This window comes from Silene latifolia, chromosome 9 (assembly GCF_048544455.1).
Source record: "Silene latifolia isolate original U9 population chromosome 9, ASM4854445v1, whole genome shotgun sequence".
NCBI lineage: Eukaryota > Viridiplantae > Streptophyta > Magnoliopsida > Caryophyllales > Caryophyllaceae > Silene > Silene latifolia.
The window spans coordinates 201317722-201389810 of record NC_133534.1 but is presented as its reverse complement, the minus strand read 5'-3'; the positions used below and the strand labels follow the sequence as shown (position 1 = coordinate 201389810).

Sequence of the window (72089 nt, the reverse complement as noted above, 5' to 3'; positions counted from 1 at the left end):
TAGATAAACACTGGAAAACCCGTATGGTCACCCAAATTCACTTCCGATTGATGAACCGTGACCACTCTATGACCCTTGCTAGATTGTGCTGAATTTTCGGTCTCACCAATCCCCCAAACTTTAAGCCACCCGAGACCGCTCACTTTTCTAGGGTGTGGCAAGCCATTTCGGGGTTGGATGATTAAAATGGCGTCAAAATACCGGAAATTGCGTGCCACAATGCCCCCATGTGCATATGGCATCGATTTGTGGGGGGTTCCATTTTTGCAACTCACGAGCCTTGGGTACTTAAAGTTGTGGAATTGGAGATTTTGGGATCCTATTTGCTCACCACCCCGACCCCCTATGAGATTAATGTGGGTCACCATTTGGCCCTCCATTTGAACAAGCTTGCTAATTCGCCGGGGTAAAAAGTCCCTCTCCATGTGGGTGGAATAATCACCCGAATTGCTAAGTGCCTTGACCGTCCGGTGGACTTGACCAACTTGAGGTGGATCCGGGGAGACACCTACATAACCAAGGATTGGATAACGAAAAAGCTTGAGTGGATTAAAACCAATCCTTTTGATGGGATTGATTATTGGCAAGTGCAAAAGAAAAATTCGGTCCCAATTCCCAATGCCTCAAAATTTAAAATCAAGCCCGGAGAAGCCTCCTACCTTCTTGTTATTGAGGAGGATACCGATGAGACTCGACCTCCTCCATCTCACCCTATCACCTGTGGTTGTGACAACCGAAGGGAGACCCCCTCTACCCTCAACTACTCCATGCCACCCCCCTCTTTCCAACCACCAACCTTCCAACCTCAACCTTGGGGGGGTAACTTCGGTGAAGGCTCTTCTAGCAGCGTTCCTCCTCCCCCGCCTCCTCTACATGCCGATTTGATCACATTTATGAACGATATGCGGTTGGGTTTGCAAATCGCCGCTAGTGAGAGGCGAGGCATTGAACAAAGGTTGGACCGGATCTACTATGACAACTCCGTGGGTCAATTTCCGGTCTACGACGATTACATGAGGAGGAACTACGAGCATCCTTCCCACCTCCACCCTTATTACTACCTTGAGCTAGATGGTGGATACCACAAGGATAGGAGGTTTGTCTACGCCGACATCAATCTTTGGCCGGATTACTTTGCCGCCCCGGTTTTCCCCCCTCCCGCTTCTCAAGGGGAGGGGCATGATGCTCAATGGTTTGGAGGCACCCCCTCCATCTTCTCCAACCCCGAGGTTGGGAGTGCCTCGGGGGCGGCCGCGGGTAGCTTCATTGCATCCGACGTGGCTTTCGGCGATTCCTCCGGTCCCATGAACACCGACGACTTCCTTAGGGAGTCCGAATTTGGAACCGAGGACGATGATGATGATGATGATGATGATGAGGACAATGAGTCCTAAACGGCCTCAGACTTGGCCTATTTTTGCTCCTTTTCCAATCCAAATGTCAAGTATGATATCTCCCTTAATCCAAACGTTCTCATTCATATTTAATTTTCCGCATGCATTTAGCTTAGAAATTCATATTGTTGCATCCATCTAAGCTTGCATTAGATTTAAAATTTGTAATATATCGTCGCATTTAGAAATTGCATTCACGTAGTATACCTTGCATTGTAATTCAATTATTGCATATAGAAAAGAGCATGCATTGCATTCTTACTTAAAAACCACTAAAAATTTCAAAAATTTCAAAAAACCCAAAACATGTATTCATTTCCGAATTTCCTCCACACATTTATTTCCACTGGAAATATGTAAAAAAATAAGTGTGGGGAGGAAATTCCGCCATCTAAAAAAAAAAAAAAACCAAAAACATGTTATTTAATTTCAAATATTCAAAAATCCAAAAAAATGTTCTCTTAGTTTTCCTCTTGCCCTCCAATGTCTATAAATAAGTGTGGGGAGGGCCTAAAAAAAACTCCCAAAAATATGTTATTTTTTATTTTCAAAAACAAAATACCAAAAATATGTTATTTTCTTTTCAAAAATTGAAAAATACAAAAATATGTTCCTTTCTTTTCCCTATTCTCTCCCTATACTTTGTTCCATTGAGGACAATGTAAATTTCAAGTGTGAGGAGGGAAATATCCACTTTGTGAATATTTGTTTATATTTGCATATACCTTTAAATTTGATAAAATTTCAAAAAATCCATAAAAATTGAAAAATTTCAAAAAATTTACAAAAACATTTGCATTGTATATATATATATGTCTTATCTAACCTTTGGCATAGCGCATTGAACATTTGAGACAAAAAGGAGCTAGAAGACCGCTTGGTATAATCCTTCCTATCTCTTACTCCTTTTTACTATTCTTTCCTTTTGGTATCCTAGATATTTTGAAGGAGAATGGTAATTTTGTTGCCTTGGGTGTCAACTTGGGAGACCATGTGGATTGTTTGGTGTTGATGCGTGCTGCTAGGATTAGATATTGGTTGCATATTTACTTTCATGTTCTTTTGATTCCCGCTTGCATTTTGTCACATGTACATATGTGTAGTAGTTAGACTTAGTTGCACTTAGTTTGTAAATGATTTGCATAAGCATGGTCGAGGAAGGGAACCAAGTACCCCCGTGATGAGCTATGTGTCCAATTGTGTCTTTCCCCTTCCCGTGACTTGCACCCGTGGCCTCTTAGTTAGCCGAGGGAGGTGGGCTTGGCCAATGAGTTTAGACCGATCTTGTGAGACCTAGGGCCGTAGACTAGACCTAAGGCTCGACTTAGCTACTCAAAGGTAAGGGTAGAGCCTCCTAGGGTGGGTACATTCATACCCCGCCCTCATCTAGGTTTGAGAGTAGGCCTCCTTGCGAGGCATGTCACATCAAGACGCATAAGTGTGTCATTTCGTCCTTAGACCGTGAATTTGCTTACATCCTTGTGCACATGATATGACGCAAAATCATTTTGTATGAACCTCACATAGCCAAATAGCCTTGTTTTGTCCCTTCCATTATCTCCTTTTTGATTCGCCCCATTGAGCTTAAGCCTTTCCATTTGGAAAAACCACCAAAATAGCTACATCCCATAACCACCCTTCCTTAATCAAGAATTGGTCGGTTTTGTAGTTGTGTTTTAGGAGGTGATTTGGGTCGTGATGATGGATAGTATACATGTCCACTCGGGTCAAAAGTTTGGTGTTTTTTGCATTGTATATAAATAAGAGGTTTCGAAAAAAGAAATGAAAAACAAAATAGAAAAGTGAAAAAGTCCTGAAAAATCCAAAAATGAGCTACTTGTGTTGTATATATTTGTTTGTTGTCAAGAAAAAGAAAAAGGCAAGCAACACCCCTACTCATCATTCAAAGGGGTAGAAAAAGCCGTTGCTAAATAAAAGGGCAATTTGATGTTTTTCCAAAATGAGTCGGGTTTACACAATTTTTGCATGGCTCGGGAAACCGAGTTTTTGTTAGGGTGTAGACGTTACCATTTGTTGAAATAAGAGGAGTATTTTTAAATTTTTCCAATTTGAGTTGGGTTTATGCAATTTTTGCATAGTTTTGGTCATCCATGCTATGTTAGGGCATAGACGTGCCTCATGTGTTGCAATAAGAAATAGGTTACGATGTGTCGGCAATTCTTGATTTGAACTCCACATATCCAAACGGTGCTTGCACCAATCCCGTTTTGTCCTACTCCCTAGCCCCGTTACAGCCCTCGTTTCATATTGTGTGCATTTTACCATTGTTTGCATTTCATTGGACATAGGACGGTCTTACACATTAGATTGCGGGCACGTTGTCGCTAGTCGAGTTAGGAGAGTGATTTTGGTTACTTTTTGTCACAAAAATTACCTTGTTCTTTCATTGAGTGACGAGTGAAAACCGTTAGGATGTCGTTGCCTAGGTCCCCTTAGTCATGGGTCTTTTGGTTAAATCTTGTGTCGGTTTTGTAATTCTCGGCGGACTTGCCTACTTCCCCTTACCCCGCTCTTGAATGTGTTTCTTGAGCATTGGTCACACTAGGGTTGCTTGAGCCATGCTTATGGGGTTGGCACCTCCGTTGGAACTTCTGAGACGGTACTCCCGACCTAGACCGTGTTTTGTTGTTTAAAATTCCGGCCACTTAGATGAGGAATGTGGACCATTTTGTTAGATGCGTTCTATTGTTTGAATACGTGCTTTCATGATAGATGCATCGCAGTTTTGTAGCAAGACCAAACTTGCCTTGCAATAGGGCACTCTTCCCTCATGGGTGTCAAATTGTGAGTTGAAGGGGCGTTGAGTGCGCTAATACTCATTCGGATATTATTAGTAGATTGGTTGAGTGATGCTTATATTGTGCATACACTCTTGAGGACCACCATAGTAGTGTCTTTTGCATTGATTTTGGACTTACTCGAGGACGAGTAATGTTCAAGTGTGGGGAGGTTTGATATATGATTTATTTGCACCGAATTTCCCTTTTTCTTTTACGCATTCCGACTCATACCGAGTCGGTTTTATATGCCTTTCCTTGTATTTTGTGCTCAATTCCCGTACCTGTGATTTGGTGTATCCTCTTGCAGGAATCGAGTCGAGTATATAGGAATTGAGGCAAGGAAGGCATTCCAATGCCTTTACATGAAGAAAAGGGAGATAAGGAGCTGAGGGTAGTCCTCTGCCGGCAAGCCGACAACTGGCCCACTGGTAGGGGCACTGCTGTGAGGAGAAAAAGAGGAAAAGAAGCCAAGAGATGTTCTCTGCCGGCAGGCCGGCAGCCGGCCCACCGGCAGCCGGCCCACCGGCAGCCGGCCCACCGGCAGGGAACACAAGCCCATACTTAGGATTTTTGAAGAAGTCTTTTTGAGCTAAAAATTGAGAGACTCGCTGCCGGCCAGCCGGCATGGAGTAGCAAGGATGTAGAAGTGAAGGAAGAAAGTCGAAGTAAAGGTACCTCTGCCGGCAGGCCGACAGCCGGTCCACCGGCAGAGAATAACAACAAGTCTGATTTACATTGAAAATTCAAGATGGCGCTGCCGGTTGGGTAGCCGGAAGCCGGCCCGCTGGCACAGGATGACGTTACTCGCATAATGGGCTTTTTTCATTTCCTCTCTTAATCCAATGAAACACTATATATACCCCTTCCCTAATCAATTGTAAAGACAACCCTAGATCTGAAAACTTTCCCTAATTATTGTAATCTTTCCTTAATCAAGCTTTAATCTTTCCATAATTATTATTAATCACTTAGTAAAATTAGTTAGTATTAGTAATTATCAATTGTTTACACTTGATTTTTGGGATTGTATTGAGAGATTTTGGAGGATTTCCTTCATTTATTCAATCAAAGCAATCATCTTTACTCTTGTTGGTACATCTCTTCTCTTATTTACTTGCTTAATCAATTGTTTACATTTTAAGTAGTCTTTTATAATTGTTGGAATATTTACCATGTCATCTCTTTTTGTTATTTGTTCTATTCCATTTATTTGCTTGAACAATTTGAACATGAGTGAGTAGAAACCCTTCTAGGGTTTAGGGGGAGTCTAAATGGGATTTTTGGGCATGATAGTTTGATTATTTTGAGTCTTTGGTGAAGTTTTTGTCTTTCTTAGTAATGCACACAAGGTGTTTGATGATTTGTGTGAGTGAGAACTTATGCTTTTTGTCATAGTTGCTTAATTCCTCCATTGAATGAGAGTTTGTGGTGGTCTTGTTGCATGCTTTATAATAGTGTGTTGCTTAATGAGAGTTGGTAATCACCTTTAAGATAATCAAGAGATTGATTTTCATCCTAGGATAAACCCTCATCATAGACTCCTTGAATCTACTTGTTTGCCCTTAAACCATTTAGATAAACCCGAAAACCCTAGCCTTTAATCAATCGAATACATCTTTCCTCAATCGTTGTTTAGTTGCATCTAGTAGTTTAAATCAACTCCTTTTCTTTCATTTGTGACTAGACTAGACTCCTATTTAGACTAAGTAGAAAGCCCTCCATCCATGTGGTTCGACCCCGATTTACGCACTAAATTGGGTTATATATTGTTGATGGTAAGAGACTTGACCCTATCATTAATTCTTACTTATCAGCTAGTTCCACCATCTTGGTATGAGATACCAAGTACGGGTCATTTCTTTGTAAAGAAGTTTACATGAATTGATAAAACATAAGACGTCTAGCATAGGACATTTTTTTATCGAAATAAAGCTAGAGTAACAATGATTTCGATAGGGACAAATGTACCTAAATTTGGTTTTAAAAGAATGTAATCATCTATGTTTATACATAGAAGGAATCACTCATGTGATTTAAAACTAAAGGTTGTACCTACTCCTATGATAACTTGGTGGTTGGTTTAGACCACTCAAGTTAGAGGTATTTTACATTCTTCACGAAAACTAAATATTATACTATCTTGTAGATTTTAAAGTCTCTAATCCAGTGAACCCAATTGATCAAACCTTTAGTAAATTTATTTAACGTGTAAACGATAAGCACATCGAACAACCATTTGATTGAGAATCTTATGGTGCGTGCGCATAAATTATGTTTTCTTTTGCAGAAAAGAAACACAAATAGTGAGGTAATTGACCATATACACACGGATGTGTAAGGCCAATAGTAGGTTATATATACTTCATTACTTTTACCGTAATGTTAAGTAAATATGAAAACTTCGTATTTATTTAATAAGACATAAAAGTGATTTTTGAAACGCGGAATATTTTCAAAATGAAGTAGTAAGCCAAAAGCACGACAAGATTATGACGTTGATCAGAAATTTCAAAGTAATGACTTTGAAGGTCAAATGGGTAATATCAAGTAATGACCTTGATTATCACTAAGAAGATAGTGAACCAGTTCACATATAACTTCTCCTAGGGACACCATAAAGTATGGTGTAGTCAAGAAGATAAACCAAACTTTATGAGATATAGTTTGAGGTTTTTCACAATTTTGTAAGCTATCTTCTCACTAAAAGTTTAAAACTTGATTACAATAGCCTAAATGACTCCATATGAGATATGGATAGAGAGGGTCCCTAACTTGTCATTTTTATACATTTGAGACCATAATTGTTTATTTTCAGAACCAATTTGTGTATTTGTGAGGGTTATCCAAAATTGAACCACTTGATTTTTACTCCTCCAAAACGAGAATAAAGAGTTTGTGGCTCGTAATGCTGTCTTTCTAGAAAGATTTTCATTTTCTAGAAGACAGAGTGGGAGAAATTTTGAATTACGGAAGTCCAAGACCCACAAACTGAGTATAATGCAAGAAGCCGTTCTTTATTAAGGCTCAGTGGTTATAAGGAGATAATTTTGCGATAATATTGCGTTACGTTTCGAAAGTGACGATTCTTCAACCCTCATCAAAGGCTTTTCTATAGTATGAACTCTATGTGATGGCGTGACACCATGCAATTCGAATTGATCTTCTTCCACAAGATGTGATAAGGAAGGATACATGAGATGTTTTCAAGACTTGATTTGGGACGAAAACTTTGCATCAAATTAGGTTACCTTGATCTTGAGTTGGTTACAGAGAGTTTGTGACAACCCAAATGCCTTTATCAATTCGAATGTTCTTAGCAATATAGCCTCTCATAAGGATGATATTTGGCAAAAGGATAATAAAACTTTTTCCTTGAATCAATCTCAGAAAAGGAGATGTTTTGTTGATCTTGTCAATACTAAGAAGCCTAGCATGCTTGAAAGATCCCTTTTGTGATCTTATGTACGTCAAGGAATTGGAACCTTGGGTTCAATCATGTCGTTAATCAGAATGGTATTACTCGAGTTGTCGAGGTACCATGATGATACACGGAGTTTAGTGGAAGCTAAGGTGAGTTTCTTAGTCTAAATATGTGTTTGGCATATTAGTGACTAGAAATATTCTCGGGTGAATACTTCAGAGTACCATGGCGCATCTTAAATATCCGGATCTAATGAGATAGATCTCCATGGATATTAGCATTTCAGTCGAGAGACTTATGTCATAAGTTTCTTGACGCGTTCAAGTTGTAGAACACAATATGATCTCTTTAGTTTCCGCTGCAGGATCTATTAAATATGCTAAAAGCTGCTCTCGTCGGGACTTATCATATTGAGAATATGATAAGTCATTACCGGATCATTTCCTAGTGAGTGTCACTAGATGATTATCAAGAGCATCCTTGAGTACTTGAGAAGCACTGAGGATATACTCTTGTAGTTTGGAGGAATTTATGAATTTCGTGTAAAAGGGTTACATGATAACATTCCTATGCTTCTAAGATGTTATGGGCCTAGTTAAGGAATGGTTATCATGTAAAAGTGTTATGTGCATAAGGAATAATATGTATAAGAAGTTATAAATAAATGTATAAAATATGTCATATGAAGGATATGTATGTATAAGTGTTATACGTACAAATCATGAACGAAAGCTAAATACATTACAACATCCGATGTTGTAAAAGAGACAGTTGATATCCGGAGTTTAGTGGAACTAGAGTAGTTCTGTTAGCCGAATATCGTCTCCCGAGAGACTGTGAAAACAGTGGGAGTGTTTGACTGGCTTTAGAGCCAGAGTCTAAAACTTGTTTAAACATGTACTCAGAAAGGTTCTATGTAATGAAAAGATTGCATAGAACAAAAGGAAAATAGCAATGGAAATGAGAGTGATGCAACTGTTGCTAATCCTCTAACCAAAGACATTGGCATAAGGTAGGCATGATTGTTATGTCATCTCAATGTGATTGAGGAGTATACCTTAATTGCTGAAGATCGTTATGTAAATATTGGATAGTGTATTGATATTTACATAAGTGATGATCGCATTCATCGTTTGAGTCTCTTTAAGAACTCAAATATTCAGTATGACTGATAACATTGACTACTTTGTTTATCCAAATTTGTTGTGGAGACAATGTTCAACCCTAATGTAAGTGAATAGGATGAACACTGTATTGGCTGCTAGTCACTTAATAAGGTGACGTCTCGGAGTGACTAGTTTGAAAGACGATTGATGGTAGGTTAAGCACCATAAGGTCATAAGGATGACTAGTCGTTTACATAGGCAGATTTTGGGACACTTTGCCGGGCAGTGTCATTTATAGAATCCCTTAGATCTATTACAGACGCCTGGTCATGGCAGGGACTTCTATGATATTCCTATGAGTCGATTCTTCAAACTGGAGACTATTGTCTGAGCCAGTGCAGTTTCCGAGTGACTTTAGTTTTTGTCCTAGGTCGTGCCGTGAAAAGAGGCCAAAGGGCATCTACTGGGTCACGGTGATCTTCATTGTGCAAAAGGATAGATAGGGCAGACATAAATTGTCCACCCATGTTGGGTTTAAACATCTCTAGGCCATTTGAGGAGTTGTGATGGAGAAATGCGTGGCCACGCTCGGAAGTAATCTATGGTAGATTTTTCCGGTCTTGCAGTCATACTCCCGATCGAGAAAACCACTCACTATATATTCATGTGCAAGTGCGACCTGAAAGACACCTTGCATTGAGTGGAGATTTTTATTAAAACGGATAAGAAAATCGGTAACACACCCTTATATAGTACAAGCAGTACATTGTTAGGATAAGGTGTTATCCACAATTGTGTGTTATAATCATTGCACAACTTGTCTCGGACAAGTGGGAGATTGTTGGAGTATTTGTCCTGCACAATAGTGCATGATAAAATTAATAAATCTCATTAAGGAATATGCATGGGATATTCATTGGTAATACTAGTCAGCTGATCAACGTATATCGGTAACGGTTGGCCAACTAGGGTTTGACGTTATTGTCGTGAAACGACGGTGTTCAGCTGATCCCTTTCAGTCACACCTAAAGTAACGAGCCCCAACATGAAAACTGATTAATTGTATGAGCTACAGTTTAATTAGTCCCTTGATAAATTGACTAAAAAGTTAGTCGATTAACTTATTTTAGAGAGATATAAAGTTGTGAACTAGAGGCGTGGAAATTATTATTTAATTATGCGATAATTGAATAATAAATTAATTGAGACGGGAATTAATGATTAAACAGTTAATTGTTAAATTAGTACTAATTGACTAATGTGATTAGTATTAGTACGTAAAATATATGTGTAGTTGTACACGTATATTTACGGAGTATTTTAGACGAAATTAATTGGAAAGCATTTAAACATAAAACGATGTTTAAATAAAAATTACACGTATTTGTGCGACAAATATGAGAACCAAAATGGACCCGTAAATGGGCATTGGGGCGTGTGATTATAGATAATTGTGCATGAGACACAATTATTATGCACCTCATTATTTCATTGGTTGTGTATCTTCCCATGTCATTTGTCTTCCACATGCATAGGTGATTGGACATAAAAATTGCAAAATCAACACTCCCTATACTTCCTCCAACCGTCCTCCCTCCATGCACAACTTAACTTGTATTGTTCATTTTTCTACTAAAACTTTTGCATGTGGAAAAATATTGTTCTTCTCTCTAAAATCAAAAGAAAATTATAAAGTGTTAATAATTCAAAACAAAATTACTAAGAGTGTTAGTAATAGATTTGTATATTTTTCAAGGGCAATGTTACATAATATCTAGTTAATATTAGTAAGATTTTGGAGTAAGTTCTTGGATGCTTAAGAAAGGAAGTGTTCTATCTTGGACACTTGAAGATGGAGGATCTTGTCATTAATTTTTAAGCTCAAGAACAACAAGATAAGAGATCTTGTTGTGCCCAAATACTACCATTTCTCAATGTAAGGAGAAATTATTTTTCCTCTTCTTTTATATACTTTAAAGCTTAAATATTACATGCATATTACATACATCCAAAAATTTCTAAAATAAAGAATCTTGATTACCTAATTAGAGAGGTCTAATTTGGGGTTATGGTCTTTTAGGTAGCACCTTTGTTTATCTGGGAATGTCTTGCTAAAGGCTCCTAAATAAATGGGGGTGTTACAAAGTGGTATTAGAGCGAACGTTCCTAAGGCCTAAACAAATGAGTTTAATGAACTTAAGATGAGTATAACAAAATGAACCCGGGGTAGAAACTGTTTAGGGGCCCTTTTCTTAGGTTGGGGAGACGTCCTTGATCTAGTCCTTTTTCGTTTTGAGCCTGTAAGGTTAAGGGAGTGGGGTAGTTAGCGTAGATGCTTTACCTTAAGGATCTAATTGTATTATGAAATTGGGAAAGTTACTAACTTTATTTGCAGGGTGAGAACAAAAAGGTAAGAAATTTTGAGACGAATTAAAGGAGGAGGCGTGTGGCCTATTAGATGGCAAATATGGTGGATTAAATTTGTTTTTAGCATGTGTTAATTTGTGGCATAATTATTCATGAAATTTTTTTCTTAGCATAATAATGGATGGCATGAATTGGAGAAATATGAATTATTTGAATTATTGCATTTTTCAATGAAATTGGTTGTATATATGTTAATTACATGGTTAGAATTACATGTCTAGATATATGCGGTATGTGTTGCTCTGAACTTATAAGTATAGAATTATGAAATTGCATGGTTTAGAGATTAAGCATGCATGACGGATAATTAATTTGGGTAAGTGAAAGAGAGAAGCCGTGAGTAGGCCGTGGGGAAAGACGTGTCACGGTGGTTGGTTGGGCAAAGACCAGCTCGACCAATCACACATTCTTTTGTATGCAGGAATTTTATCGTATACCTTGTGCCCATAAATTGTTTTAAACAGAAACTTATGTTTCTTTCTTTATTCTTAATAAGACCAAAAAATGGCACCAAAGAGAGATACACCCACAACTATGTCACATGAGGTGATTGATAGACTGATTGCAACAAATGAGGCTTTAACAACTACTTTGAAGTCGAAAATTGCCACGATGGATCCTGCTAAGATGAGTGCTGCCATTGCTCGTCATAATCCGATGAAACATGATGGGCTAGGCGAACCGTCCTTACTTGGATATTGGTGTAGGAAGTTTGACAACCTCTTTGAATTGGTGAACTGCCCTAAGGAGATGCAAGTGGATTAGGCTGCTCACTACTTGAAAGGAAAGGTCGGATTATGGTGGAATCGTAATAAACCAGTGATCATGGAAGCTTGGAAGGAGAGTGATGAACCGTATATCACCTAGAAGGGCTTTAAGGATACAATGAGAGGTGTGTTCGTATGAGCATGTTTGGAGTAGGATGAGGTCAGAGTTTGATAAACTTAAAATGACGGAAGAGATGACGATAGAAGACTACCATAACAGATTCATGGAGCTAGCTGAGTATGTGTCGGACTTAAACTATGGTGAGGAAGTGTTGGCATTAAGATTTGAGAGGGATTGACCACGCGCATCAAGAAGAGGCTTTCAGCTGGAGAGCCAAGTACTATGGAGGAAGTATATCAAAGAGCGGACATACTGAGAGAATTGCTGATATGGTAAAGGAGGAAAAGAAAGACAAGGGAGAAAAGAGAAAAGCAGAGACTACGAGTGAGGGAGCTGGAGAAAGTAAGAAGAATAATTACAATTAGTTCCGATCATATTCTACAGGAGGAGCTGTGAGTGGTGGTGGGTTCGGCCGCAACATAGGGAGGAGTGGGGCGAGTGGACAGAGCAAGCCACAATGCTACGGATGTGGTAGATTTGGTCATAAGATCGTTGAATGTAGGACAACTGCGAGAAGGAATAGTATGAACGGCGGATTTGGTGGAGGAAATTCGAATGAGTACAAGACACCAACATCTAGCTATGGAAGCAATCGTTTTAATGGGTCTTGGAGTAATCAAAGGAGCTACGATAATAACAACAACTTTCAGTTGCGCTTCAACAATAATCAAGGCAATGAAAACGGGTCGTGCCAGAGGCAAAATAATAGAGGGAATCAATCTAGCGTCGTGAAGCCGGGTACGGTGTCAGCCTCGACCGCGCATGGTGGCGCCAAGTCCAGTGGTAAATTGTTCATGATGGTAAGGAGGCTGCTGAGGGAGATGCACATGTGGTTTCAGGTACTTTTCTAACCAATTCTAAACCATCTTATGTTTTATTTGATTCAGGAGCATTTATATCAAGTGACCATATTAAAGTATTTGAATTAGTTGACCCAGTAATAATAAAACACGAAGTAGAAATACCTTCTGGGGAGTTAGTACCTTGTACCAAAGTATACAAAAATATAAATATTTATCGGGGAGGTTTTATTTTCTATGGACTTAATAGAATTTCCCTTGGGTGGTTTTAAATTTATTTTGGGGATGGATTGGTTGAGTAAAAATAGAGTTTTTATTGACTGTCATCAATAGAAAGTGTCCATGAAGGGACCAAAGGGAGTAAGGGTTTTTTATAAAGGATTTGTAGTTAAATCAAAGGTGAGGCTTATGTCAGCAATTACCCTGAAGCCGTGTTTGAGGAAGGGAGGAGAGTTGACCTTGTGTCATGTGAGGGACCTGCGTGAGGAAGGGAAGGGCGCAGAGGAGATTTCTGTGGTGACTGAGTTTCAAGGTGTGTTTCCAGATGAGATTCCAGGATTACCACCAAAGAGAGATGTTGATTTTGACATTGAATTGAAACCTGGCACAGGACCTATTTTTAAAACACCTTACAGAATGGGGCCTAAGGAGATGGAGGAGTTGAAAAAGGAGTTAGAAGAATTGTTAGATATGGATTATGTGAGGCCAAGTGTATCACCCTGGGGCGCACCAGTTTTATTTGTTAAGAAGAAAGATGGAAGTATGACTTTGTGTATAGATTACACGGAATTGAATAATGTGACGATAAAGAATAGGTACCCTTTGTCTCGAATTGATGATTTATTTGATCAGTTGAGTGGAGCAGGACTTTTCTCTAAGATCGACTTGAGATCGGGTTACCATCAGTTGAAAGTTAAGGAGGAGGATATTCCTAAGACTTATTTTAGGACGAGCTATGGACATTATGAATTTGTGGTGATTGACCAATACACCTGTAATACTACGGTTTTCTATGTCTATGGGTACTCTATCGAGTAGGGCTTACTCTATCGAGTAAGTAGCTTTTGACGCAAAACAGTAGTCTGCCTGTAGGGTACTTAATCGAGTAAGTTGGGGAGTCGATCGAGTAAGGGGCACTCGATCGAGTAAGTCACTTACTCGATCGAGTAAGTGTGTTTTACGGGTTTGTTTAAACGAGTTTTGTTAATAACGCGAGATTAATATAAAAGCTTCCGTAATTATTTTCTTACACACTTTTCAACATTCTAAAACCTTTCAAGAGAGATTAGAAGTTACGTTGTTCACATCTCTCGCGTTATTGGAAAATCCCCAAGGCTAGGGTCGTCGGATCATTTCGTTCGTTATACCGTTGTGATCGTCGTGTCAAGGATAAGTTCCTTGTATAAGTTTTATAGCGTTTGGTTTAGTTTAATTAAAACCCTAATTAGGTAATGTTGGGGTTTTTTGGGTGTTTTGTGATGTGTAGTTGGTAATTGTATGTGTGCATGTTATAAGAGGAGGATTCGTAGAGGAGAGATTCTGATTAGCTGCTAGATCGTCTGTGGTGATTGCTATTCCAGGTAGGGTTTCCCTACTCAGTATTGATTAGATGTCTGTGTTGGTAATTATCTGTTGTCGTTGTATATCGTATTGGTATTGGATTCTTATCTGGTGATGTTGATAGTTTAATGTGGTTATTGTATAATTGTTTGTGGTTTGCGAGATGCGTCCTTGGCTGAGTGGAGTCACTTGCGAGAGTGGCTTCACGTCCTTGATTCACCTTCTATGGAACCCGTCACAAAAGGGTTGTGCATATTAAGAAACATGGGTTTATCGCTCGGATGGGATGAGCGGGGCTTAGGTGGGAACGACTGCAGTCCCCCACTGGTGGTGTGGAATACTTTTTGCGATGAGTATTCTGGCAAGACTACACACTTTAGTGTGTAGTCAGGTGTGTGATGCTGTGATGGAGTTGGTGGATTGGTTTGATTTGTAATGTTATTTTATTGCAGTTGTTTATTTTGTGTGATCAGTACTGACCCCGTTTAAATGTTTTAAAAACTATGGTGATCCATTCGGGGATGGTGATCAGTTATTCATCAGGTATGATTGATGTGCATGGGATAGCTGGTTTGAGTCATCACAAGCTGTATTAGAAGTCTTCCGTTGTGTCGAACATTCTTCGTTTGTTTAGTTGGTTTAACATTTTGAGAACATTTGTATTTCTTTTATCAGTTTCGGATTTGGTTTGTATCGCTTAAACTTTATTATTAAAGTATGTTTCTTTATGGTCTATTTGATTTATCATTGTCTCGGGTAACCGAGATGGTAGCACTTCCATGCCTTAAGTGGTCCTGGTAAGGCAGTTGGAGTATGAGGGTGTTACAAAGTGGTATCAGGGCGACGATCTTGAAACCTGTAACTAATGAACCTAATGAACATAAGGAGTCAAACTAAAATTAACCCAGGTAGGAGTTGTTAGGAGCTAATGCAAAGGCGTGGGAGACGTTCTAAAGTCGCGATCTCGCCCTACAACTTCGAACCGGTCACTATGGAGCGTGTGTCGGAATCGTTATGTGTTTATCTTGTGTGTTGTATATCTATATTATAATGTGTTGTGTGAATTGGTGGATGAATTCATGTGGAGGATAGGAGGTGTTGAGGTGAATGATGATGATAGTGTATGTATGTATGTTGGTTAGAGAGTGAAATTGTATGGCGAATGTTTTATAACGTGGCATTGTTAGAAACATGTGGAGTAGGACGTTGTTGTGATATATATATATATATATATATATATATATATATATATATATATATATATATATATATATATATATATATATATATATATATATATATGCAAAGTGTTATGTTGTCGTTGTTGTTGTATATATAAATATAGTGGTTGGAAGTGTTAAGATACGCATGCGGTTAGTATACGAGTCAGCATGACTCGATCGAGTGGGGGGCACTCGATCGAGTGGATGTAACTCGACCGAGTAGGTAGTTTTTCGTTTATGGGAAGTAGTCTATTTTTGGGTACTCGATTGAGCAGGTTTGAGCACTCGATCGAGTGGGGTCAACTCGATCGAATAAGGAGGTGGCTCGATCGAGTACGTTTTTGGATTCATACTGGTTAGGTTCTGAAGTCAAGGCAATCGATCGAGTAAGTGGGCAACTTGATCGAGTGGCCTCAACTCGATCGAGTGGGTTGTGGTACTCGATCGAGTGGGTTTTACACAGGACGTTTTCGTGTTATGAGATATGGGATGTGTGTTCATTTTTACCTTTTCTTATATAGTTTCAAGATTTCGCCAAAGAGAACCGCGTTGTATGCCAGGGCTGAGAACATGAGTGTACATGAGATCGTTAAGATGTTGGAGCACCAAGATGCTCTTACTGAGGCTTTAAAGAAATTCGGGAAAGATAAAGAGGCGGGGGCAGATTACGCCAAGATGAGTATACATATAGTGAGGTTTAATCCAAAAGAGTACATGGGCACGGGTACGCCAATTCTGCTGGATAATTGGCATAGAGAGATGGAGAACATACTCAATTTGGTTCATTGCCCAGAGGAACTTCGAGTGGAACAAGCTGCCTTCTACTTGAGGGAAGCAGCCGGAGAGTAGTGAGATAAGGTTAAGGTGAGTGCTTTGGACTTGTATGTGAAACAGGGGTTGTCTGCTATACCTTGGGATGAGTTTAAGAGGGCTATGAGGCGGGGGGTTATGCTAGAGCATGTGCGTAGTAAGCTGAGGGAGGAGTTTGATGACTTCAAGATGACTTCTGATATGACAGTTGCTGAGTATTATCACAAGTATAACGAGAAATCTAGGTACGCAGAGGATATGGGGCTGAGCCAAAAGAACTTGGCGTTGAGATTTGAGAAGGGGTTGACACCCAAGATTGTGGAGAAGTTGCCGGTAGGAGTCCTTAATGACGTTAAAGAAGTATATGAGCATGCTGGGAGAGCTGGGAGGTTAGTTGAAATGACAAAGGAGAACAGAGAGAGTGAGCTTCTGAGAAGAGGAAGGCTGAGAGTGAGGGTGGTGGGCAGTCTAGTTACAAGAGGGGCGGCCATAACCAGGTGAGAGCATATTCTTCAGGGTCGGGGTTTAGCGGTGGAGCTTCTTACGGGAATGGCCGTGGTGGAGGTAGTAGCAGTTGGGGGTTATCTTGCTTTAACTGTGGCAATGTGGGCTATAAGAGGCATGAGTGTACCAGTGCTATGGGCAGGGGTTTCCAGAGACCATCACAAAGAAGTTTCTCTCAGGGTCCATCTCAGAGTTATGCTGGTAACAGGCCAGCTGGGTCGTGGAATAATCAAAGTGGTCAGAGTAACAACCATGGTGGGGCTAACCGCAATGGCGGTAATTCATATCAGAGACCGCCGACGAACAACGACAACCAGGGGTCGGCTGCTAAGCCGTCTACTTCAGCTAGTAATGTCCGGGGAGCTGGACAGAAGACCAGTGGTAAGCTGTTCATGATGGAGAAGAAAGCATCTGAGGATGATGCTCACGTTATCACGGGTACTTTTCTTGTTAATGGAATCTTTACCTTTATTTTATTTAAGTCGGGGGCGTCACAGTCGTTTGTATCATTGAGTCATGTTAAGCTTTTTGGGTTTGAGTGAGTATGAGTCTGTAAAAGAGGAAGTTTTTATACCGTCGGGTGAGTCTCTATCTTGTGGGCGGTTTTATAGAGGTGTGTCTATAATAGTTGGGCAGGTTGACCTACCAGTGGACTTTTTAGAGTTTCCCTTAGATGGTTTTGAGATGATAGTTGGTATGGACGGGTTGGGTAAGTACAAGGCTAAGATAGACTGTCATCAAAAGAGGGTTTATTTGAGAGGTCCTAAGGGAGTTAGTGTGTCTTATCGTGGGTTTGTTGTCAAACCCAAAGTTAAGTTGATTGCAGCAGTGACCTTGAAGACTTATCTGAGGAAGGGGTGTCCGTTGATCTTATGCCATGTGAGAGACCATAGTATGGAGAGTCCAACAGTTGAGCAGATACCAATGGTGGGAGATTTTACAGATGTTTTTCCAGATGAGATACCGGGCTTGCCACCGAAGAGGGAAAAAAATTTCAGTGTTGAGTTGAAAATGGGGACGGGACCAATCTCTAAGGCCCTGTACCGCATGGGTCATAAGGAATTGGAGGAGCTGAAGAAACAACTGAATGATCTGATTGAGAAGGGATATATTAGACCTAGTGTATCACCATGAGGAGCACCAGTTTTGTTTGTGAAAAAGAAAGATGGAAGTTTGAGGTTATGCATCGATTATAGAGAGCTGAACAGAGTTACCGTGAAGAACATGTATCCTTTGCCGAGGATAGATGATTTGTTTGATCACCTGAACGGTGCAGCGGTCTTTTCTAAGAACGATTTGAGGTCGGGTTATCATCAGGTGAAGATTCGGGAGGAGGACATATCGAAGACAACTTTTACATCGAGGTATGGTTACTATGAGTATGTTGTGATGCCGTTTGGGTTGTCCAATGCACCTGTAGTGTTTATGGATTTGATGAATCGGGTCTTCAGTCAGTTTTGATTCGGTTTGTGGTGGTTTTTATCGATGATATCTTAGTCTACTCTAAGACTAAAGAGGAGCATGAGGAGCATTTGAGGATAGTGCTGCAAACTTTGCGAGATAATCAGCTGTATGCAAAGTTGTCTAAGTGTGAGTTCTGATTAGAGGAGGTTGCTTTTATGGGGCATGTGATTTCAAAGAAGGGTGTTGCTGTGGATCCTGCAAAGATAGAGGCAGTTACTCGGTGGGAAGCACCGAAGAATGTGGCAAAGATCAGGAGTTTCTTGGATTTGGTAGGGTACTATCGACGGTTCGTGAAGGATTTTTCCAAGATAGCCAGACCTATAACATCGTTGATGAGGAAAGAGAACAGGTTTCGTTGGGATGAAAGTTGTGAGACGGCGTTCCAAACATTAAAGGAGCGTTTGACCACAGCTCCAATCTTAGCATTATCTAAAGGGTGTGAGAACTTCGAAGTGTACACAGATGCTTCAAAGAATGGTTTGGGATGTGTGTTGATGTAGAATGGGAAAGTGATTGCCTATGTTTCTAGTCAATTGAAGCCTTATGAGGAGAATTATCCGACACATGATCTAGAGTTGGGTGCAGTTGTGTTTGCTCTTAAGATTTGGAGGCACTATCTTTATAGGGCGACCTTTATGGTGTTTTCAGATCACAAGAGTCTCAAGTACATCTTCACTCAAAAGGAGTTGAACATGAGACAGAGGAGGTTGATGAAGCTGATTGGGGATTATGACATGGATATTATATACCATGAAGGGAAGGCTAATGTGGTCGCAGATGCGTTGAGCAGAAAGAGTGTGCATTCTTTATGCACAAATATGTCTTTGATGAGGTTGAGAGATGAAATGAGGAAGATGGGGATTATGGACACGGGGGGCCACGGGGGCGCTTGGGAAAACAAGCGTTTGCATTTGTGGAGTCGCCACCAATTTATTGTGGAAAATTAGAAACCGTTCGAATACTTCGCGTCATGTCAAGACACAAAGTAATGACATAGACACTAAGAAGTCGTTACCCTTAGCATTCTATGTCTAGAATGACTCTCGTGGATGCCAATGAACACGGATGTTCACAGAGATCTAGAGTAAGGGGTGAGGGTACGTATTAGGAAGCTCTTTTGATCGAACACCTAATCCCGCCCGCCTCGATAGCGGCCTCTACTAATGATTAGGGAAAATCATCTATACTTGATATGTTGTCAACTATATGCATGCAATGCAACAAACAATAGATTAATCCTAGCATGTGAATTATAATGTTTGACAAAACGAGACTGACCAAGTTAACGATTAGTGATTGCTCGACTCGAATGTAAGATGAAAGTGCCCTCGTAAGAGGAACTAAACTAAGTTGATTAAGTTGATTGAGTGGAGTTGGTCAAATTGGTTGAGTGGAGTTGATTAAGATGAAAGATTTTCCGCGTTTCTGTTATGGAATTGCGGTAGATCTCAACTTCCTTATTGTTTAAAATATAATTTCGGGATATATTCTGCCAAAAGATGAAAAGATTGAAATATTGAATAGAAATATCCGGAACATTCCAGAACATTTTGACTTGGCATTTTAGACGGTTTATTAGAAAATGAAGACGGTTTTTGACCCGGACACCAAATGAACTCTAATTACTATCAAAATCACCGTAATGGCGCGTAGATGATAACCAAGGGGTAGACACAAGTATTTGAGCTATCACTTGACGATAAAATTATGAATTGTCATAAATCATTCCGTATAACAAACATGCGGCCCAATCATCACTGGGTGGTTTGCGGGAGGTGCAGAAATGAGGTATCTACAAAGCTCCCCTTTGAATGAGGCTTGGACAAGCCGAAAGTCAAAGTATAGCCATCAGGTCAATCGAATATTACAACCTGATGACTATGGCGACACGAGGCGGCTCAAGGGGTCTAAGCCAAGGACCTGTCGTCGGGAACATTTTAGAGTCTGTCGACTTCCGGGGAGGGTCGTTTAAAGTCTATTAGACTACGTAAGGAGGCTTGCCAGCCATAAGAAGAGATCATACCTGAGCCTTCTTTCTTTGAGGGGAAATAAAACGTAATATTGAAGGGTAGCAGGGTGTCGGTAGAAACTGCTGGGGGAAATCTGCTTGCGTCGGTCTTAAGCGAACTCCGGCAAAACTTGAGGTTTAATATGCTTGCGTCAGTCTCAAGTGAACTCCATGTCTCGAGAAGAACAATCGACTGTCATGAACTCTCGCTGAGGAAATTATTGAGACGTGTCGAAACACCGTCAGAGAAAATACGCTCGTTGTTGCAAGCGAAGTCTTGATAAAGTACTGCGACAATTCATAGTCTGCTCGAAGATATGGGTCCGGACGAAGAGTAAATATCAAACGGACCCAATATACGAAATATGTGTTGGAGAAGAGGCGCACCAAAGATGGGCCCACAAATAACGAACTTATAACGAATTTTTGAAAATCGAATTAGAGGGAAGTTGAGGAAGAGGCGCAAAAAGAGATGCGACTCTTGGAAGAGGCGCAGCACCTGCTGCGTCCTTTCCTGAGTTCGTCCCTGTCCGAGTAAAAACTGGACATGACCCGTGTTTAGTTCATAAACACAAAATACAAAATTTCTCTAAAACTCTCTCAAATTCCAACCATTTTCCGCCAAAATTTGATCAAAATCATGTATTTGCCATGACTAATTGAGGTATGTGTCTTATTCTTGCATTAACATCCATATTTGACTTGATTTGAGTCGACAAAATTAGGGTTTTCAACCCTAATATGTCGAAAATTTGGGGCTTTTCCCACAAATGAATTTGCCTTGTGAATTTGACCTTAGAAATGGAAAATTGGTAGTGTAAGAAACATAACCATGTGTTCTTTTCGAATTTTCATTGAGTATTGAGTATTTGAGTAGAATTGTGACGGTTTCTCAACTGTGCCGTAAATTGCTTCGAAAATAGCCTTAGGATTGCCCATTTGTGACGAAACTTGATATTTGGGATCCTTGTATGATGGGTAAACTTCCTACAATCTCGGATTTTTAATTTGTGACGGCTTTTTCAGGACACTTTTCTAGGGCATAATCGCCGTTATAACGAAATGCTACCGAAATTTCGACTCAAACCCATGACTAGGCGTGAACTTAGACTTGATTTGACCCATTCTACCACAGGAGTGGCCGGGTTTTGAAAGAAATGGCCAAAGATGGCGAGAAAAGAGCTATCCTTGGAGCTTGAAAGCTTGAGAATACCTTAACTGAGGCTCGCCGTCACTCGACGCGGCCTAATTCACTCTAATTTTGCAGGTGACAAGGCTTCTACGTCAGGGAGGGCTCCCATGGACGTGGATGCTGGCTTCTACCCTTCTCTTAATTTCGAGGAGGTGTTAGAGGAGGCTTTTGCTGTGGTGGCTGCCGAGGAGGCTGTTGAGGAGGAGGTTGCTGAGGAGGAGGCCCCGAGGTGGGCCAACGTAGGACGAGGTGGTCGCCAGCTAGAAAGGGCATCCTAGTGGGCTGAGAAATGGGATGATCGACATCTCCTTTGTGCAGCGGAGAGTCACCTGTCTTATAGGACGGTGAAGAGCATGGTAAATCTCAAACTCATCATCCTCTCATCATCTTTCTTTACTCATTTATTTGTCGTTTCATTTTTCTTTCACTTCGAGCTAAATATAGCTTTGCATCGAATCGATATAGGAGGCTGGGAGCATGAGGTCCTTTTCTGGCTACACGACGATGATAGAGGCTTACGGGACGCTGTTGGAGGAGGAGCAGGCCATCATCGGGCTTGGAGATTTTGGGGCCCTGGTGAGAGCGTGGAGGGAGATCAAGGAAAGGAAGCTTCGGGCTAACCTTTGCCTGATTCGAGCCTTTCTTGATCGGTTCTAGGACACGACCTCGACCTTGCACATGCCTTTTGGTGAGGTCGGGGTCACTTTGGAGGACTACGACATGATTTCTGGTCTGCCTTTTGGAGAGGATGCTGTAGTGTGGCCGTCGACGGCCATGAGGGTGGACTCGGCCGAGGCCAGGAGGCCGATCGGCTGGAACCTAGCGGCTAGTGTTGCTACGGTTCCTGGGTTAGTGCCGAGCTCTTATGTCAGGGATTACTTTGTTGGTAAGATCCCGACGGTGGTGACGGTAGATGGGAGGGAGGAGGCTCCTCCTCTTTGCACTGCGGAGCAGAGGGCTCGTCTGTGGCTCTGGTGGTTCTTGTCTTCGCTCTACCTTGGAGACAAGGGGAGAGGCTGTTGACGAAGGTTATTCCCTTCCTTTCTGACTTGAGTGACTTAGGTTGTTGGGACTGGGTCACTCCTGGCTTTGTGGTCCTCACTCGCTACATGAGGGCCATGGTTCCTCCCGAGCTGCTGGAGAAGGGGAGTTCTTCTGCTACTGTTGGTCCCGGACTACTGTTGGAGGTATGAACCTTCATTTCTTACCATAAAAGATCATTTATTTTCCTTATCAAACCATGAAAGATCGTCATTGATTATCTTGTTTTGCAGCGTGGGTGTACTCCTACTTTTCGGGCTTTGCGCCCAAGAGGACGGAGCCTGGGCTGCGAGCTTATCCCGTTGTGAGGGATTGGGTGATGTGTTGTAGGAAGAGCCAGCGCTCTTCTTATGATGTCTGTTGATGGGGCGTGAATGCCCTGAAGTTGAGTGACGTAAGTATTTTTTAATCACTTTCCTTCATTTGTTTATTCATTACTCTTTTTAGAAACGATCATAAGAATGACCTCTTGTTTGCTTATCTTAGTGGGTGCCCAGACCTTGGGTGGACTACCTTGACGCCCCTCCTTTCGTGGCTGAGGTCCTTCGACCTAGGAGCTCGAGTCGGTTACTGCTGAGGATGTCGATGGGTCCAGTGTGGTATTTGGGCGAGCGCTTGACTCGTCAGTGCTCTCGAGATGCTTTCACGGTTCCCATCGATCCTCCTCGGACGATGTTTAAGGAGCCTTCCGATGCTGAGAGGGAGGCTAACCTGGCAGACGTCGGTGGCGACGCTCTTCTTCTTCTTGGCGAGGAGTATTCTGCGTTCATTCGCCAGAGGCTGGCGTACTGGCCAGTCGTTGTAAGTGCTTCATTTTATTTTTTTTTTAGTTGACTTGATAAAATGATGAATGATCATCAAGTAAAGAATTCATTTGAACTTTGCAGGAGGTTGAGGAGGCGGGCGTCGAGCCCCAGCGTACCCTGAGACCCTCGAGTACACCGACACGGCGGGGATGGCGACGATCTCCGAGCTCCACGACTTTGGGGAGGTGGTGACAGATGCTGGCGTAGATGAGTGGCAACATTTGGTTCGGAGGGTAAGTCCCAACTCAGTTAGCTTTTGTTATACTATAAGAATACATTTGTCCATTTTATTAAGAACCTTTGTTTATTGAAATGCAGGTGGCGCCGTCTCAGTTCATGGCTTTGTGGAGGGTGGCCAACCAGCTACGGGCTACTGCCATTGAGGTCCTTGCTGGTGGTTGAGGATGACAGGTATGAACCTTTCATTTACTTCGTTTTGAATTTTGTAATTTGCACTTGAAATGATTGACATGAGGCCTTTCTTTGTCATTTGTAGAGGGAGCGCGACCTGGAGCGTGAGCTAGCGAAGTCCCAGGAGGAGACGGCTCGCGTGCTGTGGGAGTTGGAGGTCCGAGACGCCGAGATTGCTGTCCTTGAGGCTAGGATCATTGAGCGAGATGGCGACCATGAGTAGTTGCTTTTGTTTTTTTGCTGCTTCTGTTGTTATCGTTGGCTGTATTGCACACATTTTGTACATTTTAGGACTTCATTTGGACTTTGGACTTGTTTCGGGCAAGAGCCCCCAGTTTCGTGTACATACAACATTTTGGTTGTATATATGACGGCCTGAGTGCCTTTGCTGCTGGGTTATCTTGTTAGTTCCTGCAGGTTAGCTTTGAACATGTTTGGTAGATGACGGTTTACGCTGTCATGCTGCCGAAATTTACATAGAAATTGCACATAGAACACGTATTGCACATATAGCCTAAACTAGCACAAAACAAAGAAAAGACTGCAAAAACATGCCCAAAAATGAGCGAAAAAAATGCCGAAAATGACCGGATGGTAGGGAGGGCTACCCCTAAAAAAAACGAAAAAAGAAATGTATAAGTTTAAAATGAAATGTGAAAGGGGAGTGAAATGATTCCCCAAAAAATAAAATAAAATGAAATGGGTAAGTATTCTTATGAAATATGGAATGAGAGTGAAATGATTCCTCCAAAAAAGAAAATAAAATGAAATGGGTAAGTGTGCTAATTTGACGAAAATGTCGATTTTGCCTCGAAAAGCGTGACCGGAATATTAGGAAACACAGAATATGGTAATTTGACGGAATTACCAAAATAATAACCTATACGAATCGGAAATTATGCCCGAAGGAATTAGGAAAGATCCAACGCGGAAAAAATCATAGAAATATTCTGAGGAAGAGGCGCAGCACGAGCTGCGATCCTTCGAAGAGGCTCAGTTTGCTAGTTCTGACGGATTTTAGGAAACAACTTTTGGTATAAATATAGACGTCGAGAGAGGTTTTATTCACATAATTCTTCTATCCTTCTTCCGTCTACAATATAAATTCTCCTATTACATAGAAAAATTTTTACAAATCATGGATGCCTTGGAAAACCGTCTCAAAGAATGGACAAACGAATTTATAAATGTCGAGAAGCATGATATGGGTGCTTTCAATTTGGGGTCAATCTTGAGTCTGAAACTGGTGAAGGTTGTAAAACCATTCTTAGATGCTTGTCTCGAATATTGGGACCCTAATTTCCACGTGTTTGCCTTCCCTGGAGGTGATATCTGTCCTTTTCCTGAGGAAATTGCTACAATTGGTGGATGGGACCCAGAAAATATGCCTGCTATACCTTCTAGCTCTCAAGGGTATAGAAACAAGTTTAGAGATTTGCTTGGACTGACTAAGGCTGAGGTTGACCGTCTTGTAACCTCAAAAGGAGTCCGCATGCTTAATTTTATTGATCGATTTATAAACGGGGAAGACCCTTCTATCTCCTATATGGCGAGGCATAGGGCATTCGAGTTTTGCCTATTGCCTGGTTATGTCCTCCAAGGGCATGTTGATAAGGAGATGAGAGGGGATCCTCGTTATTTGAGCTTGATTGAGGAAATGGAGCTGTGCAGGAGCCCGACTTGTCTGTGTCTGGGAGAGATCATATTGGGACTGGATAACAGGAAAGCCAATCACGAGCTTCCTTATTTAGGAAGTCCTATCATTTTGCAGATAACAACGCAACCTTTTTTTTCTCTTTTCTTTTTTTTATTTTTTTTTATTTTTTTATTTTTTTGGACTTAATTCCTGCCTTTGGTAGGTTTGGCTCATGAAGCGTCTGTGGTTGATCGAGCCCCCAGCTAATGCATCTGCGTACCATGCTCGGTCGATTGCGATGAGGACCAGACTCTATATGGTAGACTTCAGTCGGGTTTGTAACTATTGGGAGAACAAGCTCAAGAATGAAGGTGGTCCCTTGATCAGATGGGTTGTGCCATGGTGGCATCTCAAGTCAGTTACTGGAGGGTCGTCGTTGGATCCTACTCGATCGGTGCACATTCTTGGTTTGGAATTTATGGTATGCATCTTCCTGAAGAGACTGATGAGGCAGGTGGGTCTTAAACAGAAGATTCCTAAGCTTGACACCGTTCCTCAGACTGCAGTGGCACATACTGCCGAGAGTCGTAGAGAGTGGGCTCTCAAATGGGCTCAGAGAAACATGTGGTTCCTACATTCCTCTGTTAGTTCATTATGGGTATCAGATTCCTATTTGTAGTGGAGGAAGGGTACTACTCCTGAGGAACGCGAGAAGTTGAGGAAACGCGAGCCTGTTTAATACAAGATCCGTGAGATAACAAAGGAGAACCAGAAATATTTGACTGAGGGGGAGGAAGAAGCTGGATTCCGAGTTGTTCATCCGTCGAAGAAACCGAAGACTTCTCCTGCCGCAGAGATGGTGGTTGATCGAAATGTTAAAGCTAGACCGTGAGAGAGACCTTTGGTGATCAGGTCCGAGATAGCACAGGAGCGCTCGGCTCATGGTCGAGGTAGAAAGTATAACAAAAATGACAAAGGCAAGGGAAAGATGGAAGAATAGCCTAAGTCGTAGTATTATTTATTATTATTATTATTTGTAATAAGTATTGGGGTTTTTAGAATCCTAGCCTATTTATTATTATTTTTTTTATATTATGTGGCGTACTATTATTATTATTATTGAGGAAAATGAATAAAAGATTAACTAGTTATGAAACTACTATGATTTTCCTTTTATTATTCTTGTCGAATTCCAAATGCAAAAGCAAATGTCCTTCTATTTACATTTTAAAATAATGGGTCATATCATGTGAAGGATTGCCTACGTATTCATTTTAAAAATGAAATCAAATCCTTGCGCGTAGTTCAAGTAAATGTAAAAGAATAATTATTCTAAGCAAGAGCTTCTAGCGAACTAGAAAGTGAGCATGAGCTTTACTTACTCCTAAGAAACAATTCAATTTATTTGATGATATGAGGATGACGAATTGTCAAAATGCAAGAGCATGGTGACATGAGCTTTATTTTAGCGGGCCAGGGGCCATTTTTATTTCGTGTCGCATGAGCAGCACGTGGGTGTTACGCGTGGCGCGTGTCTGTCCTATTCTAGGCATAATATCGTTCTAATTGGTCGAGGTTAGTTGGGTTGGCAAATTCATTGCCATATAGGTCTGTGATTCTAACCGCACCCCTCGGGGGTATGGACTTGACCAAGAATGGTCCGGCCCAGTTGGGTTTGAACTTTCCTCGTGGATCGACAGGTAAAAGAGCTCTAACTGATTTGAGGACTAAGTCTCCTTCCTTGATGTTTCTAGACTTAACCCTTTTGTTGAAGGCTCGTTTGATACGTGCCTGATATGTTTGCATATTATGTAACGCCCACAATCTTCGTTCATCCAAGAGGATGAGTTCTTCATATCTATCTCTCTTCCAATCGGCTTCTGGAATTTGACTTTTGAGTAGAATGCGTAAGGACGGGATCTCTAGTTCAACTGGTTACACAACTTCCATGCCGTAAGTCAAATCGAAAGGAGTAGCCCCAGTGGGCGTCCTAACGGATGTGCGATATCCCCATAAGGCGAACGGTATCTTACTTGGCCAATGTCGACAATTATCGATCATTTTCTTAAGGATTGTGACAACATTCTTGTTGGCTGCCTCCACCGTACTATTAGTTTGTGGTCTGTATGGCGAGGAATGGTGGTGCTTGATTTTGTACTTGGCTAGTAATTGTTCAGTCTCAGCCTGGAAATGTGACCAGTTGTCACTGATGATCTCATGAGGGCAACCATATCGACAAATGATATTGGTTTGTATGAACTTTGCCACGTTCTTGGCTGTAAGACTAGTATAATATGCGGCTTCTACCTATTTGGTGAAATAGTCGATAGCCACCAAAATGATACCGTGACCTTTTGTTCCGGCTGGGGTGATCTTCCCGATGATGTCGATTTCCCAAGCAGAAAATGGCCAAGGAGATGTCATGGTGTAGAGTAGTGAAGGAGAGACGTGTTGCACATTCCCGAAGATTTGGCAGTTGTGACAATGTCTGACATATTTGATGCAATCGGATTCCATTGTGGTCCAGTAATATCCCAGGCGTGTGATTTTATTTGTCATTATTGCTCCACTCATGTGAGGGCCACATTCTCCATCATGGACTTCTTCCATCGCTTTTTGTGCCTGTGAACGATCAAGGCAGCGCAAGACTATACCAAGAGGTTTCTTTTATACAATTCTCCTTGCATAAGGAAATATTGAGAGGCGAGTAGGCGTATAGCACGTTGTCCTCTCTTATCCATATTCGGCGGATAGGTGCCATTGAGCTTGAAGTTTACAATTGCTTGAAACCAAGGCTCCCCTGGGTTTTCTTCTTCATCTGTGATTTGGTGCACATAGGCTGGTTCTGACCGTCGTTCAATGCATAAAGGCATTTCTACCATATCGTCTGGCATATTAATCAGGGATGTAAGTTTTGCAAGAGCGTTTGCAAACTGATTTTCTTCACGAGGTAGGTGTAGATAAGTCACTTGGTCGAAGAATTGGGCAACTTGGTCTATCCTAGCCTGATAGGGTGCTAGACTTTCACTTCGAATTTTCCAAGATCCCATAATCTGGTTGATGAAAAAGGATGAATCTCCGTGAACTCGAAGATTCTTGATGCCTAAGCCTACTGCCGCTTGTAGCCCAATGAGGCAAGCTTCGTATTATGCTGCGTTATTTGTCACCTCGAAGTCGAGTTTGACAGAGAGTGGTGTATGCTCACCTTCAGGAGAAATGAGCAATACTCCTATTCCAAATCCCCTTAGGTTCGACGCTCCATCAAAATAAAGGTCCAAGGAGTCTACATTGGTTTGGAGTATATCCTCGTCTGGAAATGATCATGTGTCTATTGCTTGGGTGTCATTCATGTGATTTTCTACGAAGAAATTGGCGACGACACGCCCTTTTATAACCTTCAGAGGTACGTATTTGAGATCGAACTCTGAGAGCATCAAGGTCCATCTTGCCAGGTGTCCGTTGAGAACAGGATTTTCGAAGAGGTATTTGACAGGATCCATTTTGCAGTACACCTTGACAGAATAGCTAAGCATGTAATGGCGTAGCTTCTTTGTTGCCCACACAAGAGCGAGGCATGTCTTTTCGAGCGGTGTGTACTTGCATTCATACTCCAAGAACTTCTTACTAAGGTAGTAGATAGCTCTCTCTTCTTTTCCGACGGTTTGTGCTAACATAGCCCCCATGGTTGTTTTGGTCACTGTGAGATATAAACCAAGAGGTTGATCTCGTTGAGGAGGCATGAGCACTGGTGGTTTGGCTAGTATCTCCTTGATTTTGTCAAATACTTTTTGACAGTCGTCATCCCATATGGTATGACCTGTTTTCTTTAGCTTTTTGAAGATGGGTTCACCGATCATGGTAAGTTTCAATATAAATCGACTTATATATTGCACCTTACCTAAAAATCCTCTGACTTCCTTCTCTGTCTGAGGTTGTGACATTTCAATTAGAGCCTTTTTGGAAGGGTCGATTTCTATTCCTCGTTGGCTAACGACATATCCTAGAAGCTTGCCTGATGTTACCCCAAATGCACATTTCTGAGGATTGAGCCTCATGTTGTACTTTCGTAGCCTTAGTAAGAATTTGCGAAGTATGCCCCTCTGTATCCTTGGACTTGACAGTCATATCATCTACATACACCTCTACTTCCTTATGCATCATGTCATGTAGTAGCGTGGTTGCGGTGCGTTGATATGTAGCTCCATCATTAATTAATCCGAATGGCATAACAGTGTAGCAATAGGTGCTCCATTGAGTAACGAAAGCGGTCTTACGCATGTCTTCTATGGCCATCTTGATCTGATTATATCCCGCGTACCCGTCCATGAAGGACAACAACACATGATCTGATGTATTGTCTACTAATATGTCGATATGTGGTAGAGGAAAGTCGTCCTTAGGACTTGCTTTATTCAAGTCTCTGAAATCAACACAAACACGGATTCTCCCATCCTTTTTGGGTACGGGTACTATGTTGGCTACCCAGTCTGGGTACTCGGAAACTTTGATGAACCCGGCTTTGAATTGTTTATCGACTTCTTCTTTGATCTTAAAAGCCCATTATGTCCTCATTCGACGAAGCTTCTGGTTTACATGTTTGAAACCTGGTTTGATTGGAATTCTGTGTTCGGCAATATCCCTGTCGATCCCTAGCATGTATTTGTAGGACCAAGCAAAAACGTCTTTGAACTCGTGTAGGAGGTCTATGAAACTGGCCCTTTCGGTGGGGCTCAAGGTTGTCCCTATCCTAAGTTATTGGGGTTCTAGTTCGGTTCCTACGTTGATAGGTTCGGTGTTCTCTATAACTGGTGCCCCTTGCCCCTCTTGTAATATTTCTTTGGCTATGTAGGGACGTAGTTCGATTGAATCTGGGTCTGGGTCATCCTCATTATCATCGTAAACAGAATTACATTCAGAATAACATAAATAGTAAGCAGAATCTGATTTATTCATATTAAATTTTGAAAAGAGTTCAAACAAAGAAGCCATTTGTTCACTAGTCAGTGGCGGCAAAGGGACAACTATTAGGACATTTCCCAAACTACTGTTACTACTCGATACTAAGCTAGGAGAAACGAGGGGATTGGGAATGACGACAGGTGGAGACTCTCTAGGGACTTCTATAGACTCCGACTCTGATCCCGACTCTGACTCCGACTCTGACTCAAATTCGTTGTCTTCTGGTTCTCCTTTGAACACCTCTCCTTCTCCAGTGGTGAGCTTGAAGAGTCTTCCTTGGTTGTTTGTCCATTTGATCGATTTTCTCCATCCTTTCTGCTGATTCGAACTGGTTTCGGTGATTAACGTGGCAGGGTTGAAATGGTCATTCTGAAGTATCATGGTAATGATCTCGTCCTGCGCGGCTCTAACAAATCGATCTTCTCCAAACAGTAAGCTGACAGCTTGTTCGTCCAAGCAAGGTGCTTGACGAGTCTTAATGGCAGAAACTGTGTCTGAAGGAATGAAGTAGCAATGGTGAAAGATCTCGATTCCAGCTAGTTGCCTTCCTTTGTAGTGCCAAAGTTCGGGGAACCCATGAAAGTATTCTTGACTCCCTTCTCTGAAGAAGTATCCATTTAGGGTAGGGAGGTAGGGTCGCATTTGGATTCCCGCGTTCTTACGCTTTGGAACTGCGTGAGCATCTCTAAAGCTTCTTCTTTCGTGGGTTTGTATCCCAATCATAATGGTATCCTTTGAGAGTTTCCTTCTTTGTAAGGTGCAAAGGTATTTCTTCGGATAAGATTTAATGGCATTCCCGGGAAGTATCCCTGAGACTTGAGTATGTGGTTGACCACTAAATTGGAGTAAGGATTGAAGTACAAGGGTGCCATTTCACTCTGTACAAGGTTTATGCTATGGAAGCCCCCTAACTCATATACTGGATCCGCAACCACTTGGTTGCTTGACATCTTTTCTATCACTGCCTTGATAGGTGACAAAGTGATCGTCACTACTTTGCCATCTAGTGGGATCTTTATTTTCTGGTGGAGGGTGGATGTTATCGCTTTGGAAGCGTGAATCCAAGGTCTTCCCAAAAGTATGTTGAAGGATGCTTCGATGTCCACTATCTGAAAGTTAACCTTTCGCTCGACCGGCCCTGTGGCTATGGTCAGGTTGACTAGTCCTACCACTTTTCGTCGTGTACCATCATATGCGCGAACACCTTGATTGGTAGAGGTCCAATCTAACTCTTTCATGCCTAACTTATATGCGATCTTCAATGGTATGCCGATGATTGCAGAGCCATCATCCACCAAAGTTATTGGAACATTCTTCTTTAAACAAATGACAGCAATGTATAGAGCCAGGTTGTGACTAGCGCCGAGAGGTGGCAAATCCTCATCCGAGAAAGTAAATGGGTTACTTAGCTTAGTTGAATCTTGGAAGACCAAGTTGACTACGTCATCAGGTGTAGAGTTATGTGCCACGTTTAACTTAGCCAAGGCTTGCAGTAATGCTTGGCGATGAGGGAATAAGCTTGCAACTAGTTGCCAGACTGAAAGATCAGCCTTTGTCTTCTGTAGTTGCTTTAGTAAGTGGTCAGTAGATGTATCCCCGCCATAATTTGGTGTGACGATGTTGGTGTTAGTAACTGGACCATTAGCTATGGGACCATTTTGAGAAACATTTTGATATGAACGCCCTGAACGAGTAAGGTGGTTTATATCTTGGTCTTCATTATTTTTGACTATTTCCTCACTAATCTTGACTAGGTAGTGCTCGGTGAGGTATTGGTCTTCATCATCATCGGCCCATATGCCGTTGACAGTAGCGAGCTCTCTCAACCTTATGATTTCAGCTTCCAAGTGGATGATTTGGGTCAATTAGGCCATTAACCATGGCTACCACTTCTTGCATTGTAGAATTTCGAGAGAGATTGAGTGGCGCACTTTCCTTAGTTGTAGTACTTTGATTACGGAGGGATGCCACTACATTTTCTAGTTCTGAGACTTGTCTATTCACACTCCTTGCCCATGAAATAATGTCGGTGATGGTAAGGGAAATAGTGGAGTAGCTCCCTTCATCTTCTAATGCATGGATCTCATCTTCGACTGGAGAAATGAGGTGTGAACAATCTAAGTTAGATTCTTCACTTGTAATCATCAGAACCCAAGAGGATTCTGAGTATTGTTAGACTTACCTCCAGGTGGTATGGGTAGGCGACCGTCTTCAATCATGTCCTGAATGACATGCTTTAGCTTGTAACATTTCTCTGTATCGTGTCCCTTACCTCTATAATATTCGCAGTATGAATTTTCATCCCAGAACTTGGACTTCTTTTCAGGATCAGGTGTAGGCCCTATGGGTTGGAGCTTACCCTGTTTCATCAACCTCTTCAAAGCATTGGAGTATGTATCGCCAATGTTTGTGAACTTCCTTTGTGGGTTATTCTTCTTTGATAACTCGAGAAGGTTAACCTCATTACTCTTGCTAGTAGAGCCATAAGAATGACTTGTTGAGCCTTGATATCCACGACCTACCGTTTTGGACAAGATTCCTTTACGGATGTCATCTTAAATTATTGTCCCTAGTACAGTTAGATCCTTGAAGGTCTTAATGTTTTGGTACCTCAAGTAATTTGCATAAATAGGCCTTAAGTTGTCCACGAATTTTTCCACAAGGGTAGCTTAATCTGGACGTTCAACAAGTTGGGTACTAGTCTTCCTCCACCTACTTAGGAAGTCGGTGAAACCTTCTTTCTCATTTTGGGTAAGAACCTCTAGAGTGCGCATATTAACTTGAATTTCAGCATTATCCGCGTATTGTTTAGCGAACTCGATTGCGGCGTCATCCCAAGTGGAAATCTTCTTGTGCTCTAGGGAGTAGAACCATTGCTTAGGAATGGTGTCGAGAGATGAAGGAAAGATCCTTAAGAACATCTCGGGTTTGATGCCTTTGATAGACATGTAGTCTTTGAAAGCACGAATATGGTTCAAAAGGTTTTTATGTCCCTTCAACATCGGGATATCAGTTATGTTGAAGTTGGTTGGCAATTTGGCGCTCACGGTCTCATACTTGCGATTGTTTTCCCTATAGATATCATCTCCTTTGAGGTACATTAATTGATCCTCCAAGTATTGGAGTCGTTTCTCAGCTTCAGTAAGACCTTCTGGAGGGTTGGTTTCTGGTTGTCCAACATAGGGTGGAAGGTTGTCATTCACAAATTCGCTAGGAACTTCATCTTCTGCAGGAGGTAGCCTATTTTATAAAGCAACAATTCGGCCCTCGATTGTGTTGAGGCGATCATACACTTGGTCTTGGCTTGTTTGGAGACGAGCGAGCGCAGCTAGGATTTGATAATTACCATTTTGGGGTTGACTGTTGCTTGTGGTACTAGTTTCAGGCATCTTGGAAACTGGACAAAAAGATTGACGATGAATCAAAACATGATCGACCACTCTAGCACACCTACTCAAAGAAAAGACTCGACTCGTGAAGTGGGAGTGTGCCACTTGTGTCAAGTGATTTTTTTTTTAAAAAATGACAAAGGTTTTGAAATGTTTGTCCTAATCAACTGTGGTGTAGTTGTAGGAGTGTTGACTCGAAGTGAGGTTTTCAAATGGATTTAAAGCCCGAATTTTGACTCAATATTTGGACAGAGTTTCGACTCATTTTGCGCTAATTTAGGCATTTTTCGAAAATATTTACATTTTGAAAGAGGTTTTTGATTTTACAAAATTCGTCATGGTTTTGTTTAGAAAATGGTGATCACATATGATACAAGCATTCAAACAAGCATTATAACGGTATGCTGAGTGCATTTAAAAGGGTTTTGGTTTAAAGGGTGGGTTGCCATATCGAGCAATCAAACCCGGGTCTGTGGAGTGGTCCGTGCCAAACAAGAGTAGGCTGGTTCCTAGTCCATTCCCTCGAGTAGTGAAAGCCCTTGATACAAACATGAGTAAGCATCATGGTATGGTTGACGTCAATCGCTATCCATCCTTAGGCCCAGATAAGAATATGGACCGTCCTGACGGGACGATTAGTGGAATGGGTTAGGTTGGGCCTAGGAAGGCCGAATAAAACGATCCAAGAAGATCGAGTCATGAAAACCGACAACTGTCTCATATAAACTATTCCCTAACCTTGTTCAAGTTTCACCCTTGGCAACACGTAAGTGTATTATTCCCCAGCGGAGTCGCCAAACTGTGGACATGGGGGGCCCACGGGGGCGCTTGGGAAAACAAGCGTTTGCATTTGTGAAGTCGCCACCAATTTATTGTGGAAAATTGGAAACCGTTCGAATACTTCGCGTCATGTCAAGACACAAAGTAATGACATAAACACTAAGAACTCGTTACCCTTAGCATTCTATGTCTAGAATGACTCTCCTGGATGCCAATGAACACAGATGTTCATAGAGATCTGGAGTAAGGGGTGAGGGTACGTATTAGGAAGCTCTTTTGATCGAACACCTAATCCCGCCCGCCTCGATAGTGGCCTCTACTAATGATTAGGGAAAATCATCTATACTTGATATATTGTCGACTATATGCATGCAATGCAACAAACAATAGATTAATCCTAGCATGTGAATTATAATGTTTAACGAAACGAGATTGACTAAGTTAACGACTAGTGATTGCTCGACTCGAATGTACGATGAAAGTGCCCTCGTAAGAGGAATTAAACTAAGTTGATTGAGTGGAGTTGGTCAAATTGGCCGGTCATGCAAAACGAGGCTGGTACTCAGAAGGATCCGAGCTTACGTGGTCGAAAGTTCAAGCACGTAGACGCCAATAATCAAAGAGCACGGTCTTAGAATGCAAAGGGAGAAGAGAAGGGCGGACACTCGCGTGAGAAATATGAGGAACGAAGGTCCTTATTTATACTAATCACACGGAGGAATTAGGGTTTCAATAAAACTTTGGAAACAAATCTCGAAAAGATCTTAAAATACGCAGAAAGGAGCTGGGGAAGAGGCGCAGCAGCGACTGCGGCTCTTGGAAGAGGCGCAACAAGTGCTGCGTCCTTTCCCCAGGAATTTCCTCCCGCGGAAGAAAGATTTTCCGCATTTCTGTTATGGAATTGCGGTAGATCTCAACTTCCTTATTGCTTAAAATATAATTTCGGGATATATTCTGCTAAAAGATGAAAAGATTGAAATATGGAATAGAAATATCCGGAACATTCCAGAACATTCTGACTCGACATTTTAGACGGTTTATTAGAAAATAAAGACGGTTTTTGACCCGGACTCCAAATGAACTCTAATTACTGTCAAAACGACCGTAATGATGCGTAGATGACGACCAAGGGGTAGATACAAGTATTTGAGCTATCACTTGACGATAAACTTACGAATTGTCATAAATCATTCCGTATACCAAACATGCGGCCCAATCATCATCGGGTGGTTTGCGGGAGGTGCAGAAATGAGGTATCTACAGGGATACATATGATACAGAAAGGTGATGCTATATGGGACTTGACATTGGTGCCAGATCTTTACGTTGATATTCGCAGGAAACAGGCTTTGGATCCTAAGATTGAGGAGTGGAAAGCTAGAGTAGAGAAAGGGACGATGTCTAGATTCTCTATTCATACAGATGGCAGTGTGAGATTCTATGGTAGGTGGTGTGTACCCAATAATGAGGAATTGAGAAAGATGATAATGACAGAGGCTCATTGCACACCATATTAGGTACATCTAGGCGGTGACAAGTTATATAAAGATTTGACGAAGACTTTCTGGTGGCTTGGGATGAAGAAGGAAACAAATGATTTTGTGGCTCGTTGTTTGACATGTCAGAGAGTTAAAAGAGAGCAGCGACGACCACAAGGTAATATTCAGTCTCTTAAGGTACCTGAGTGGAAGTGGGAGTCCATTTCTATGGATTTTATAGTGGGTTTGCCGAGGAGTCAACATGGTAATATCATGATATGGGTTATAATTGATTGTTTGACTAAGTCAGCTTACTTTGTGCCGATTAAAGATAATTGGACCAAGATACAGTTAGCTTTAGCTTACAGAAAGCATTTGGTTCGTTTGCATGGGGTGCCTAAGGATATAGTGTCAGATAGAGATGCGAGATTCATATCATGGTTTTGAAAAGAGTTGTAGGAGTTGATGGGAACTACTTTAAAGATGAGTACTGCATTTCATCCTGCGACGGATGGCCAGACAGAGAGGACCATTAAGACTTTAGAGGATATGTTGCGAGCTTGTGTTATGGATTTTGGTGGTACCTGGGAGGAGCGGTTGGACCTGATTGAGTTTTCTTATAACAACAGCTATCACAGAGTATTGACATGGCACCATTTGAGGCTTTGTGTGAGAGGAGATGTAGGAGTCTGATTTGCTGGGATGATAGAGCTGAGGTAGTGGTTTTAGGACCACAGATGGTACAAGAGATGGTTGACCCGGTTAAGCCGATCAGGCAAAAGATGAAAGCGGCCTAGGATCGACAAAAGAGTTATGCAGATTTACATCGTCGTGACATGGAGTTTCAGGTTGAGGACAAGGTTCTTTTGAAAGTGTCTCCTGTGCGTGGGGTCATGAGATTTGGTAAGAAAGGAAAGATGAGCCAGAAGTTTATCAGACATTATGAGATTTTGGATTGTGTGGGTGAGGATGCTTACTGGTTAGCTTTACCGGCTGCTTTGGATAGAATGCATAACGTGTTTCATGTGTCTCAGCTGCGGAAGTATGTGAGTGATTCTTCACATGTGTTAGAGGTAGAGAACATCGAGTTGGATGAGTCTTTGTCTTATCTTGAGGTGCCAAAACAGATTCTTGATCGCAAGGTTAGGAAAACGAGACATGGGGAAACAGTGTTGCTTAATGTTCTTTGGTCTAATCATGAGGTTGAGGAGGCTACTTGGGAGGCGGAGGAGGCTATGAGGGAGCGGTATCCATCTCTTTTTGATCAGGTATGTGTGGTTACGGGGACGTAACCATGTTTCTTCTGGGGAGGGGGGGGGGGGGGGTAGGAGTTTGTCGCATAGAGTTTTTGTATGTTTAATGTTGGTTTTAGTACAGTTGGTAGTTGCTTTGAGTCGATTTGAGTGTTGGTTGGGAGTTTGTTTTGAATTTTGTTTTGAGGTTTTGCGTTGTTGTTGTGTCGCAGTGGAGATAGTGTGTTTTGTTTTTGTCTATGGGTTGAACTTTGGGGACAAAGTTCTTTTTAAGGAGGGAAGACTGTAATACTACGGTTTTCTATGTCTATGGGTACTCTACCGAGTAGGGCTTACTCTGTCGAGTAAGTAGCTTTTGACGCAAAACAGTAGTCTGCCTGTAGGGTAATCAATCGAGTAACGGGCACTCGATCGAGTAAGTCACTTACTCGATCGAGTAAGTGAGTTTTACGGGTTTGTTTAGACGGGTTTTGTTAACAACGCGAGATTAATATAAAAGCTTCCGTCATTATTTTCTTAAATACTTTTGAACATTCTAAAACCTTTCAAGAGAGATTAGAAGTTACGTTGATCGCATCTCTCGCATTATTGGCGAATCCCCAAAGCTAGAGTCGTCGGATCATCTTCTTCGTTATACCATTGTGATCATCGTGTCAAGGGTAACTTCCTTGTATAAGTTTTATAGCATTTGGTTGAGTTTCATTAAAACCCTAATTGGGTAATGTTGGGGGTTTTTGGGTGTTTTGTGATGTGTAGTTGGTAATTTTTTTTTGATAAAATGTAAGTATTATATCAAAATAGAAAAGTGGTCCATACAACAGGAAATCGGAGCCATTACAAGAGCGAGTAACAAAACATGGCCTCATTTCCCTACTTAACCAATTAAGTCTTGATAAAAAAGCCTAAAGAAAACAAATAAAAAAATAGGACCCGATTTCAAAAACAACAAAACCAGATCCCCAACTCCCCCTTATCCTCTTCATGTTCTTACCATCAAAATCAGATCGCATCAAAAAAACTGTTGACAATCAATCGACATCCTCCCTAATTCCTCAATCAATTCGCCTCGCCTATGAACCTTCAGAGCCAGATCTTATCAGTAGGAGACGCCGTCATCAAGCATCCCTTTATCCTGATTTTCATCTCATCAACAATGGTGGAAGCAACCTTTCTCGGGCAATCAATAGTAAGTTCATACCTACTCAAGTTTCTTTGCCTCCAAACATGATAAATACACGCATTGAGTACTGCATTTAGTAGTTCAAACCTGATTTTCGATCCCCCCCTTCTCAGGCTCCATTCACGAAGATTCTGGGTAGGTAGGAGGACTCCAATCCCATGACCAACAATCTTAATCACCGCTTTGTTGTAATCGCAAGCAAAAAAAATATGATCCATGGTTTCTGTTTGGTGGCCACAGATGCAGCAGGTATCATCAGAACATATACCTAGTTTATAAAGTTTATCTTTGGTATTCATGTTCTTGTGTTGATAAATCCATGCCATAAAGCCATGCTTAGGAAGAGACCATGTATTCCATACCATGTTATGCCAGTTCATCGTTTCTCCTTTATCTCTTAAGAATTCGTAACCCTTAGCAATTGAGTATTCATTACCTATAGTCTCACTCCACAGATTTTGCTGGTATGCTTCATTAAAAGTGTCTTTAACCTGACATATTTTTCTCCAATACCAGCTAGAGAATGCTGGTAGAGAATAAGTGTGCCATTCCTTGTTCTTTATATAAGTGTGGTTGACCCATTTGACCCAGAGGTGGTCAGCTTTAGAGGTAATCCACCACGCCAGCTTTCCTACTGCCACTTTATTCCAAATAATATCATCCTTGATGCCCAGCCCCCCCTTCTTCTTTAGGTTTACAAATTTTATCCCATGAGACCAAATGGACTTTAGTATATTCAGTTCCACCATCCCAAATGAAATTCCTACAAATGGCTTCAATTTTGTGTATGATTCCATTGGGTAAAATGAACATTGAAGCCCAGTAGGTATGCAAAGAGTTGAGTACAGCCTTAGCAAGCACCAACCTCCCTGCATAAGAGAGCTTCCTTGCACCTATGGACCTGATTCTTTGGACAATTTTATCCACTAGAGGTTTACAGTCCAAGGCAGAGAGCCTAGTAGTCTTGATAGGTACCCCAAGATACCTAAATGGTAATGATCCCTCCACTAGACCAGATACCTGCATATTCTCTTGTTTAATATTCTCTCTTACCCCATTGAACTAAGCATTTGATTTCTCTCTGCTCATTTTGAGGCCTGAAGAAATAGAGAAGGTAGAAAAGGTTCTTAAAATGAGCATCATGGACTGAACATCTCCTTTGCAAAATAACAGCAAATCGTCCGCAAACATTAAATGGGTCAACTGCATAGGTTTGCACAAAGGATGATAATTGAACCTGTTCGAATATGTGTCCTCCGACAATAATGCGATCACAACTGTCGATCATGATGATCACATGTTTAAGTTTCATTTTAAAGAATACAATTGGGAAGTAATATTTTACTGTCATCTGGTCCACACATATCAGTAATGATTGGCTGAGTAGAGTTTGACATTACTGTCGTGCGACGGTGGCGATCAGTTGATCCCCTTAGGTCATACCTAAAGGGTAACACTCTTAATTGATCGTATGACGATACGGGTTAATTAAATTACTTAAAACTGACGGACGATTTTGGAAGTAATATTTACGTATCTCATTATTATTTGATTAAATAAGATATGGTCTAAGTGATCGAATTGTTTTATTGCTTAGATGAAATTATTGTTTAAGGAAACAATTGCATTTGAATGAATAATTTATTATAAATACAAGATGTTGTGATTTATAATTGGTAAATTATTTTGGTACAAGTAATTATGAATTACTAAGTCGATTTTGTATATGACGTATTTTTATTAATGCGTTGATTTTTAATATGTTAAAAATACATAACAATTTTACATGACATGTGACATGTGACAAATTGACAAATTGACAAAGATAAAATGGAATCCATTTTATCTTAAAATGGACCGAAATAATGGGGTGTAATTAGCAAAATATTATGTTAATTGATTTAGTGGAAAACATGATCATTTTTCCAAAACCTAGCCATGCAAACCTAGTGCCTCTTGTGAAGAGCACCTTGTCCATGCATTGGCCCCTTCCACCCCACCATACCCGGTTTTTCTAGTAAAAGAGGCCAAGGATTTTCTCTTTTATTTTTACCATTTACACTACATCAAATGTGTAGATTCATTCATTCAAACATACATCTAAAAATAAGAATTTTAGAGAGATAAAAATCCTTCCTTTTCTCCCTTCTCTTAGCCGAAAATTAATAGAACAAAAATAATATTTTGGTCAATTTTATTTAAATTAATATTGTTCTAGTAATAATAATATTAATTTTATTAAGAGATTACCTTGGGTATTAATCCTTGGGAGGGATTCTACACTTGAATCCTTGTTCATCCAATATTTGGAGAGCTCAAGAACAAGTGAGTAGGAGAACTCACTTGTGCCCAAAAATCCAAAATATCAATGTAAGGGTTGATGATTTCTTCCTTATTTTTATTATTGTTTGCATGCATAAGATCAATGTTTAATTTTATGACTAAATTAAATCATCACATATATGAATATTTTAAGTAATGAGATAGATATTTTTAACAAGTGTTATGAGAGCCTTAGGTTCTTTGCATGCAAATCGGTTATAGTTTTTCCGAGTTATACGATTAACATATAAAACTTATAAATTTGTGTTATTATGATATATCACGGAAAAAATTTTGCATGTTAAAGTTTCTGGTCCTAAAATGTATTTAGGATATTTTGGTTAATTTATGGATTTTTATTGTTCATTTAATAAAATAATGGCATTAAAAATGTGATTTTATGATAAAAAATGTCATTTTCGGACTAAAATTAGCTAAACTTCGAATTTTCAGGTGGTTTTTGGATATGTTTTCACATATATTATTTTTAGATGACCTGTAATTTTTCAGAATGTTTGGAGTTTTTATGCTCGAAATATGGATTTTTCATGATAAAAATCGAATTTAAATGAAAAATAGGTTTATATGAGATAAATTTCGAATCTGGTCATATAAATTTCGTATTTTGTCACATGCAATTTTACAAGATGTGTGTAAAATAATAGGCTATTATGAAGTCTTTATGCATGATTTATGAATTTTTGATGAAAAATAGCATAAATAGTGACTTTAATTAGTGAATAATTGCTAAAACATACTTCATGACTAAGGAAAAACGTCACATGTTGCATTTTATTACCTATTTCAGATCTAAAATTGAAAAGTTGAAAAATATAATTTTTCTCATGTTTTCATGATAATATTTGATAAATCCGATAAACCGCAACATTGTTTTTCCCGATAAATTTCGAAATTTTTAACCTACGTTTTTGAACATTATGAGTGTCATGGTATTTTTACAGAATTTTCATGAGTTTAAATTTCAAATTTCAAATTTATTTGAAATTTTTATGATTTATTTGGAGTTTATAGCATTTTATTGTAATTTTGGGTCCATTAATGAACAAATCTTAAGAAATAAAAGTTAATTATTGTCATAAGTTAGTGGAGACTAACTTTGAGTCCTAAGTTGGTTAGGGTGATTAACTTGTGCATAAATATGATTTTATGTAATTTATTGTGATTTTAAAAGGTTGAATCACGCAAATCCGTAAAAACCGATTAATATACGATATTGGCTCCTTAAAGGCGATTTAGCATAAAATTGGGAATGTTCATACATATTATAATGCTGCATTTTATTTATGATTGTCATAATTTTATTTTATGTAATTTTTGAATTATGTAATTTTTACTTAGTATGACCTTAGTTTTTAATTGGTATTACCCGAAATGTATGGGAATATCGATTCGGTTGTAATTTATTGTGATCTCGTATCACTGTTTTGTAGTTTAATAGATTTATTTTATTTTAATTACAAATGTATAATAGGAAATTATGTAATTTGTTATGTAATTTATTTATTTCGGAGTTCCTTGAAGGCGGTGTCACTCAAGAAGGCGATACATAAAGACGGTGTTACCTCGAGATGCGTGCTAAAACCGAAGTTCAAGGGACCAATGGAGTTGGTTTCCGAATATGTAATAGTTAATTAGATTTTCTATTTTAGGAAGGCCATACTAGGTTTATTTTATGCTTTGCATTTTATTTATATGTTGCATGCATCGCTAAATCGCCATAACTAAAACATTCATCATCATCATTTTAATCGAGTTTATCTACCGTGTCAATTAAAATTATCGTAGTTCACCGCTTTAGTTCACTTAAAACGTGATAGATAATAAATTGACATGACCTATCGCTAATATAAACAATTGAGACTTAGCCTTACCAAAAAGTAGAAACCATGAAAACCTATTTCGCGAGGGAGTGCACTCGGCCACCCCGGGGTACAAACCTTGTTACGTAGGGGAAGTGGGTGATAAATGTCTATCCACCGAATTCATGTTGATGAGGGTTTCATCGGCTACCCCGTGTCCAAGTTAATGTGAATTTAAATCATGGACACATTTATTCAAAATTTGGATTGACCTCAACGGAAGTATTCGTGACCGTAGTCGCATGCATGTGTTCCGGGCTATAGATAAACATTAGAGTAATTTTATCGACCAAGAGTTCTAAAAGTAGAATCTATTAAAAGGTTAATCAACCGAGTTATATTGATAAGGGTTTCATCGGCTACCCCGTGCCTAAGTTGATATGAATTTGGGTCTTGGAATCATTTATCTAGTTGGGTAGAGGTCACTAGATAAATGCAATAAAACTTGTTTAAATTAATTTTTACGAGTCTTATTATTTTGAAAATGACATATGTTTTATTCCTTCTATACTTTGTTTTGTAGACCGCTTCTATTTCTCATAACAAATGGCCACTCCAAACCCAAACGCCACACCTCTCACTAATACTTCATGGCTCCGATCCTTCATGGATCGTTGTAAACTTGAAAAAAATGGGTCAAATTTCTCCGATTGGGATGCCCAACTCAAACTAGCCGCCCAAGGTGACGACAAGCTTCGTTACCTTACCGAGGCCTCTCCACCCGAACCTAATGCTAGGTCGAGTGCCACTACTAGGGAAGCATATGAGGCTTACCACAAGGAATCCGCCGCAATGAAAAATGTGTTGATCTTTGCGATGGAGGCGGATCTCCAAAGGAGAGCCTTTAAGATGGGCACCGCTAATGAAATGTATTCCAAGCTTGTGACAATGTTTTCACAAACTCCACGGATCGTCCAATATGAGGTGGCCGCGGCATTCTTTGATCTCGACTTCAAAGAGGCCAAAAGGTTAGCCCTCACGTGCTCAAATTGATGGAGCTAGTCGAAACCTTGAAGATTCAAAAGGTTGAAATGCCCAAAGAACTCATTGTAGATAGGATTCTACACTCCTTATCCAAAGTCAAAGCGTATGTTTAATTCCGGATGAATTTTAACATGCAAGACAAGGACGTGTCTCTTGAAGAGTTGCACAAGTTACTTGTGCAAGACAAAAGAGACATGGGGTTAAATGTTAACCCACCTAAGGATGTGCTTAACATTAGCACCAAAAGCAAGGGGAAGTTCAAGAAGAATGGGAAGAAGGGTAAGAAGCAAGCTCCCACTTTCACCAAAGCTAAGACTTATGAAGCTAGCACTTCCAAGATCACGAAGGGTCCTCTTAATAAATGCCATTATTGTAATGGTGTTGGACATTGGAAAAGAAATTGTTCCAAATATCTTGGTGACATTAAAGCTGGAAAGATCACTCCAGTAGGTAAATGACTATCCTTTCTTTTATGTTTCTAATTCAACTATGGCATTGTGATACAAAGTTGTGATAATGTATCCCCTTTTATTGTAAATAGGGCCTCCACCAAGCAAGGACAAGGGAAAAGAAAAGCAAGCTTGAGAAACCATCAAGAAGCTAGGAGTAGCTTCCATGAAGCTTGGCTTTTTATTGTCTTATTTTAATTTATGTTTCGGATTTTAGAACCTTTTGATTTCCGTGTTCAACATGGAAATGTATTTTGGATAATGGTTGTATTTTGGATAATGGTGGCTTGGTTTGCAACCCAAGTCACCCGTTTTATCGTATTTTATCCTTGTTCTAAAATTCGTCTTTATCCGCTTGCTCATAGAAACATATGATCATTGACTTAAAGTGATCTAATAGACAACTATAATGATGGGATTCATTATATGTCCACAAGCTTAAGGCTTATGTATGATCAATTATAAAGTGATATTGAGTTGATGAACTCTCTTAAAGGAATGTCAATCACCAAGTACACTTATAAAATTTAAAACAATTAGTCGACCTATGAGATAGTCCTCCTTATACTTCAAAATCATTATTTGTGTCTCATAAGCTATCTTTGAATCTCTAGTGTATTCATTCTAAAGATAGAGTGGGGGAAAATGAAGACACAAAGAACACCAAGCAAAAATTTTGTGTACTTGTGTAAATGAGATCTACGCAAGAAAGAATGATTTGTATACCTATATATATAGTATACTCAAATAGATGAGATCTATGGTCTCGAATAGATGATATCTACATGAGAAAAGAGACCAAGTGAAGTAATCAATAGAATATGTTCTCATGATAACTACACGAGGAGACCAAAAGAAAGTTTTGGAATAAGAATGACTAAAGTAAAGTCTTAACAAGAGTTTTGACTAGTTTATGAACAACATTTGACCAATAATTTCAATATTGATATTTACTTAAGAGCCTAAATGAATCAAAGTTGCATCCTAGAAAATAAATGAGATTTATGACTAAAAGTTGCAAAGATTGATATGGCGATATCCACAAGAGCTAAGTTAAATGTTAACCACGCTAATGTCATTACTTAACCTCATTATGAAAATGAAATGGTTAAACCTCCTTCCGAAAAGGGTATTTTGAGAAGGACGTGTATTAGATATAATTCACATTTAATCTAATGACATTGCTTCGCATCATTATAAAATGAATGAGTTGGAGATTAGAATCTCTTTCCATAAGGTTAAGATTGAAACCTTTTCAAAATAGGTATTTTGAAAGGATATGATGGGAACATATATGGTTTTATCTCAATAACTTGGCATAGCAATACATATTTCAATTCTTGAAATATTTCGATGGAGTAGTCAATTGCGAAACATGTGGAATTAAGTGGGAGTTGGAAATTATCATGTGAAGACATGGAATTTAGTGGGGGCAATCATCTTGTAAAGGTTTATAACTCATTACTCATTGAGAATGACGAGCTAATACTATTCTTTCACAAAGAAGTATTTGAGTTTTCAATTCTGGATGAAAATGGACTATGATGAATCCAATCACATCATGAGATGTTGGATAAGTATTGAGATATACACATCAAATCAACAAGATCCGTAGGTTATTCATATCGATGAAAATGGAATTACCATAAGCAGTCATGGTTATTCATTGAACCTAAGAATAGTTAATGACATGATTAAAAGTTACTTATGTTTCCGCCATTAGAATAATCATGCACATGTCCAATAATGAATCATATGCATAAGAGCATGATGATTCATTGGGAAGCCATAGAAGAATCGTCATGTATTCTCGAGGAGAATCCGATGAGCGATTTCAGTGTTGGGCAGAACACTCTGTTATGTGTCAAGAGGTTGCACATATTAAAGTTCGAACACGCGTAAGGATTTATGAAAATCCTAAGCTTTTCAAGCTAAAAGGAGAAATAAGAAGTTTGGGAAGATACTTAGTTGAAATAAGAAGTTACTCAAAACTAATATTTTCTAAAATGCTAGGACTTGTGAGAAGTACTAGGCTAATCATCTTGACAATTATTGCAAGACTCTACAAAACATATACCTAGTGCATTGTGTGTGGGCGGAGTACTTGATCAGTGCAAGTTATATCATTCACCACAAATTCGTTGGTTATGTGATAAACAACCAGAAAGTTCTTTCAAGATAAAGAACCCAAACCGAGGTTGGGAACCTATATGTGTACTTGGTGAGGTTCATGCTATGAGAGATAACATGAATGTAAAGGAAAATGCGATAAAAGAAGTATGAACACATGGACACATGGTATGTTAAACTTCTATTTGCAACCGACTAGTGTTTACACACTTATGATATGCATCACAAGGTTAAAATACGGTATTGACAACCCGAATGTGATGTCGACATTTGTCGTTTGAGTTATTATTAACTCACCTTATACTTTGTTACATCCAAACGGGTTGTAGAGACAATTGAACCCCGTTAAAGTGAACACGGATTAGCATTGTATTCGCCCATAGTTACTTACATGAGGTGACGTCTCGAAGTGACTAGAATGTGATGCGATTGATGGCAGGTTCAAGTGCCATGGAGTCATATGAGAATGACTAGTCGATCACATATGCAGACTGTTAGGAACACTTTGTCGGGCCTTATGACCGCTTGTAGAGTTCTGGCAAATTTATATAGCCTGGTCGTGGCGAGAGCTACTATAGTATTCTAATGAGTCGATTCTTTTGACTAAAGACTGTTCTCCTAAGATGGCACAGTTTCAGATTAACTTTGATTTATGTTACTACAACCTTCGTAAATGGGGTCAAATGGGCATATTTTGGGTTATGATGGCTGTGGCTAGTCGAAGGGAATGAGTGCGATAGGAATTGTCTACCCCTAGTCAGGGTTATAACAATATCTCAGGGCCACTCGAGGAGTAATGAACTGGAAATGCGTGGCCACGCTCGGAAGATATCTATGGTAGATAAATCCGGTCAATCAGTTATTCTCTAGATCGAGGAAACCACTATCGATATGATCACTTGCAAGTACGACCTGAAAGACACCTTGCATTGAGTGGGAGATAGTAATAGGACAAGAGAATTGGTGACGCACACTTGTCAAGGACAAGTGGGAGATTGTTGGAATATGTGTCCTCCGACAATAATGCGATCACAACTGTCGATCATGATGATCACATATTTAAGTCTCATTTTAAAGAATACAATTGGAAAGTAATATTTTACTGTCAACTGGTCCACACATATCGTTAATGATTGACTGACTAGAGTTTGACATTACTGTCGTGCGACGGTGGTGATCAGTTAATCCCCTTAGGTCATACCTAAAGGGTAACACTCTTAATTGATTATTTAATTGATCGTATGACGATACGGGTTAATTAAATTACTTAAAACTGACGGACGATTTTGGAATTAATATTTACGTATCTCATTATAATTTGATTAAATAAGATATGGTCTAAGTGATCGAATTGTTTTATTGCTTAGATGAAATTATTGTTTAAGGAAACAATTGCATTTGAATGAATAATTTATTATAAATACAAGATGTTGTGATTTATAATTGGTAAATTATTTTGGTACAAGTAATTATGAATTACTAAGTCGATTTTGTATATGACGTATTTTTATTAATGCGTTGATTTTTAATATGTTAAAAATACATAACAATTTTACATGACATGTGACATGTGACAAATTGACAAATTGACAAAGATAAAATGGAATCCATTTTATCTTAAAATGGACCGAAATAATGGGGTGTAATTAGCAAAATATTATGTTAATTGATTTAGTGGAAAACATGATCATTTTTCCTAAACCTAGCCATGCAAACCTAGTGCCTCTTGGGAAGAGCACCTTGTCCATGCATTGGCCCCTTCCAACCCACCATACCCGGTTTTTCTAGTAAAAGAGACCAAGGATTTTCTCTTTTATTTTTACCATTTACACCACATCAAATGTGTAGATTCATTCATTCAAACATACATCTAAAAATAAGAATTTTAGAGAGATAAAAAATCCTTCCTTTTCTCCCTTCTCTTAGCCGAAAAGTAAGAGAACAAAAATAATATTTTGGTCAATTTTATTTAAATTAATATTGTTCTAGTAATAATAATATTAATTTTATTAAGAGATTACCTTGGGTATTAATCCTTGGGAGGGATTCTACACTTGAATCCTTGTTCATCCAATATTTGGAGAGCTCAAGAACAAGTGAGTAGGATAACTCACTTGTGCCCAAAAATCCGAAATATCAATGTAAGGGTTGATGATTGCTTCCTTATTTTTATTATTGTTTGCATGCATAAGATCAATGTTTAATTTTATGACTAAATTAAATCATCACATATATGAATATGTTAAGTAATGAGATAGAGATTTTTAACAGAACCCCCCATTGGAAGTAGTATAGTTGAGGAGTCTTGAGAGATACTTCATACAAATAGTAAACAAGAGGGGTGATAAGGGATCGCCTTGCCTCAATCCTCTTTGACCTTTAAAAAAACCAAACAAGTTGCCATTGAGATTGAGAGAATAGCTAGCTGTAGACACGCACACCATTATCCATCTCCTGAATTCCCAAGGAAAGTCAAGAGCTTCCATCATTTGGTCACGAAAGTTCGACTCAATAGTATCATAAGCCTTCTTGAGGTCCATTTTAAACATACGCCTAGGAGATATAGCTGACCTTTCATAAGATTTTATAATATCCTCACAGATTAAGATATTTTCAATTATACTACTCCCCTTGATAAAACCACCTTGATTTGGTGTCACCAAATCAGGTAGGACACCTGCTAGTCTGGAACAAATAAGCTTAGAAATACACTTGTAAATCACATTACAGCAGGCTATAGGCCTATATTGCAAGACAGTAGCAGGTCTATCTATCTTGGGAATGAGGGTAATAAGTGTATAGTTTAGTTGCTTGAGTAGTTGCCCATTTTCAAAAAAATCAATAATAGCATTGCTTACCTCCTCACCCACAATATCCCAAGTGTCTTTGAAAAACTTGCTAGAATACCCATCAGGCCCTGGGGCTTTATCATTGGGGATATGGAAGATAATCTCCTTAATCTTCTCTTTTGTAACTGGGTCATTAAAATTTCCTTGTGTTCTGCAGTGCAAGTTCTTCCTTGATTGACTATAAAAGTATTAACTCGTTGTGTAGAGGCCCTTGTGCCAAGTAATAGCTTATAATAGTCTAGAAAAGCCTTTTGAATCCCCTCTTCATCAGTATAGAGATGGCCTCTGTGATCCTTGATCTGTTGAATAAAATTTTTATTCCTCATGGCTCTAATTACTCCATGAAAATATGAAGAATTCGCATCCCCCTCAGCAATCCAGTGAGCTTTGGCCTTCTGTTTCAAAAAAAACAATTTAGCATGTTGGAGTGTATTGGATAACTGACTGGCTGTATACTCCTGGCTGATTAAATCCCCATCCCCTGGATTAAGGGCAAGCTGTTGCTGAATCTGATGTAAAGTGACACTAGCTATATCAGCTTGATTTTCCACATCTGAGAAATGTGCTTTATTAATTTTCTTTAACTCAGGTTTCAGTCTCTTTAGCTTTTTCACCACTCCAAACATCTTTGTCCCATCAATATGTGCAGTCCAGATCTACCTGACACATTCTTGAAAACCAGGGGCAGCACTCCATATGTTATAATACTTGAATGGCCTATTTTTATGATGACCCTTTGAACCCTTACCCACCACACAAGGGGTATGATCAAAGTGTCCTTCAGGAAGGAAATTAGCATAATAATCTGGGAACTTCAAAGACCATTCATCATTAACAAAAAGCATATCCAACTTACTATAAACTCTAGTTGCAGGGGGTTGTTTGTTGTTCCATGTATAGTAAGCTCCAATAGATTGAATATCCATTACCTCACACTCCTCTAGGCATTGTTGAAAAGGCTCAGCTTCAGCTTGAGAAAAAGTCCCTCCAAGTCTGTCATGAGCTTGAGTCACACAATTGAAGTCTCCTCCTATTACCCAAGGACCTTGTATACTGCCAGCAATTCTCTTAAGATTGACCCATAGAGGCTCCCTTTCTTTGACTTCATTAAAAGCATAGACAAAGGTAATAGCCATATGTTCATCAGTTTCCTTGTCTGTGACATGTAGTTGGTAATTGTATGTGTGCATGTTATAGGAGGAGGATTCGTAGAGGAGATATTCTGATTAGCTGTTAGATCGTCTGTGGTGATTCCTATTCCAGGTAGGGTTTTCCTACTCAGTATTGATTACATAGTTGTGTTGGTAATTATCTATTGTCGTTTTTTTTGGTGAACTGTGAATATATTATAATAATAATAATAATAATCATTCAGGGATTACATCAACATCACCACCATTACTGACATACGAATTACAAATAAAGAGTAATCATCTAAATTGCAAGTAATTGACATGCCCAAACTGACTGTTGCACAAGCTCAAGCTTGTTATGCCTTCGAAATCTTGCCTGTAACTCCATTTTAAGTTTCTTAATAACGACCCAAGGAGCTTGAAGTCTTGCCTCCATTCTACAAATATTACGAGCATTCCAAATATGATAAATCAGTCCTACAATGGCTGCAGCAATTATCTGCTTCTGGATGAGGGACTTGTATCTCCATCTCCTAAACCAGCCACTCAAACTAATCAAGGGGAACCTGAAATCTAAACAATCCCATAGCAATGACCAACACAGTCTACTAAAATCACATTTAAACAGCATGTGTTCATGGTCCTCCATATGAGCTTGACAAATTTCACACTTTCCATCATTAGGAATACCAAAAGTACCCAGCTTGTCCTTTGTCAGCAGACGACCTTGCATAGCAAGCCACCCAATATAAGAATGTTTTGAAACAATTGAAGAATTCCAGATAAGAGAGTACCAAGACACCTTAGAGTGCTCATTTTGTAGCCAAGAATATCCATCTGCAACTGTGTATATCCCCTTATTCCTACTCCACTTCCCTGTAGTAAAACCATCTCTAAGTTTCTCTTTGACTTGGCATATTTTCCTCCATGTCCAGCTCGTATTTGTGGTAGGTGTATGCTCCATCTATGCCTGATTCTTAATATAAATATGGTTTACCCACCTAATCCATAAGTGATCAGCCTTATTAGCTATCCACCACACATACTTATCAAGCATAGCTAAGTTCCAATTCCTGCAATTCACCACACCTAATCCTCCACACTTTTTCTCTTGGCATATCTTTTCCCAAGCTACTGCAGGAACTCTCAAGTATTGGTCAGAACCAGACCATAAATAGTTCCTACATAACCTCTCTACCCTGTCAATTACAGTTAAGGGAATTACAAAAATTCTGGTCCAATATGAATGTAGTTGAGTGAGAACACTCTTAACTAGTACCAACCTCCAAGCATATAGCTCAGCTTCCTAGTTCCCCAACTTTTGATCCTTCCAACAATTTTTTCAACCAACCTAGTACAATCTCCTATAGCCATCCTTTTATAAGAGATAAGCACACCAAGGTACCTGAAAGAGAAACTCCCAATTTTGACCCCAGATATATTGAGCACATAATCAATCTCCTCCTGCCTCATACCATTGAAATAAATATCTGATTTTTCACGGTTCATTACAAGCCCAGATTCAGCAGAGAAAGTGGCAAATGCCCTTAACAGAATGATAATTGATTGCCTATCTCCCTTACAAAACATTAAGAGGTCATCTACAAAACACAGATGACTCAACTTCAATGGCCTACATAAGGGGTGATAATTAAAGTCCATACTCTGTGTCACCTTACATAAAATCCTACTTAGGTATTCCATACAGATAGTAAAGATCAGGGGGGACATTGGACCCCCCCTGTCTTATTCTCCTCTTTCCCTGAAAGTAACCAAATGATGCTCCATTGAGACTAAGAGTATACCAAGGAGTGGAGACACACATCATTATCCACTGAACCATTTTAGCAAGAAACCCAAGAGCTTGTAACATTTTCTTAATGAAAGACCATTCAATGGAATCATAAGCCTTTTTAAGGTCAATCTTCATGATACTCCTAGGAGAACAAGCTTTCCTATTGTACAACCTCGCTAGATCATGACAAATCAGGATATTATCAACTATATCCCTCCCTTTAATAAATGCACTTTGATTTGCACTAATTATTTCAGGGAGGACATCAGCAAGCCTATTACAAATAACCTTAGAGATAGTCTAATAAAGTACATTGCAACAAGCAATGGGCCTAAAGTCTGCCACACTCGTAGGCCTGGACTTCTTAGGGATCAGAGTAAGATTAATAGAGTTCACCTGCTTTAACATCTTGCCAGAATGAAAGAATTCAAGGACAACACTTATAATATCCTCTCTAATGATATCATAAGTATCCTTAAAGAACTGAGATAAAAATCCACCAGGCCCAGGAACCTTGTTTGAAGGGATAGAAAACAAAGCTTTCTTAATTTCCTCCCCAGTCACAGCTCTGCACATCTCACTATACTGTATATGACTAAGGACCTTCCCTTTTCTGACAGTAGGGATATGAACATGCCTGACTTCCTTGCTGCTACCAAGTAAGTTGTGATAGTATTTAATGAATGCCTGTTCAATCCCTTCAATAGTGGTGCAACAATTTCCATTCATATCATGAATACTCAACACCCTATTAGAGACTCTTCGAGCTTTTATAGTGCTGTGGAAATATTTTGTATTATCATCACCCTCAGCAAACCACTGAGCCTTTGATTTTGTACCAGAAAACTTTGTTTAGCTCCCTCAAGCATATTATAACTCATAACAACATCTTTTTCACTCTGTTACAGCAGAATATTGGTAGGATTAACATGTAATATTTCCTGAATATGCTACAACAGCATTTTAGCCACATTTGCAGTGGTTTCAATATTAGCAAAAGCACTGCCATTAAGTTGCCTGAGAGGATACTTCAGTAATTTAAGTTTTTTAACAACTTGAAACATCTTATATCCATCCACTGATTGCTCCCATATTTTAGTTACTACATCCCTGAACCCAGGATCAGACCCCCACATGTTGAAATATTTAAAACTCCCTATCTTTCTTTCCACAGTAGGCCTCATTGTAATAGTACATGGGCAGTGATCAAACAGCCCCTCTGGATGGAACATAGTAACAGTCTCAGGGTATTGTATTAGCCATTCATTATTAGTCATAGCTCTATCTATTCTACTAAAGACCATAGCTCCAGGTTCATGTTTATTATTCCAAGTGAAATATGAACCCTGAGCAGGCAAGTCAACAAGCCCACAAATATCAACACATTCTTGAAACCCCCTCATTTATGCATTAGTAACTTCAGACCCTATTCTTTCACACAGTGCAAGTACATTATTAAAATCTCCCACACCATCCAGGGGCCATTAACCACAGCCTCCATGTGAATAAGAGACTCCCACAAATATACCCTCTCAGCCACCCTATTAAATCCATACACCACAGACATTCACCGGGTACTTCTAGTAGGCAGATACATTACCTTAGTATGAATGACTTGAGCTTCAATACTAAGGATCTCCACCTCATAATTATTATCATCCCATAGAATCCAAATTCTACCTCCATCATGAGCTATATTATTATTCACCATAGCCCAGTTAAGACCTAATCCCTGATGAACTTTATTAATTGCCATAGATCTAACTCTAGTTTCAACTAAACCAAAGACTCCTATATTATTATTATGCAGAACCCATCTAATATCCTTCTGCTTATTCTCATTATTCATACCGCTCACATTCCAAAAATCTATGCTACCCATTTTTTATATTGACAGCACTGCCCTCCATTTCATCAGCTAACACTCTCTTATACATCACTGAGTGTTCCAAAACCTCCATATAAGACCCTTTACCACTTCCAAAAGCCATTCCTCCATGCCTAGCCAGCTTGGTGATTATTCTAGAAGCAGAAAAAGGACTTGAGATAGGGTTATGCATTGGTGTTATCAAATCCCCTAATCCAGGAACTTCTCCAGTAACCACAACCTGACTAAGATCAGCAAGAGCCTCAGGTACCCCAACTTCCTCCACAGGGTCCTAGGGCTTCATTGTGGCCTTAGGTACCCAGACCTTCCTACCTGGTTTGGTGAATTTCACAGGTTGTTTCCCTCTACACTGTTAGATTCATTAATCTCATTAATTTACATATTCATATATGAAATGATTTATTTAGTCATAAAATAAAAGCTAGATCTTATGCATGCAAACATAAATAAGATAAGAGAAGAAATCATCAATCTTACTATATGATTTCGGATTAATGGGCACCAAAAAAATTCACCTATTTGTTAGTTCTTGAGCTTCCTTAAAATGGATGAACAAAGGTCCAAAATAGAACCTCTCCCAAAAGTGAATACCCAAGGAAACCTCTTAATAACTAATATTATTTTGTACTAGAAATAATACAAGTCTTACTTAAAATTTTAACACAAAATATTTATTTGTTCTCTTGTAATTTTCGGCCAAGAGAGGAAGAATTTGAGAGATTTTATTTCTCTAAGCTTTCACAAATTATAGAGAGAATATCTTTCTTACACTAGAAAAATGTTAGATCAAGTAATGAATAAAATTTTTGAGGAAACCATTTTGTTTCTCATAGTGGAAAACCGGTGGGAGGGGTGGTAGAGGGAGCCAGTGCATGAACTTGATTTTCTACCCAAGAAAGATAGTGTAGATACCTCATTTCTGCACCTCCCACAAACCACCCGGTGATGATTGGGCCGCATGTTTGGTACGCGGAACGATTTGTTACAGTTCGTAAGTTTATCGTCAAGTGATTGCTCAAACACTTATGTCTACCTCTTAATTGTCATCTACGCGCCAATACGGTCGTTTTGACAGTAATTAGAGTACATTTGGAGTCCGGGCCTAAAATCGTCTTCATTTTCTGATAACCGCTAAATCCCGAGTCCCAATGTTCTGGAATGTTCCGGATATTTCTATTCCATATTTCACAATCTTTTAATTTTTGGTAAAGAATTTTCCGTAATATTCATACAAAATATTAAGGAAAATAAGATTAATCCGTTATTCCATAAATTAAACACGGAAATCTTTCTTCCGTAGGAGGAAACCACTTGGGAACAGACGCAGCAGATGCTGCGCCTCTTCCAAGGGACGCAGTGCCTGCTGCGCCTCTTCCCAAGTCCTTTTCTGCGTATTTTTTCGTATCTTTTCATATGTTTTCGAGATTCACTTCCAAAGTCTCTCCGAAAACCCTAATTCCTTCACGTGATTTGTATAAATAGGAGCCTTCGCTCCTCATATTTCTCACGCGAGTGTCAGCCCTTCTCTTCTGCCTTTGCATTCTAGACCACGTTCTTACTTTTTGGCGCCTACGTGCTTGAACTTTCGACCAATTTGACCAACTCCACCATAATCAACTTAACTAATCTTAATCGTTTTCCTCTTACGAGGGCACTTTCGTTACATTCGAGTCGAGCATCACTAAAACATAAACTTAGTTCATCTCGTTTCGTCAAACATGTAAGTCCGAGGGTGTAAATCTCTCTTTTATTTATTGTTATTTACTTTTTGTAATCATCATGTAAGATTTATGTCGAAAGTACTTCTAAAACCGATTTGTAAAACCATGTTTAAAACCCTTTTTACGGATTATTAGGAGACAGACGTCGAGAAAAGACGCAGCAACTGCTGCGCCTCTTCGAAGGGACGCAGCACCTGCTGCGCCTCTTCGTGAGGCTGCCGCAGTTCCTGCTTCCTTCCTTCTTCCTTCGTCCCCTGTTAGTTTCGTTCCTTTGTTTTCTTTCGTCATTGTTTGCTCTTGTTTCATTCACATGATAATTTAACATATTATTAATCACTGTTAGTATATAATTCATCATTCAATTCCCGACTTAAATCCCTTATAACCAATATTTGCGGGTTTTCGTCATTAAAGTCAATCCGGGTTGTAGAAATTCGATTCTTTTATATCGAGTTTCTGGAATTCAATCTTTGGTATACTCCCATCTGTTTATCCGTCATTAGTTCTTCATTAATTCGTCATATTTAACCTAACTAGTTCACTCATGTCACTAATCAATCTTTCATTCATGTAATTAATTCGTTTACATTCGTTTCATCCATGTTTTATCGTTTTTATGACTCATTCACATGTAATTAATGTATTAAATCACTTTCATCCGAGTCGAATATCATAATCAATCATTAAATTCATCCACAAATACTAACGATTTGCAGTTCCGGCTTCACGGCCCAGAACTCGACTTTGGAAACGACGCAAAGAATCGCCGCCTCTTCCGCAGGGCGCGGCTACTGCGCGCGTATTCCAGTTGATTTACCTCTCGAACTTCCGTTCCGCCTTGACCTAGTTTAATTCGTTTATGTATTCAATTAATTGTCATTTGTATTATCGTTAATAATCTGCCCGTTTATTTATTCTTTTTCCCAAATTATCCGTTTTAAAAGTATTTTCAATATAAATCATTAATCCGTTGTAATTATTGTAATTTTCATTATTGTATTATTGTATTTCTTTTATCGCATTGCTTGTATGTCTTCACAAGTAATTAAATCTAAATCCCTACTTCGACTCAATTGTATGTTAAATTAATTGTTCACCGACTAAGTCTAATTCTCATATGTTAGGATTAAAACTTGGATGTTGCATGCATATAATCGACAATATATCGAGTATAAATGATTTTCCCTAATCATTAGTAGAGGCCGCTATCGAGGCGGGCGGGATTAGGTGTTCGATCAAAAGAGCTTCCTAATACGTACCCTCACCCCTTACTCCAGATCTCTGTGAACATCCGTGTTCATTGGCATCCACGAGAGTCATTCTAGATATAGAATGCTAAGCGTAACGAGTTCTTGGTGTTCATGTCACTACTTTGTGTCTTGACATGACACGAGGTATTCGAACGGTTTCCAATTTTCCACAATAAATTGGTGGCGACTCCACAAATGCAAACGCTTGTTTCCCAAGCGCCCCCATGGCCCGTGTCCACAGATAGGCATGCAAGGCTAGTCCTTAGGGTTAATTATTATGTTCCTATTTAAAATAAAAACACAATATTAAACCTAACCCCTCCCTTATTTCGGTACACATGAGATAAAATGGATAGTCCATTTTATTTTGTCATTTGTCAATTGTGACATATGTGACATGTTACTTGACATGTCAAATTGTAATGTATTTTTAACATATTAAAAATAAACATACTTATAAAATATGTCATATACAATATTGACTAGTAATTCGTAATTACTTGTACCAAAACGGTTTATCTAATTATAAATTACGTCTTGTATTTATAATAAATTATTCATTCAATTTCTATTTCAATTGTTTCGTAAACAAAAAATTTATCCAAGTAATAAAACAATTCGATTACTTAGACCGTATCTAATTTAATCGAATTACAATAAGACACGTTAACTTTACTCACAAAATCATCCGTCAATTTTAAGCAATTTAATTAACTCGTATCGGCATACGATTAATTAAATAATCAATTAAGAGTATTTCCCTATAGGTATGACCTAAGGGGATCAACTGATCACCACCGTCGCACGACAGTAATGTCAAACTCTAGTCAGCCAATCATTACCGATATGTGTGGACCAGTTGAGTGTAAAATATTACATCCCACATGTATTCTTAAAATGAGATTTAAACATGTGATCATCATGATCGGCAGTTGTGATCGCATTATTGTCGGAGGACACATATTCCAACAATCTCCCACTTGTCCTCGACAAGTGTGCGTCACCAATTCTCTTGTCCTATTACTATCTCTCACTCAATGCAAGGTGTCTTTCAGGTTGTACTTGCAAGTGATCATATCAAGAGTGGTTTCCTCGATCTGGAGAATAACTGATTGACCGGAATTATCTACCATAGATACCTTCCGAGCGTGGCCACGCATTTCCAGTTCATTACTCCTCGAGTGGCCCTGAGATATTGTTATAACCCTGACAAGGGGTGGACAATTCCTATCGCACTTATTCCCTTCGACTAGCCACAACCATCATAACCCAAAATATGCCCATTTGACCCATTTACGAAGGTCGTAGTAACATAAATCAAAGTTAATCTGAAACTGTGCCACCTTAGGTGAACAGTCTTTAGTCAAGAGAATCGACTCATTAGAATACTATAGTAGCTCTCGCCACAACCAGGCTATATAAATTTGCCAGAACTCTATAAGCGGTCATTAGCCCGACAAAGTGTCCCTAACAGTCTGGCTATGTGATCGATTAGTCATTCTCATATGACTCTATGGCACTTAAACTTGCCATCAATCGCATCACACTCTAGTAATTTCGAGACGTCACCTCATACAAATGACTATGGGCGATTACTATGTCAATTTAGTTCACTTTAATGGGGTTTAATCTTGTCTCTACAACCCATTTCAATATGACAAAGTAATGGAAAAATAAAAGACAAATGTGATTATGGATATGAGCAAATAAAACAACTCTTTTATTTCATATCAAAATCTAACATAAAACTGGCATGCGTTTAAGTCCCATGGACACAACATGTCCATCATGCTTATCCCGCGATAAAGGCTTGGTGAGCGGATCAGCTATGTTATCATCCGTCCCAACCTTACATATCGCAATTTCCTTTCTTTCAATGAAATCTCTAATTACATGATATTTTCTAAGTACATGTCTAGATCTATTACTAGACTTTGGCTCTTTATCTTGGAAGATCGTCCCACTATTATCACAATAGAGAGTGATGGGATCATTGGCGGTAGGTACTACTCTTAGACCTTCCGTGAATTGCCTGATCCATACAGCTTCCTTGGCGCTTCGATCTTTGCAATGTACTCAAACCTCCGTTGGTGAATCCGATCACATCTTCCTTGAAGCTTCTCCACTAACAAAGACCACCATTGAGCATGAACACGAAACCAGCTTGTGATTTCATGTCATCTCTATCCGTTTGGAAACTTGAGTTCGTGTAACCATTAACACGGAGCTCGGTGTCTCCTCCAAACACTAAGATAGAATCCTTAGTTCTTCTCAAGTACTTAAGGATGTTCTTTCCGGCTATCCAGTGACTCTCACCTGGATTTCCTTGATATCTACTCGTCATGCTCAAGGCATACGAGACATCGAGACGTGTGCATATCATCGGCGTACATGATTGATCCAACAAATGAAGCATAAGGGATTAACTTCATGCGTTCAACATCATGGGGTTCGGAGGGCGATTGAGACTTGCTCAATATTGTCCCCTGTTACCATAGGTACCAATCCCCTTTTGATTTGTCCATGCTTTGAACGTCGAAGAATCTTATCAACATAAGATTCTTGACTTAGTGCCAATATCCTCTTGGATCTATCTCTATGGATCCGGATACCTAATATGCGTTGTGCCTCTCCTAAATCCTTCATTTGGAAGTGGTTACCTAACCACTTTTTAACTGAAGACAACATTGGAATATCATTTCCAATGAGTAGTATGTCATCGACATACAAGATTAGGAACACAACATTGCTCCCACTAAATTTCATGTATAAACATGGTTCTTCAACACTTCGAGTGAAACCATTCTCTTTTATCACATGATCGAATCGATCATTCCAGCTTCTTGATGCTTGCTTAAGTCCATAAATGGATCTCTTAAGTTTGCATATTTTGTTAGGATTATTAGAATCAACAAAACCTTCGGGTTGTATCATGTACACCTCCTCTTCTAAATACCCATTTAGAAAAGCGGTTTTGACATCCATTTGCCATATTTCATAATCATGAAATGTGGCAATCGCTAACAAAATCCGTATGGATCTTAGCATGGCTACGGGGGCGAAGGTTTCATCATAATGAAGACCTTGGACTTGGGTAAATCCTTTTGCCACTAGCCTAGCTTTGTAGACATCATCATGTCTTTCTATGCCATTCTTGACCTTGAAAATCCATTTGCATTGAAGAGGTCTTGCCCCTTTAGGCAAATCCACCAAGTTCCAAACTTGATTTTCATGCATAGAATCCATCTCGGACTTCATGGCTTCAAGCCATAAGGAGAAATTTGGACTAGAGAGTGCGGCTTTGTAGGTGGCGGGCTCGTCACTTTCTAAAAGCAACACATCGAGTGTTCCATCTTCTTCGATAAGTCCCACATATCAATCGGGATGGCGAATAACTTGGCCCGTTCTTCTAAGTGGAGGAGGGATAACCGCGTTAGACGACGAAGGAACATCTTCTTGCGTCTCTACCTCGGTTTGTGGCTCTTGAACTTCATCAAGTTCAAAATTTCTCCAACTCTGTCTCTTAGAAATAAAGTCTCTTTCTAAGAAGACAGCCTCGCAAGACACAAACACTTTGTTTTCTTGAGGTTTGTAGAAGTAATATCCTCGAGAGGTCACGGGGTAACCTACAAAGATGCATTTTTTGGATCTTGGGGCAAGCTTGTTGTCGGTCTTTGCCTTGACGTAAGCATCACATCCCCAAATCTTCATATAGGATATATTGGGAACCCTTCCCGTCCACATCTCATATGGAGTCTTTTCGGTTGTCTTTGTGGGACTATTATTCAAAGATCTAATTGCGGTTTGAATCGCAAATCCCCAAAACGAGTTTGGTAGCTCGGTTTGACTCATCATTGATCGAACCATATCAAGTAGGGATCGATTTCTCCTTTCGGCTACACCATTGAGATGTGGTGTTCTGGGTGGAGATAGTTGTGATATTGTGCCACAACCTTTCAAGTGTGAATCGAATTCATTGCTAAGATATTCTCCACCACGATCGGATCGTAGTGCTTTTATCCTTTTGTTCAATTGGTTCTCTACTTCATTTTGAAATTCCTTGAATTTCACAAAAGCTTCACTATTATGCTTCATTAAATAGACATACCCATGTCTACTCAAGTCGTCGGTGAAGGTTATGAAGTAGTCATAATTTCCTCGAGCGGTGATACTCATTGGTCCACACACATCGGTATGTATGAGTCCCAATAGCTCACTAGCTCGTGTTCCTTTACCGCTAAAAGGATTACGAGTCATTTTGCCAAGAAGGCAATATTCGCATGTTCCATATGATTGATAATCAAATGGTGTAATCACATTAGTTGAAATTAATCTTTTGATGCGATTCTCATTTATGTGACCTAATCGACAATGCCAAATGAACGATTCATTTGGATCACTTGATTTGAGTTTCTTTAATTGAATGTTGTAGATGTCATTAGTTGGATTCGAGGTTTCTAAAATGTAAATGCCATTAATGGAAGGAGCTTGGCCTATAACCAAGTCGTTCCTTGAAATAATACAACGATTGTTTTTAATGACAAAACAAAAACCGTCCATGTCTAACATAGCGATAAAAATAATGTTTTTAGAAAGTGTAGGCACATAAAAACAATTATGTAAATACAACTCAAATCCATTAGGCAAAGCTAATACATAAGTTCCCTTGGATTCGGCCGCTACTCGAGCTCCATTTCCAAGGCGTAGATCCACATCTCCTTTGCTAAGCCTCTTCATATCTCTTAACCCTTGTAAATGATTACAAAGGTGAGAACCACAACCGGTATCCAATACCCATGTCGTAGTGGAAGTATAATTTACATCAATAATATAAATTTCCTTAGGAATTTTACCTTTTGGAACGATGATTCCTTCCCTTATATTTCGCAAATATATAGGACAATTCCTAAGCCAATGTCCCATGCCATAGCAATAATGGCATTCATCTTCAACTTGCTTGAAGTTTTCCCTTTCTTTCCCTTCTTATTGAACCTTTTGCCCTTAGAAGCAAGAACTTGATTGCTTGAGCTCCCACTAGTGTTGGCATCTTTCTCTTCCAAAGATAAATATCCTATAGATTTTATGAGGTGATCTTCCTGAGACCGGCTCACAAGAGATCTTGTAGTAGTAGGTGGTCTAGAAGAAGTGATGAAGTTTATGTTTCCATCCGAACCTATCCCAAAATGAAGTTCTCTAGTAGTGTTGAAATCATTGTTGAAGCAAACGTCGTCAAAAACATTGTGGCAAGACTCAATAGTTATCGGTGTAGTAGCGTTTGATGGATTCATTGTAATGAACTACAAGTATGGAGGAAAAAGAAATATTAACATTTGTCTTTTTAATCATACTTGTAAATAATATAACAAGATATGAGCATTTATATAGTGACCTCTACCCAACTATAATAAATGATTCCAAGATTCAAATTCATATTAACTTGGGCACGGTAGGGCCGATTCATCCCTTATCAATATAACTCGGTGGATTAACTCTTTAATCGATTCTACTTTTAGAACTCTTGGTCGATAAAATTACATTAATATTTATCTTTAGCCCAAAACACATCCGGCAAAGGTCGAGAATACTTTTGTTGAGTTCAACCCAAATTTCGAGTAAATGTGTCCATGATCCAAATCCACATCAACTTGGGCACGGTAAGGCCGATTCATCCCTTATCAACATGAATTCAGTGGATAGACATTTATCACCCACTTCCCCTACGTAACAAGGTTTGTACCCCGGTAGGGCCGAGTGCACTCCCTCATGAAATAGGTTTTCATGGTTTCTACTTTTTGGTAAGGCTAAGTCTCAATTGTTTATTTTAGCGAGAGGTCATGTCAATTTATTATCTATCACATTTTAAGTGAACTAAAGCGGTGAACTACGATAATTGTAATTGACACGGTCGATAAACTCGATTTAAAATGCATGTTTAGTTATGGCGATCTAGCGATGCATGCAACATATAAATAAAATGCAAAGCATAAAAATAAAATCCTAGTATGGCCTTCCTAAAATAGTAAATCTAAAAAACTAATACAAATTCGAAAACCAACTCCTTTCGTCCCTTGAGCTTCGGTCTTGGCACGCATTTCAAGGCAACACTTTCTTTGATGGATCGCCTTCTCGAATGGCACCGTTTTCAAGGAACTCCGGAATAATAAAATTACAAAATGAATTACATAATTTCCTATTATACATTTGTAATTAAAAATAAAAATAAATCTATTAAATTACAAAATGGTGATACGAGATCACAATAATTATAACCGAATCGATATTCCCATACATTTCGGGTAATATCAATTAAAACTAAGGCCATACTAAGTAAAATTACATAAAATTAAGATATGACAATCATAAATAAAATGCAGCATTAGACTATGTATGAACATGCTAGATTTTATGCTAAATCGCCTTTAAAGAGCCAATATCGTATATTAATCGGTTTTTACGGATTTGCGTGATTTAACCTTTTAAAATCACAATAATTACATAAATTCATATTTATGTACAACTTAATTACCCTAACCATCTTAGGACTCAAAATTAGTCTCCACTAATATTTTGACAATAATTAACCTTGATTTCTTAATATTGTTCATAAATGGACCTAAAATACAAAATTATGCTATAAACTTCAAATTAAATTATAAAAATTTCAAATAAATTCAAATTTTGAAATTTAAACTCATGAACATTCTGGAAAAATATAATGACACTCATAATGTTCAAAACTTAGGTTAAAAATTTCGAAAAATTATCGTGAAAAACAATGTTGCGGTTTATCGATTTTAACAATTATAACCATAAAAATATGAGAAAAATTATTTTTATCAACTTTTACTTTTAGATCTGAAATATATGATAAAATGCAACATGTGACGTTTTTCCTTTAGTCATGAAGTATGTTTTAGCATTATTACTAATTATAGTCACTATTTATGTGATTTTTCATCAAAAATTCATAAATCATGCATAAAGACTTCATTATAGCCAAATATTTTACAAACATCTTATAAAATTGTATGTGACAACATAATAAATTGCCATAACCAGATTCGAAATATAACTCATATTAACATATTTACCCATTTAAATACGATTTTAACTTGAAAAATCCATATTTCGAGCAAAACAACTCATTTTATCATGGAAATTTACAAGCCATCAGTAGATAATATATGTGAAAACATATCCAAAAACCACTGAAAAATTCGAAGTTTAGCTATTTTTCGTCCAAAAATGACATTTTTATCATAAAAGTCACATTTTAATGCCAATATTATATAAAATGAACAATTAAATCCATAAATAAACCAAAATGTTATAAAAAACACTTAGGACCAAAAACTTTTAACATGCAAAGTTATTTTTAGGTTTATCTTCATAAATCCAAATTAATTAGTTTTGTATATAAATCTTATAACTCGGAAAAACTATAAACCGATTTGCATGCAAACAACCTAAGGCTCATGATACCACTTGTTAGATTCATTAATCTCATTAATTTACATATTCATATATGAAATAATTTATTTAGTCATAAAATAAAAGCTAGATCTTATGCATGCAAACATAAATAAGATAAGAGAAGAAATCATCAATCTTACTATATGATTTCGGATTAATGGACACCAACAAATTCACCTATTTGTTAGTTCTTGAGCTTCCTTAAAATGGATGAACAAAGGTCCAAAATAGAACATCTCCCAAAAGTGAATACCCAAGGAAACCTCTTAATAACTAATATTATTTTGTACTAGAAATAATACAAGTCTTACTTAAAATTTTGACACAAAATATTTATTTGTTCTCTTGTAATTTTCGGCCAAGAGAGGAAGAATTTGAGAGAATTTATTTCTCTAAGCTTTCACAAATTATAGAGAGAATATATTTCTTACACTAGAAAAATGTTAGATCAAGTAATGAATAAAATTTTTGAGGAAACCATTTTGTTTCTCATAGTGGAAAACCGGTGGGAGGGGTGGTAGAGGGAGCCAATGCATGAACTTGATTTTCTACCCAAGAAAGATAGGCATGCAAGGCTAGTCCTTAGGGTTAATTATCATGTTCCTATTTAAAATAAAAACACAATATTAAACCTAACCCCTCCCTTATTTCGGTACACATGAGATAAAATGGATAGTCCATTTTATTTTGTCATTTGTCAATTGGAACATATGTGACATGTTACTTGACATGTCAAATTGTAATGTATTTTTAACATATTAAAAATCAACATACTCATAAAATATGTCATATACAATATTGACTAGTAATTCGTAATTACTTGTACCAAAACGTTTTATCTAATTATAAATTACAACGTCTTGTATTTATAATAAATTCTTCATTCAATTTCTATTTCAATTATTTCGTAAACAAAAATTTTATCCAAGTAATAAAACAATTCGATTACTTAGACCGTATCTAATTTAATCGAATTACAATAAGACACGTTAACTTTACTCACAAAATCATCCGTCAATTTTAAGCAATTTAATTAACTCGTATCGGCATACGATTAATTAAATAATCAATTAAGAGTATTTCCCTATAGGTATGACCTAAGGGGATCAACTTATCACCACTGTCGCATGACAGTAATGTCAAACTCTAGTCAGCCAATCATTACCGATATGTGTGGACCAGTTGACTGTAAAATATTACATCCCACATGTATTCTTAAAATGAGATTTAAACATGTGATCATCATGATCGACAGTTCTGATCGCATTATTGTCGGAGGACACATATTCCAACATACACTCCCTTGCCAGATGACCCAAACCTTGACATTGAGTACACTTAAATGGTCTGCATTCATAGTGCACAATTGTCTATGCACCACATCCAGTTCATCAGTGAATTCAATGACATCTGGTAAATCATCTCCTACCCTCACTTTAACCATGACTCTGGCATGCCCCAGAAATGTTTTCAGTAGAGTATTACTATGACATCTACCTGGGTTTCCAACTAAACCCGTAATCTTCATTAAGGCAGGACCCCAAAATTTGAGCAGGAGACCATAGAATCTGATCCAAATAGGAATCACATCCACAACCTCCTTCACCAATTTTACATTAGGTGTCCATTACTTAATAATCACAGGCTTGTTGTCAAAGAAAACAGGCCCAGCTTGGAGTACACGCAATTTCATTTCCTCAGATTTAAACCTTATCAGAAATACCCCATTCAACATAAAAGAGATTTTATCATAATCAGTAAACCCCCAAATCTTAACAAAATCATCAATAACCTTGAACGGAGGGTTAGCCCCTAAAACATAATAGTAGACCACAGTGGACCAGTAGTTGAGCTCAGACTCAACATCATTAGAAGTAAATTGCAGAGGTCTTACCCTTTCCGAAGTTTATGAACCAGACGATTGACCATGACGTGAGACCTTCGTCCAATCCGATGCATCCCCATCCTCTTCCTCTGTGATCACATCCATGTTAGACTTTAAGTTAAACGGACGAATGACCGAACTAGACGCAGAATTCCGCACATCAAGAACATCATACTCTTTATTATTAAAAACCTGAAACCTAGAACCAGAATTATTATTAGGATTTGGAGTATTATTACTATTTTATGAGTTTTTTGTATTATTAGAAGCTACTATTCTAAGCACTCTACTAGATTTAGGTTGATTTTTCCGTTGCCTCGCCATTGCTGAACAACAGAAATCTCCCCAAATCACCTGATTTTTTGATCGCTTTTTTGATAGCTTTCTCTCTCCTATCTGTTGTCGTTGTATATCGTATTGGTATAGATTATGATCTGGTGATTATTGGTAGTGTAATGTGGTTATTGTATAATTGTCTGTGGTTTGCGAGGTGCATCCTCGGCTGAGTGGAGTTACTTGCGGGAGTGGCTTCATGCTCTTGATTCGCCTTCTGTGGAACCCGCCACAGAAGGGATGTGCACATTAAAGAACATGGGTTTATCGCTCGGATGGGATGAGCGGGGCTTAGGTGGGAATGGCTGCAGTCCCCCACTGGCGGTGTAGAATACTTGTTACAATGAGTATTCTGGCAGGACTACACACTTCAGTGTGTAGTTAGGTGTGTGATGTTGTGATGGATTTGGTGTATTGGTTTGATTTGTAATAATTTTTTATTACAGCTGTTCATTTTGTGTGATCAGTACTGACCCCGTTTAAATATTTTAATAACTGTGGTGATCCATTCGGGGATGGTGAGCAGTTATTGAGCAGGTATGATTGATGCGCATGGGATAGCTGGATTGAGTCATCAGGAGCCGTATTAGAAGTCTTGATGTCGAACATTCCATTTGTTTAGTTGGTTTAACATTTTGAGAACATTTGTATTTCTTTTATCAGTTTCAGATTTGGTTTGTATCGCTTAAACTTTATTATTAAAGTATGTTTCTTTATGGTATATTTGATTATCATTACCTCGGGTAACCGAGATGGTAGCACTTACATGCCTTAAGTGGTCCTGGTAAGGCACTTGGAGTATGAGGGTGTTACAGCATCTGCCATATTTATTGATTTGATGAATAGAGTGTTTAGTCCCTACCTTGACCAGTTTTTTGTCGTCTTTATTGATGATAATTTGGTGTATTCTAAGAATAAAGAGGAGCATGATAAGCATTTGAGAATTATGTTGCAGACCTTGAGGGAGAATAACTTATATTTTAAATTGAGTAAATGTGAGTTTTGGTTGGATAAGGTAGCATTTTTGGGGCATGTGGTATAGAAGGAGGGAGTGTCTGTTGATCTAGGTAAAATTGAGGCGGTGTCTAACTGGGAAAGGCCGAAAAACGTGGCCGACTTAAGGAGTTTTCTGTGGTTGCCTGGTTACTATAGGAGATTTGTGAAAGATTTCTCTAAGGTAGCTAAGCCTTTGACGACTTTGATGAGGAAGGAAAACGGGTTTAGGTGGGATGAGAGTTATGAGACAGCTTTTTTAACCTTAAAGGAACGCTTGAACACAGCTCCTATCTTAGCTTTACCTGAATGGAGTACAAATTTTGAGGTATATTTTGATGCTTCAAAGAATGGGTTATGATGTGTGCTAATGCAAAGGGGTAAGGTGATAGCTTATGCTTCGAGGTAGTTGAAACCGTATGAAGAGAATTCTCCGACGCATGATCTGGAGCTGGGGCGGTCATTTTCTCTCTTAAGCTGTGGATGCATTATTTGTATGGAGCTACTTTTAAGGTATTTTCTGATCAAAAGAGCTTAATATCAGGCAAAGGAAATGGATAGAGTTGATTGGAGATTATGATATGGAGATAGTCTATCATGAGGGGAAGGCTAATGTGGTGGCAGATGCTTTAAGTAGGAAGTTCATTCATGCTTTATGTTCAGCTATGTCGCGTGTGAAGTTGCAAGGTGAGATAGAGAAAATGGGAATTTGTGTGATAAGTAGGAAGGGGATTCAGTTAACAATAGAGCCAAAATTGTATGCTGAGATTAGAGAAAAGAAAAAAGGAGACTCGAGAATTGGGAGATGGCACACGGGCGTGGCGGATGGCATGGCGTCACGCTTTGCCGTGTGGAAGGATGGCAGTTTGAGGTTCGATGGGAGGTGGTGTGTACCTGATGATGAGGAATTGAAAAGAAATATTTTAACTTAAGCACATTCTACACCATATTCTGTGCATCCTGGAGGAGATAAATTATATAAGGATTTGAAGAAAATATTCTGGTGGCCTGGGATGAAGAAGAAGGTTGCTGAATTCCTCCCAAGATGCCTAACTTGTTAGAGGGTGAATGGTGACCATAAGAGACCACAGGGTAGAGTACGGTTTTTAGATGTGCCTGAATGGAAGTGGGAAAGCATTTATATAGACTTTATTGTTGGTTTGCCTCGGACACAGAAGGGCAATAACATGATTTGGGTAATAGTAGATCGTCTGACTAAGACTACACACTTTATTCCTATGAAGGATACTTGGAGTAAGGCTGATTTGGCTAAAGCTTATGTGAGAAATATTGTGAAGTTCCATGGAATTCCAAAAGATATAGTTTCTGATCGTGACTTGAGATTTATTTCTAAGTTCTGGCAAGAGCTGCAAGAGTGTGTGGGTACAACTTTGAAGACGAGTACTGCATTTCATCCAGCGACAGACGAGCGGACAGAGAGGACTATTCAGACATTAGAGGATATGTTACGGGTGTGTGTCATGGAGTTTAGAGGATCTTGGGAGGAGAGGTTGGATTTGATAGAGTTTTCTTATAATAACAGTTATCATGCTAGCATTGGTATGACACTTTTTAAAGCTTTGTATAGAATGAAGTGTAGGAGTCCAGTCTATTGGGACGATGTCATTGATGCCGTGACATTGGGGTCGGAATTGATTCAGAAAATGGTTGAGCAGGTACAGGTGATCAGACAGAAGATGAGAGCTGCACAAGATCGACAGAAGATGAGAGTTGATTTGAGGAGAAGTGATATTGAGTTTGCTGTAGGGGACAAAGTATTATTGAAAATATCTCCAATGAAAGGATGATGCATTTTGGCAAGAGAGGAAAGTTGAGTCAGAAATACATTGGGCCTTATGAGATTTTAGACAGAGTTGGTGAAGTGGCATATCGTCTTGCACTACCACCAGCCTTGGCAAGAGTTCATAATGTTTTTCGTGTCTCATAGTTGAGGAAATATGTGAGTGGTCCTACTCATGTGTTACCATCTGAGACGGTTGAGATGGATGAGAATTTATCTTATGTGGAGGTGGCTAAGGAGATATTGGACAGAAAAGTGAGGAAGACTAAAAATGGCTAGACTGCGTTGGTAAAAGTTTTTTGGTCTCATCATAATGTAGAAGAAGCTACTTGGGAAGCTGAAGCTGAGATAAAAGAGAAGTATCCCCATTTATTTGCCTAAGGTATGTTATTTACGAGGACGTAACCTTTTCTTTTACGGGGGTAGAATATAATACCGTGTTTAATTTTGGTCCTAAGAATAAATAATTTAACTAAAGTTACTTAGAATTATCGTTTAATTGTTTATTTGGGTGGTGTAGTGTGGTGAACTTTGGGACAAAGTTCTTTTTAAGGAGGGAAGACTGTAATACTCCGTAATTTTAATAAATATAATTTGTAATTTATAAGATGTGAATAAATAATATTGTTGTCGTAAAAGAAAAAGGACAAAAAACATATATAACTGGGTACGTTGACTGAGTGGTAGAGGAAGGGGGGAGGTGTATGTGGTTTGAGTGTTAACTATATTACCTAGATATTTTGATTAGTTTAATAATTTAAGCAATTACTTAGAACCTTCCTACCACCTACAAATTTATATTAATACTCAACTCATGCCTTACCATCACTTTTATTCCACATCAAAAACTCAACATAAAACTTGTGAGGAAGAGTAATTTTGTGAGACAACTTTATAACAGAGTTTTCACCTCGCAATAATTAATTGTTGTAAGTTATCTATCGACTAACATCAATAGTTCACGTTTAACCAAATACCGATGTTGACCCGCACCCGTTGGCCGGCCGTTGACCTACCGTGGGACCGTTGACCAACGGGTTGACCACCGTCGGGTGTGACCGTGTGTGAGGTGTTGTTTGGGACGGTTTTGGGGAGTTTGTTTTGGGTAGTTTACATCTTAATTTAATCAATAAGAATAGTTTATAATTGTATAAAATCTAATTGTTGTTTAGATGGTGGATTTGTGGAAGCGGCTTTCTAATTTAATTGTTGATTGAATTGTGAAGATTTGTTAAAGGTAGGATATCTACTCAACCTTGCTTATTTGATGAATTTCTTATAAGACGGATTATTGTTACATGGTTACCATAAGATGAATTATTATTTCATTTGGCATGAGATAAATTGTTATTGCATTCTCTTATGTGTTGTGAAATAAAGAGTAGAGATAATTGTAGAGAGAAGAAATTAAAGAGAGTTAGAACCCTATTCTTATTCCTATATGGAGGGTGTATATATACAATACAATGAGATAGAGTTTCCATAAGATAATATATTCTAGAGTATTCTAAGTTATGGACATCCATAAAATAATATTTTATAATACTCACCCTTAGATGTCCATTACTGAAGAAGATGTCTCGTTAAAAACCTTACGAGAAAAACCCTGTGGGAAAAAACGCTAGAAAGGAAAAGAGTACAATAATCTTCAAACACGCATAATAATAGCTATCTCGTTAACACATTTCCATGGAAAACCCAGTGGGACAAAACCATGGATAAGAAAAAAGAGTACACCGCGTGTCTACTCTCCCTAATGACTACATAACTTGATGTATCTTGAAACGATCCATGTTCTGACATTGCTTCTTGATGATCGTTGAAACAGTACCTATTGTGATTGATAAACTTGAATCTTCACTCAATAGTAATTCTTGACAACTTCAATATCATATTCTTTCGAAGCTGACAATCTGGATAAAATCATTTCATAATAGCTCTTGGATCTTCATTTCAAATAATACCTCCATAATTATGATACAATTCTCCTCAATATATGACATAATATTATATGTCGAAAATAATTGTCATCTCACAATAATGACGTTCATGACTATAGCGTAATAATGCGCTTATAGTGCTACCTCGTTAAAAATCTTGCTAGGAAAAACCCATTGGGATAAAAACAAACCTAGTCGAAGAGAAAAAGAGTGTAGCCATTAAACCTTAATTCCTTGTCTTAAGGAAAATCAATCCGATAATTATTGAATAAATCATCCAATACCGCCTTTGAGCGATTTTCTTTACTAAACCACATGGTTACCGTAAGATGAATTATGAAGATTTTCTAAAGGTAGGATATCTACTTAACTTTGCTTATTTGATGAATTGATGAATTTCTTATAAGACGGATTATTGTTATATGGTTACCGTAAGATGAATCATTATTGCATTGTTGGCATGAGATAAATTATTATTGCATTGTCTTATGATAATTATTCCATAAAGAGTTTATTGTTATAATTGTTGTCTTGATAATCTTATAATTATATTATTGTCACTGCTGGTTGGTTCTCTGTTGTTTATTGGCATCTTGAAAGAGGATTGGTATTGTGTTTGAGATTATTGGATTGCCAGACACGGGGATATGGAAGTGTCGTGGACCTGCGCGATTGTGGTCGGCCAGGCACGGTGGTGTTGGGTGACCGTGGACCTGAGCAGTGTTTGCGATA

At 38.9% G+C, this 72089-nt stretch overlaps 4 protein-coding genes across 4 annotated transcripts; all 4 read right to left on the bottom strand.

Annotated features, from left to right (window-relative positions):
• Positions 1-38431: 38431 nt before the first annotated feature.
• Positions 38432-39328, bottom strand: LOC141602104 (uncharacterized). The gene has a single exon (XM_074422417.1). The coding sequence runs from the start codon at positions 39326-39328 to the stop codon at positions 38432-38434; it is 897 nt and encodes a 298-aa protein (XP_074278518.1).
• A 10473-nt stretch (positions 39329-49801) lies between these two features.
• LOC141602103 (uncharacterized) lies at positions 49802-50335 on the bottom strand. Its single transcript, XM_074422416.1, has one exon. The coding sequence runs from the start codon at positions 50333-50335 to the stop codon at positions 49802-49804; it is 534 nt and encodes a 177-aa protein (XP_074278517.1).
• Positions 50336-50512: 177 nt separating this feature from the next.
• LOC141602102 (uncharacterized) lies at positions 50513-51242 on the bottom strand. The gene is made up of 2 exons (XM_074422415.1): positions 50614-51242; positions 50513-50546 (listed from the first exon to the last, which is right to left on the bottom strand). The coding sequence occupies exons 1-2, from the start codon at positions 51240-51242 to the stop codon at positions 50513-50515; spliced, it is 663 nt and encodes a 220-aa protein (XP_074278516.1).
• Positions 51243-53922, bottom strand: LOC141602101 (uncharacterized). The gene is made up of 6 exons (XM_074422414.1): positions 53674-53922; positions 53031-53419; positions 52470-52851; positions 52052-52373; positions 51684-51879; positions 51243-51477 (listed from the first exon to the last, which is right to left on the bottom strand). Exons 1-6 carry the CDS (start codon positions 53920-53922, stop codon positions 51243-51245), a joined length of 1773 nt encoding a protein of 590 aa, XP_074278515.1.
• Between the last annotated feature and the right edge of the window lie 18167 nt (positions 53923-72089).

Coding starts and splice junctions, on each gene's coding strand:
- LOC141602104 (XM_074422417.1), bottom strand. CDS start 39,328: ATGGAATCATACACAAAATTGAAGCCATTTGTAGGAATTTCATTTGGG.
- LOC141602103 (XM_074422416.1), bottom strand. CDS start 50,335: ATGCACACATACAATTACCAACTACATGTCACAGACAAGGAAACTGAT.
- LOC141602102 (XM_074422415.1), bottom strand. CDS start 51,242: ATGGAGCATACACCTACCACAAATACGAGCTGGACATGGAGGAAAATA. Junction 50,547..50,613: donor AAGCTTGAGCTTGTGCAACA/GTCAGTTTGGGC, acceptor TTCGTATGTCAG/TAATGGTGGTGATGTTGATG.
- LOC141602101 (XM_074422414.1), bottom strand. CDS start 53,922: ATGAATAATGAGAATAAGCAGAAGGATATTAGATGGGTTCTGCATAAT. Junction 53,420..53,673: donor CTCAAGTCATTCATACTAAG/GTAATGTATCTG, acceptor TTGCCTGCTCAG/GGTTCATATTTCACTTGGAA. Junction 52,374..52,469: donor CTGGCAAGATGTTAAAGCAG/GTGAACTCTATT, acceptor GTACTTTATTAG/ACTATCTCTAAGGTTATTTG.